The 72,089-nt window shown below is 39.2% G+C and overlaps 1 protein-coding gene and 1 long non-coding RNA gene across 2 annotated transcripts; one reads left to right on the forward strand and one right to left on the reverse strand.

Annotated features, from left to right (window-relative positions):
- Positions 1–30,445: 30,445 nt before the first annotated feature.
- LOC124869010 lies at positions 30,446–31,610 on the reverse strand. Its single transcript, XR_007038452.1, has 2 exons — positions 31,157–31,610; positions 30,446–31,080 (listed from the first exon to the last, which is right to left on the reverse strand). It is a non-coding gene; the product is annotated as an uncharacterized LOC124869010 (long non-coding RNA).
- Positions 31,611–46,210: 14,600 nt separating this feature from the next.
- LOC124868656 (erythroblast NAD(P)(+)--arginine ADP-ribosyltransferase-like) lies at positions 46,211–49,192 on the forward strand. Its single transcript, XM_047366143.1, has 2 exons — positions 46,211–46,913; positions 47,806–49,192. The coding sequence occupies exons 1-2, from the start codon at positions 46,851–46,853 to the stop codon at positions 48,553–48,555; spliced, it is 813 nt and encodes a 270-aa protein (XP_047222099.1). The 5' UTR covers positions 46,211–46,850; the 3' UTR covers positions 48,556–49,192.
- The last annotated feature ends 22,897 nt before the right edge of the window (positions 49,193–72,089 follow it).

The following is a 72,089-nucleotide window of genomic DNA, read 5'->3' on the forward strand; positions in this document are numbered from 1 at the left end:
ACACCTCTGATGGCAAAGGTGAAAAGCTGCACTCTTACATCTTACCATTACTGCCAAAGTCAGATGGAATCAAACATTTATTTAAAGTAACCCAAATTATCTTTAGGGTCATAGAATAAAAAAAAGGTAATAATAATACATTTTATTTATAATGCACTTTTCATTCCAAAGAATCTCAGAGTGCTACAATTAAAACACAACCATGCACACACTCATTCACACCTAAGGGCAATTTAGACAAACCAATTTACCTAACAGTTGTTTTTTTGGACTGTGGGAGGAAGCCAGAATGCCCAGGGAGAACCCACCGATGCACGGGGAGAACATGCAAACTCCATGCAGAAGGACCCCTCCCGGGGTCAAACCCAGGACTTTTTTACTGCAAGTAAATGCTACCAACTGTGCCACTGTGCAGCCATGCTTTAAAGTAATATCTCAATATTTTGTTCTGTAGGAGAAAAACCTTTATTATTTGTACTTTTTGTGACAAGCTTTTCTTAAATACATTTAAGAGCTCCCCAGTCTGCAAGGCATACTCTCCTTACATGTTTTGCGTGTTTACTTTTTAAAAAATTTTTCTTGCCATTTTAAAATAAACAAAAAACCTAAAGAAAGAGTATTGTTATCTTGTTTTAATCTAGGTGCAATGTCTTGGTGGCATTGGGGATCACAATTCAGACATGAAGATGACAAAAGCCTTGATGAAGTTTAATAACAGAACTCAAAAGACAAAAACAGGTTAGCAACAGCAGGCTAGAGATGACAGAGAAACCAATGAGTTTTTATACTGGTAAGTTTGATTACTGAATGATACAAAGGTGAGTAAATGAACAGATGAGTATCAGCTGTGAGAGAGCAGGAAGTTGAAGTACAGAGGGGAAAGAAGTAATACTAGTAAACTACTGAATTGCCACAAGCACACCAAAGAAATCTAACAATCCTACAGATTATAACACAAGGAGAATTGCTCCAGTGTGGTTGTTTTTGTTGTAAATTTTTTGCAGTCCCAAATTTGTTAATTTTATCAGTGCACTAAAGTTAGCTAAATACAACAATACTCTGTAGAGACAACTATGATTTTCAGAAAATACAAAAAAATCTGAAGAAACAGTTAAGTAATTTATTATGGTGTTTGAGCTGTGTGAAGAATATTATTGCACCAGTGGTGCAAAATGATACCAAACCAAGGTAAAATATGACCAAACGTTTATGATGGCGTGCTTGGAAGAACCGCTTAAGTAGCCATGTCAGCTATTTTATTCATGCACCCAATTTTAAATGGGAATAATTACCTGATTTGATTTAATTTATTTTTTTAATTAAAAATAATCAAATAACCTCCTTTAAAATAATCAGATAACCTCTTTTAAGTTGGACTTTTTTTCTACATAAATATTTTTTACCTTTATTTTGACATATATTTTTTATTCTACCTATTTTTGATTTTACCGTTATTTTGGTTATCATTAGTTTTACTAGTTTCACTTACAAAATATTAAGGACAGCAGTGCCAGAGAACCTTTTTTTGTAGAAAGACAATTTATTGTCAATATATCACACTGTATTGTGATTGTAACTGTTTCATGTTTTACACTGTAAAATAAAATAATAATAATACAAAAACAGCTTTTGACACATGTAAGTCTGATTTTAAAAGGATCAGTAAGAGAGATTTAGCAACTCTTCAGTCATAAGCACTTGGCTTGGATGGAAGTTACACCATCTTATAAGAATATAGATTTTGACTAGTTATTTAATGTTCAACGAGAATTCATAGAATAGTTTCAAATTACAGGAAAACAATTGCAAGCGGATGAAAACAATTTGAACAACAGCAGCATCCTCTATGCTAACCTTGTCCTACAATTAATAAAATCTTTTCCCAATGCAAGATCCTAACAGGTGTATATTCATGTAAACTAATCTTCAAACTTCAGTGATCCAGTAAACATGTTAATGGAACTTACATCCTAGGAGCATCTGTTAAAATGCGTATGCCCTGTAATAAGGTAAATCAAATTTTATGTAATTCAGTGATATTGTCCAGGAATAAAGAGCAAACATATATTACAGTACATGTGCTTTTTTTTTTTTGGTGTGGGGGTGCTGGGTTAGTTAAAAAAATGGTATGAGTCACTGGAATCATACCCTACAATATTGAATATAGAGTGTGTGTGTGTGTGTTGTTATGGAAGCAGGGTCCCTGTTCTTCCCCCAGATTATTGCACTTTGTGGACTGTGAAATGGCAGGTTAATGGGAGCTGCTCCCACCTCATCTGGTCCTACAAAGAAATGCATGCATCACATGTACATAAACACAAGTTATCTCTTTTGCTCGGGTGAGACAGATGAGACAAATAAGGATCAAATCTAGAATTGCTGTTTTACGGTCATTTGCCTGCTGATGTTGTCCATCTGAGGTTTCTCTCTGCCTGAAGGTGACATTTGACAGTTAATCTATAAAATAAGACCTCATTTTCATTATTACACAAGCAGAGATTTACTGTTTTATTTAACAATTAGATGGTACATTTCTTTATTTATATATATTTTTTATTCAATAAGACTGTACATTTTAACATAAAACACATTTCATGATGCTATTGATCCTCAACTACTAACTTCTAATCCACTCATCCTTGAGTTTGAGGTAATCTATGTATGTCTTGTATGTGAAAGAACTACCTCCAGGAACAGAACAAGGAGACCAGACTGATGTAATGAGGAGGACAATTCAAAATAGGATTTCTCTACAAACAGTTCTTATCTTGGCATATAGTTATTAAAAATGTATTCAGAAAAGAAATTTATTTTAAAATAATGACTTCATACTTCATCCACCTAGTAAGCTTCTCTTAGGTGAAGTGTTCATCTCACCAGAGCCCTTAACAGGAATAAATAAATAAATCTAAGCCAACAATAGTGGCTAAACAAATTACCCATATTGAATTTTAATTTTGATATTGATCTGATATGATTTCAAACTCACCAGTTTTCTGGATTTTGCTACACATGTACAAAAAATGACATTGCTGGTGCTTTAGAAGGTAGCAATAAAACATATTTTTCAACCAGAAAAATATGACTTGTAGATCAGGGTAGTTAATCTTTGCCTCAATAGCAGGAGTTCAAGTAACTTGAACTCCTGCTATGTCGGCACTGACCTAAAAATTTAGCAAAATTTGTTCCCTGTGCACCTCCCATACCGATGCAAACTAAGATTTTTGTCATTAAAATGTAGAATTTTAGAAAATCTTTTAAAATACGTTTTTAAAAACTCAATTGGTGATGTATACACCTAGATAGGTGATTGAACAGAAAAAATAAGCTACACCTGCTTTCAATTCAATTCAATTGAAAAATACTTTATTAATCCTAAAGGGAAATTCAAAGTTGTTGTAGCTCATATTATACAGGTTTCTTTAAAGAGCTGTAGTAGATGCTCATAGCTGTAGGCGGGAAGGATCTCCTGTAGCGCTCCGTCTTACAGCAGATCTGAAAAAGCCTCTGATTGAAGATGCTCTGTTGTTGTAGGACAGTCTCATGAAGAGGATGCTCAGGGTTCTCCATAATGTTCTTCACTTTATGAAGAATCCTTCTTTGTACAATGATCTCCAGAAGTTCCAGAGGAGTCCCCAGAACAGATCCAGCCTTTTTTATCAGCTTGTTGAGCTTTTTTAAGTCCCTGGCTCTGATGCTGTTTCCCAGCAAATGATGGCAGAAGAGATCACACTCTCTACAGCAGACTTATAGAAAATATGCACCATCTTGCTGCCAACACCGAATGACCTAAGCTTCCTTGTGTACAGTCTGCTCTGTCCCTTTTTGTAGACGGCTTCACAGTTGCAGTTCCACTCCAGTCTGTTGTCCAGGTGAGCACTGAGGTATTAACTCTTCCACCACCTCAATTTCTTCTCCCATAATGAAAATAATGTTTGACCTATTCCTATTTCTCTTAAAATCTACAATCATCTCCTTTGTAAATTCACGTTCAGAGATGAATGTTTCTACACCATGCCACAAAGCAGACAGAACATCTAGCCTAGTACTCCTTTAGCCATAATGCCATAAAGCTGACATTATTGCTATCTGCAGGTAAAGCATAGACATTGAGGCATTTTCTTTTCTTTTTTTTCAACAGAAAGTAAAGCTGTAGAATTTTTTCAAAACTAGCAAAATAATATCTATGGTTAAATGAAATATCCAGAGTAATATACCTGATATCATTATGTCTGTATGGAAGGGGAGGTTTGTAGATGACTGGGGCCTTACCTTCAGTTGTTATGATTTAGGGTTGTTTGGTTTTTGGTTGCGGGTTTTTCCTCTTATGTTTCTCACAGTTGAGGTTTTGAATCATGTTTCTGTTTATTATTTTCCTGGTCATGCTTTAGTTTTTGTCTGCTAGTTCTGTGGAGTCTGGGAAGTTTTCATGTATTGTTTTTTGCCCGCTGCTAACACTTACACACCACTAGATGCCGCCAAGATCCTCTGGTTAGGAGGGTAGCAGGTGTTCCTCATTTCCATCAACCTGGAGGAGTATAAGAAGGTGGAGCTGTCAGCAGTTCAGAGCCTGAGTGTTAACCTCTGTGGAAACCTCAAGTCCTGGTCTCATGTCCATGCGACCTTCAGCTCTGGCTCTAAGTCCTCAGTTTGGATCCTGCCTCAGCCTAAGAACTCAAGCCTCAGAAGAAACCCAGTTTGGTTCAAGCTCCAGGTGACAGCGCAATACTGACTCCGCCAAGCAAGCGAACCCTGCTCACCCTCATCCAATTGTTCACCAAAACCTCACTAGGTAACCTCTTCTCAGTAAAATTGATCTGGATTATTCAACTGCCAAATACTCACCCAAAGCCTCAGCAGAGTACTCACCATCCTCCTGGATAACTCACTGTTTCGGCAGCAGCGCCTGTTCAGTCCTCCCAGGCTCCGTATCATTCCTCCACAGCAAACCACCTTTCATCAAACAGTAAGCAAAAGATCTTGCTCCAGTTCCCAGTAACACCCATTTGTCTCCACAGAACTTACCTGTCCTCCTTTTCCTGTGCCTCCAGTCCCGGTTCCAGTTCAACATCCATTACCTGTCAAAAAAAACTTGCTTGGTGGTTGGTGCATGGTTCTGTTATGATTGCGGGTTTTTCCTCTTATGTTTTTTACAGTTGAGGTTTTCAATTATGTTTCTGTTTTCCTGGTCATGCTTTAGTTCTTGTCTTCTAGTTCATGTTTTGTAAAGTTAGCTTTTTGGATCATGTTTCTGGTGATGCTTTAATTTTATGGTTTACTAGTTGTGTTTCTATTTTGTATTCAAGAGTATCTCTTTTGCTCCAGCCACGTTTTGTTCTCTCCTGTCTGTTTTCAATCATCATTTGGTTCACTTGCACTAAGCAGGTGACATTTTGGATCACGTCGCTCTGAATTCATGTATTGTCCTCTGCTCATGCCAAGCCTGTCTTGCCAGCCTGTCCATGTTTTTTGCCACCATCTTCTTAAGTAAGTTTTATTCATTAAATCATTTCACTTACCGTTAGGCTGCCTGCTCGTCTGCATTTGGGGTCCTTCGTTACACAAGTCTTGACAGCAGTAATGCTCTAGACTGTTGTGGTGAAGAAAGAGTTGAGTCAAAAAGGGAAGCTTTCGATAAAATGATCGGTCTATATTCCGCAATTCACCTATGGTTATTAGATATGAATCATGACCGAAGCAACAAGATTTTGGAAAAAGAACTGGCTTAAATTGGCTTCTTCCACAGGGTGATACAGCTCAGTCTTAGAGATGGGGAGAGGAACTCCTGAAAAATAAGATGGATACTTTCACTTAGGAGATGGATGTATGGATGGCCACGCCCCACTCATTCCTCTTTCCATACATTCAAAAGTACACCAGCGGGTTCTGCAAATCCAAAGCATAAGTGTTTACATTCTACCAAATAATTATGCTTTGGATCTGTAATAATTCTTATAATGTTTCAAGATGCCAACAATGAAGGAGTAAAAATGTTTAGCCATCCTGTTAAAACAGAAACAACAAAATATTTACAGCACTAATGCCAACAGATATCTAGCAACTGAATTGTTGATAAACTCAACCAATTTTAGTTTAGGAGTATAGGATAAAGTAAAACACTGTCAGCTGCGAAACTGTCACGGTAACCCATAAAAAGAAACTTGCTAAACCATACTAATATTTTTATGGTTTAACTTTTTTATGATAGTTAAAATTTGCTTTTATATGACCATCTTCTTCTCAAAACTTAAAGAGCATGGAACATGACATCCAGTGCAGGTATAAAACAATCTTACAATAAAATATGTGTATTCAGTACATACTCATTCTTTGATCCCTTTACCCCCTGTTTTCTTCTGCTCACATCACAGTAGCCCATCCTGTTTTTCACATTCCTCATTTATCCATCTGTGCTGTCTCCTTTGTACTTTGCTCCTGCTTGTGGCTGATCAGGTAGACAGCAGGCATTCCGGCAGTTGGTCTAAATATTGTTGGATCACTGAGGGTAATGTGTTCGGTGGGGAGAAGCTGCCCTTCATCGTCGAAGCATTGTTGTGTGCGTGTTATTTCCTGTATAAGCACGAGTATGTGGGCAGTCAGCAGCAGTGTGAAGTATGCTGATGGTATTGAACGCAGAAGGACTATGGAAGAGGTGGAGAGGAGGTCAAGTAGACCACAGCGAAACACACACTCACATACACAAAAGAATTAGCATATTAAAGATGGATAGAACAGCTTGCATTTGTACTTTTTCACACATATGTCCACCCACCTACTTAGAGATATACACCTATACTGTGCACCTTGCTGACTTAGAGGACAGTGTATATTAAGTCAGGTATGAGTAATAACACTACTAAAAATGCAGTTCTTCACACTACATGTGCATATGGATACACTCGCATCCACAGTTTTCCAGCTTTTTAATTTCTGACGAAGCAACACTAGTGGAGACCCCAGGCTGATAATAAGCTGAGTGTTAAAAATAGAAGCTCTGCGTATGCACAAAGCCCAGATGTTTGGCTTTCAGAATATGCAAATATTGTCATGGGCCCATGCTCTAATGCATGGGGTGACTCTTTTCTTCTTAAAAAGCAGAAAAGAGGCACATAGTAAATAAACCCTGAAAAAAAAGCATGTTTAGCATTCAGCTGCTCATGCAATTTGCCGCATGTTAGTGTAACTTCGTACTATTTGGTAGGTAGCCAAGGTAGCCAAGCAATTTTCCACTAGTGATTAATGAATCTGAATAAATTAAAAAATTGTTCAGATTCATTAAGAAAGTAAGACTAAAGTAAGACTAAATATTGCTCATTTTAAAATGTTTTAAAATAGTATATTCATTTTGCCATTCCTTTTTGACAGTATCATTTGTTATTTTTGTTTTCTTTGTGCTACCAAATGTTTAACTGATTTTTGAAAAATTTATTAACTATGATAATTATGAATAGTGAATGTGGCCAATAAAGGCCCTAGACAGAATAGCTAATCTTGCAAAACTTACCCAAGGTTTGTCAAGCAAGAAACAACATAAAATATACTCAAGCAGGAGGGAGTCACATGCAAAATGGAGAAAAGAGAGTGGCATGGTATGTCAAAAAAATCAATGATGGAGGATGCATTCTCTGAAATATCCCTCCTCTTGAGTATGTATCAATACTAAGTTCAACTTGATGCACAAAATAAATGGATTTGACAAATTAATTGTTTTTTATTTGTATTTAACCAGGCAATAACTACTAAAAAGCTCATTAACAAAGGCATCCCAGCCTAAATATTTTGCTATCACACAATGATGGAACTGAGGGGTGCTAACTATTGTGTCACAGATGGCTAGCAAGGTGGCTACCTATGTTTAATAGCTTGAATTTAGGCAAACATTATAGTTCTATATTTAGGTGCAGAACTCTTTTATTGAGTTAGAATGCATCTTCCATTCAGGACAGTAAAACAAATTGCATTTGAACATTTTTTATTATGCAGTTTATCTGGGTAAAAGTTAAGCTTATTATCGAAGTTACTTTATTTTTATTTGTCTTGTGTCTCTGTGGTCAAATCCCAAGTAAGTGTATACTGATTTGAACTTCAAAACTTTGATCCTTGAATTTTGCATTACAGTGCTGATATTTACAGTAACACTGAAATAAAATCAGTCAGTGAGTGTTGGAACTATAAAGCAGGGAAATTTGACTTGTAGGTAGGAATGGATGGATTAATGAATGGTCATTCAACAGCTTTGTTGTGAGAATAACAATAGTCCAAGCAAGCAAATCCAATAAAAAAACAGTGGAGCTGAATTTATGCAGAGTGGCATTGATAAAAATGACATTTTGGAAGATAATCAGTGTTTCCACAGTGTATTCATATATATATATATATATATATATATAACAAGTTTAGCATTTAAATCTAGAAAAAAAAAAATACTGACTGGCTGTTTTAAAATTTCCGTTTTACATAATCTCTTCAACAATTCTTAGTGTGCGGTGCACTCCTGAACACCTCCAGGACTCATTTTTCACTTCATGGCATATTTATAAGTCATTGCTCATCATTTTGTGATAACATTATAATTATTTTCTCTGCCCCAGATTTGCATGTGTAGGAGTATGGGACTGGAGGGAATTGTGTCCAGGAGAGGAAATAAAATTTAACTAAGTTGCACATAATGATGCACCTGCCCATTTACAACCAGATGAGAACATCAAGCCATGCATGACTTTTAAAACACACTTAAGACATATATGCACACTTTAACGTGCTAATTTCATTTACCACATCCATTTGCTCTTCACCTCTGCATCAATGCACTTTCCACTGGTTAATTAGAAATGTGTGTGTCTCTGTAAAACAGAGTTCATCATTCATGGCCTTTTGAATGTATTTATTTTTCTTGTAGTGTATAGTTATCTCCACTATCTTTAATGAATTATTTAACAAATACGTTAGTTTAAATAGTACTATACATTAATTCAACATTCATTTATCTTCATATCATTAGACTGTGATTTTCAGATGACATGGTTTTATTGTGGTAACACTAAGTTGATTACTGCACAGGTATGGTTCTAAAGTATACAGAAATATCATGCTTTAATTAAAATCCCAATGTGTAATTATACTGTAACAACACATAAACGGGACAGCCAGTGCCACAGCTTTAGTCCAGCATGACGGCAAATATTCTCACATACAGTGCCATGATTTTTAGGCAATTATGTCTTAATGAGAATGACTCATAAGTGGCCCTCAAATTGAGTCCCTCCTTTCTCTTCCCTTTTGCTTCTTTATTTAGCTTCTTTTTGTAGCAACATGTCTTTGTTATTGGAACTTGGATTACATCTATATACTTAAATTTCACAAGTAATAAGGAGGAAAAAAAAAACATCTCATTACTGGGTGTAGACATCATGTCCACCGTTGTCATTTGTACCCCGTTGTTTGTCGTCCAACTCTGTCTGTCCATGGACGTTCACATTGGCTCCTTTTTGAGTAAAAATGTACTCTGAGACTACGTTCCTCCTACCTGACTGCTTTTATGACATAGCCCCTCAATCATCACGGACTGTGCTCTCAAGCTTTTTATCACCTGACTGTTCCCAGACTCAAAACAACTGGGTAAGAGAGCATTTAAATACTGCACCCCCTCTGCCTGGAATGAATTCCAGAAAGACTCAAAGCTGACAGAGCTGGTGACTGTTGGAGAATTCAAGACAATCTTAAAAGACCTGGAACGAGACAGTTTAACTTCTGACTTGCAACTGCATTTGTCGGTGCCTTGATCTTGTCCTCCCAGATTTGTTCAGACTTTCTATGCAATTTATGAATTTATTTATTATTATGTTTATTATTATTTATTTATTATTATTATTATTTGATTGTAACCCTGGGCTGCACGGTGGTGCAGTTGGTAGCACTGTTGCCTTGCAGCAAGAAGGTCCTGGGTTCGATTCCTGGCCGGGGGGCATGGAGTTTGTATGTTCTCCCCGTGCATGCATGGGTTTTCACCGGGTACTCCGGCTTCCTCCCACAGTCCAAAGACATGCCTGTGAGGTTAATTGGTCACTCTAAATTGCCCTTAGTATGAATGAGTGTGTGCATGGTTGTTTGTGCGTTGCCCTGCGATGGACTGACGACCTGTCCAGGGTGTACCCCGCCTCTCGCCCATAGACTGCTGGAGATAGGCACCAGCTGCCCCGCAACCCATTATGGAATAAGTGGTAGAATATGACTGACTGACTGACTTGATTTTAACCCTGCTGCCATCTTGGAAAAGGGTCCATCTTGCGAAAAAGGTTTGTAATCTCAATGAGGCTTTACCTAGTTAAATAAGGGTCATAATAAGGTCATTAATAAGTTGCAGCAATCTGTCTAGCTGAATCACAAAACAAACAAAAGTGTCAAACAACCCCAACATAGAACATCTTTAAGATTTGGCTTTAAAATAAGTTGCAAAGTATATGTGTTGTAAACCAGAGTTGGGTCTACTTCTGTTAACACAACTGGCAGGTCTGTTCATTAATATCAGAATCAGAATCTGCTTTATTGCCATGTTCGTACATACAAACAAGGAATTTGACTCCGGTACACCCTGCTCTTTGGTTTTGTTTTTGCATTACAGAATATACATATTTTCAATGTACAATATACTCATGTATAAATAAAAAGGTGCATTTGCAACATCTGTATGCTGTTGTTTTGTACTCTATTTAATGTTCAACAGAGAAACAGCCTGGGGGAAGAAACTGTCTCTGTGGCGGCTGGTTTTAGCGAACAGTGCTCTGTAGCGGCGGCCTGAAGGTAAAGCTCTGAACAGTTTATGTGCAGGTGTGTGGGGTCTGCAGAGATTTTGGCAGCTCTTTTCTTGACCCTAGACCTGTATAAGTCCTGGATGGAGGGAAGGTCAGCTCTGATTATTCTCTCTGCAGTCCTGATTATTTGTTGCAGTCTGCACCTGTCCTGTTTTGTGGATGAGCCAAACCACACTGAGATGGATGAAGGCAGGACAGATTGAATGATGGCAGTGTAGAAGATGAACAGCAGCTCCTGTGGAAGGTTGAACTTCTTGAGTTGCCTCAGTAAGTACAGTCTCTGCTGGGCCTTCTTTCAAACAGTGTCTTTGTGTGAAGACCATTTCAGGTCCTCAGAGATGGTGGTTCCTAAGAACCTGAAGTGGTCCACGGCCGATACAGTGTTGTTGAGGATAGTGAGAGGGGTGTATGGGGGTGGTGTTCTCCGAAAGTCCATCACCATTTCCACAGTCTTGAGTGGGTTGAGTTCCAGGTAGTTCTCATCACCGTCCTGGATCAGACCGATGACAGTGGTGTCATGTGCAAACTTCAGGAGTTTCCAGGAGGTGTCCGCTGAGGTGCAGTCATTTGTGTACAGGGAGAAGAGGAGTGGGGATAGAACACACCCTGGGGGGCACCAGTACTTATTGATCTGGTTCGGGAGAAGATGCTACCCAGTCTCACCTGCTGCTGTCGGTCCGTCAGGAAGCTGTTGATCCACTGACAAGTGGAGGCTGGGACGTTGAGCTGTGTGAGCTTCTGGTGGAGAAGGTCTGGTATGATGGTGTTGAAGGCTGAGCTGAAGTCTACAAATAGGATCCTGGCGTACGTCCCTGTGTGGTCGAGGTGTTGCAGGATGAAGTGTAGACCTAAGTTAACAGCATCATCTGCCGACCTGTTTGCTCGGTAAGCAAACTGCAAGGGGTCCAGTAGGGGACCTGTGATGTCTTTCAGGTGCTTCAACAGCAGCCGCTCAAAGGATTTCATGACCACAGACATCAGGGCTAAAGGCCTGTAGTCATTTAATCCTAGGATGGTGGGTTTCTTGGGAACCGGGGTGATGGTGGATCGTTTGTGGCAGGAGGGGACCTCACACTTTTCCAGTGATTTGTAGAAGATCCGTGTGAAGATCGGAGCGAGCTGATTTGCACGGGCTTTCAGGCATGATGGGGAGACGTTATTAGGTCCTCCAGCTTTCTTTGTTTTCTTGCGCTGAAAGAGCCTATTTACATCTTCCTCGGAGATCTTTAGTGCAGGCAGAGGATCTGATGGTGGGGGGTTGGTTACTTTATGGGAGGAATTTGTTCCTGAATGGAATGTGGAGGGGATGGTTTGAGGTGTGAATGGCTTCTTGTCATGTCTGCAGTAGAAACCATTCAGACTGTTGGCTAGGCGAGGACTCTGTTCAGGAAGGGTGGGGGGGCTCCTGTAGGCAGTCAGGTTTCTCAGACCAGTCCAGACAGCCGAAGTGTGACCAGTAGAAAGGCTGTTTTTCAGTTTCTCACTGTAGCTTCTCTTGGCTGCTTTGATCTCCTTTGTTAGTTTGTTCCTGGCCTGCCTGTACCGCGCCCAAACTCCACTGCTGTGAGCTTCTTCCTTTATCTATCTGGGAAACTGTGATCAAGCAATGCTTCATGGATCTAGTTATTTTATTTTGAAAACTACGAAAAAGTATTTTTTAACCCATTAAGTAGACTAACCATTAATGGTAAAAAAAAATAAATGTTTGTACAGTGGAAGAAAGTTTTAGGACTGGTAATATTAGTATTTTTGCTCTGAAACTGATTAGTTTAATTAGTTGTGAGAACCCTTTGAAATTATATATATTTTTATGCAAGAACAAATAAAGATCATCAGTTTAAGTCTGATTTTGGCCGAAAGCCCTCTTGCTATTTTCTCCTGTCCTCTATTAGATATTAATTTAAAATTCCAGTCCGGAGGCTGCTGTCAAACATTTTATGGCAACAGTTGTACTGGTTCAAGACCACACATGCACACATGCCAACAGACACTAGTTTGTACAGTAGTACACACTCCTCAGCTGATTACATGACAAGGTCAGTGGCTCAGTGGTGTTCACCATCCTGCAAGCTGTCAAACTGTAGAGTGAATCTCACACACACACACACACACACACACACACACACACACACACACACACACACACTCTTGTTTTGCTATATGTAGTGAGGACCATGTGTTGACTCCCATTGGCTTCCATGGATTTTCAGTCATTTTCAACCCTTTCTATGCCCTAACCCTGACAATAACCCTAAACCTAACCATTACCAGTGCTTACCTAACCCTAACCTTAACCTAAAGTCAATTCACACCTTAGTCCTAAACCTAACCGTTAGCAAAATAGGTCGTGAGGACCAGCAAAATGTCCTCACTTTGGTACAAACGGTCCTCAATTTGATGGTGAAATTGGGAAAATGGTTCTCACTGTGATGCCAAGAGAGGAACACACAGACACACACACACACAGGTAGCAGAGGACATGCTGTCTGGTAACTTTCAACACTCCCTGCTTGTCACTTATTTATTCATGGTTGGAATACACAGTTATATAACAGCAAGCCAGTTCTTATAAAACCGTAAGTGATTCAAGGCATGCAGAACAAGACAAGGGCGAAAGATTTATTCTTAGAGGTCCTCTGATTGTGTTGTTGTGTTCGATAAAGCCCCACAATCTCTATCAGACCTTGTTAATTTTAATACATGGCACCAAAGAAAGTCCGGTTGGCAGAATCTTCTTTTTGTTTTGGCTTTCCCCTTTCAGGGATAGCCGCAGTGAATCAATTGTGTCCATTTAACCCTATCTTCTGCATTTTCATCTCTCACACTCACCAACCTTGATGTCCTCATTCACTCCTTCTATAAATCTCCCTCTTTTGTTTTCATCTAGGCCTCCTGGCTAGCAGTTCCAGCCACAGTATCCTTCTACCAATGTAGTCATTGTCCCTCCTCCAAATCACCTATCCAAACTATCTCTCTGGCTTTATTTCCAACACATCTAACATGAGCTGTCCCTCTGATGTACTCCTTGCTAATCCTATCCATCCTTGTCACTCCCAAACAGAACCTCAACACAACCTGTTTTCCTCATTGCCACTGTCTCCAAACCACACAACATTTCTTGTCTCACCACCGTCTTGTACGCCTTACCTTTCTGATACTATTTTAACACATAACACACGGGGCACTTTTCTTCACCCACTCCAACGGTCTGTTAACCCTAAAGACTTAAAATCCTTAACCTTTTTTATCCCTGTTCCTTGTAACCCCACAGCTCCAATTAGGTCCCTCTCATCCATGCACATGTATTCTGTCTTGCTCCGGCTAACCTTCATTTGTCTCATTTACAGTACAAACCTCCAACTCTCTAGGTTGTCTTCTACCTGTTCCCGGCTCTCACCACAGATCACAACATCATCGGCAAACACCATAGTCCATGGAGATTCCTGTCAAACCTTATCTGTCAACTTATCCATTACCACAGCATACAAGAAGGGGTCAGAGCCAAGCTGGTATATCATCAGGACAAACGGCCTTTCTACTCTTCATCCTTTTCAATACCTTCTATATTTCATCCTTACTGATCTCTGCGGCCTTCTGATTCACAATGGTTGTTCTCTCTCATTTTCCTCATTTATCAACTCCTTCAATCTTCCTATCAGAATCAGAATCAGAAAAGCTTTATTGCCAAGTACGTTTTTGGACATACAAGGAATTTGTTTTGGCATAGTCAGTGCAATACAATACAAATTAAAAAGTATAAACATATCTACAATATAATATAAATATATGTGCACAGTTTTAAGTGAGTGAGAGTAAATATAGAGCAGTATAAGATGCAAGAGCAATACAACATTGCAGATGATCATTGTGCAAGTATGGCAGTGCAAGTAAAGCAGGAGTCCAAGCTGAGCGTTAATGTAACGCCAAATGTATCACACATGTTGCACCTATCAGTACATTTTCTCGATCCGTAATCCCCCCAAACTACCAAACATCCTTTCCACCTCTGTCTCGGCAACCTGCACAAATCCTTCTCCCCATCCTTACAGTCCAACCTATCATACAATTCAGTTTGTTTGGCCTTAGGTACCTCTACCTTCACTTTACTGAGTCTCCCTGTAGTCCTCACAATATCCTACCTTTTAGCTGACCTCTTTCTCTGTACACACTCTTGTACTTCCTCATTCCACCACCGAGTCTCCTTATCAACTTTCCTTCCAGAGGATATATCAAGTACTTTCCTACCTGTCTCCCTGATTGCATTAGCTGTAGTTGTCCTGTCATCTGGAAGCAACTCCTGACCAGCCAGAGCCTGTCTCAACTTCTCCCTGAAAGCCAAACAACTATCTTTCTTTGTCAACATCCACCACCACAGCCATTTCCATCCTCTTTGCAAATTCTACGACCATTTGTCCTTCTGCATTTCTGTTCTGGATGCCAAACCAGCCCATCGCTACCTCATGACTTTTGTTCCCTGGTCCAATAGGTCCATTGAGATCTTCACCAATCACCACTCTCTCAGCAAGGGGGCTATTCACTATCACTTCATCTATTTCGCTCAAGAGTTTCTCCTTCTCCTCTAACTAACATCTTACATGTGGAGCATAACCACTAACAACATTGAACATCTCGCTGTAAGTTTCTAGGTTCAGACTCACCCTATCTGATACTCCTTTCACCTCTAGAACAATCTCGACAAACTCCTTCAAAATAACTCCTACACTGTTTCTCTTCCCATCCACACCTTTGTAGAACAGCTTGAACCCTGCTCCTAAGTTTCTAGCCTTGGTACCTTTCCACCTGGTCTCCTGAACACACAGTATCCACCATCCACCTTCCTTCTCTGCATTATGTGAGCCAACTCTATAGCTTTTCCTGTCATAGTCCCAACATTCAAAGTCCCTACTCTCAGTCCTAGACTCTCATCTTTCATCTTCTTTCTCTGCCTATGGGCATGTCTTTCTCCTCTTCTTCGCTGTCCGGTTGGCAGGATATTTGTAAATTAATAAATTAGTCCATGTAAAAAAAGCACCTGAACTGAAAAGTAAAAAAAAAATAAAAATGTTGCAATAATATTTTTGAAAAGGGTGGGAGCATGATACTTGACATTTCCTTGCTCAATGTGCTCAGTGGAAGAGATTGAAAAACCAGTCAGATGAGATCATTTTCTTTCAAGCTAAAGACAGATGATAAGAAACTACCAATTACACCCCAAGAGGGTGGGTTATGTAGCCTTTATTGCTAAGCATCCGTTCACACACAGAGTTATGCTCATACAGCAGTTCATACACAATATAAGAGAGGCAATACACACAGTAACTAGCATTAATGGTCACAGCAGAGCACATTCCCACTTTTTCTATAATTGTCTTTCAAATGACTCTGTCTCTCCGGTCAAATCTTATCGTGGATGAATTTTAAAATGAGATACACTTCAGTGCCTTTACTCAGAGACGCACAACAGTGATGCCCTTGCAAAATCCACATCCGCATACAAGTAGTTTTCATAAGGCATAAAAGCCTGTTAACACAATCAATGAAATTTTTAGCAAACACAGTATGGATTTATGCTATTTATATGTGCAGGAATGGCAATTCATAATTGTGAAATTATATCATGCACTGCTTTTTGTAGCCAGGATAGTCAAGCAGGACTTAAAAGAACCAATGAAGGAACAAATATTCTGAGATTTATCTAAAAATATGTACTTTTATTGTGTCGATGGTGGGATGAGGACGGGTGTTAGTGGTGGAGAGGAAAGTAGATATATGAATGATGTTAAAGTAGTTCACATCACTTTTGTACTGATTCAAGTCTTTTTCAGCTGAACGTTTTATCACAACAACATTACGTTTATTTAGAAACTGTATGTACCCAAAACCAAAACTGTGAACCATTTTTGACTTATATACAGATGCAGTGACATCATGTCAAAAACAATAGTAATAATTTTGTTTAAAGTGTGCTTTGATGAAAATTGAGAGAGACAGATTTAAAATGAAAAATAAACTGAGCCTGTAAAGGCTCTGGTAAAGGAGCATAAATGCTAACTGGATTGAATTGAATTTGATTGAATTGAATTGAATTTGCAATCAGCCGGGCTAGCAATTTTACTTGTGCAAAGCAGCATCGCCGGTTTAGAGCAATTAAACAGATGTTTAATCTTTTTAGTCCAAACTTGACTTTGGATATTTTTGAATGTGTACCTGAAAAAAAAATGCTGGACAAGATGCTGTACAGCATTTTTGCATGTAATAATATGCTTAAATGATAATGTTCTTTTTTTGTTTTAACTTTTTTAATGCATTCAGCGTTTTTATTGACCAATTTATTAAATATGTATAAGCTATGAGCCGAGTCAAGTGGTGTTTCATAGGATTTTAGGGATCATTGTTAACAAACTTGAAACTCCAATTCAATATCAATTTAATACAGTTATTTGTTCTCCAAGTATTACAAAAAAAGCACAAAAGAAAATCCACACTAAAAGGTAGTTTATTTCTCTATAATCTACAGAACTGCCTCAAGAGCAATGAAGAAAAAGGTTTGTTTTTAAATAAATCATCCAATGTATTTTTTCCACCCGTTGGGACCCCAGCCATAGGTTACAACATTAAAAGTTGAACGAATAGAAATTAGTTTGGGTGAAATAATCTGAATAATGTTTATTTCATGATGTTTGGTTTTGGTTGTGTTGAGAAACTCAGCTAATTGCTAGCAGACTAGCTGCTTAGTTAATGATTTATTCTGTGTTGTGTTTATGTTTATTCTATGTTAAGACAAACTTTATTTAAACGGTGGTGATGAAACCAAAATCGAACTGTTTGGCCACAATGCAAAACGATATGTTTGGCGTAAAAGCAACACAGCTCATCACCATGAACACGCCATCCACACTGTCAAACATGGTGGTGGCAGCATCATGGTTTGGGCCTGCTTTTCGTCAGCAGGGACAGGGAAGATGGTCAAAATTGATGGGAAGATGGATGGGGCCAAATACAGGACCATTCTGGAAGAAAACCTGTTGGTGTCTGCAAGAGACCTGAGACTGGGACGGAGATTTATCTTCCAACAAGACAATGATCCAAAACATATAGCCAAATCTACAATGGAATGGTTCACAAATAAATGTATCCAGGTGTTGGAATGGCCAAGTCAAAGTCCAGACCTGAATCCAATCGAGAATCTGTGGAAAGAGCTGAAGACTGCTGTTCATGAACGCTCTCCATCCAACCTCACTGAGCTCCACCTGTTTTGCAAGGAAGAATGGGCAAGAATTTCAGTGTCTCGATGTGCAAAACTGATAGAGACATACCCCAAGCGACTTGCAGCTGTAATTGCAGCAAAGGGTGGCGCTACAAAATATTAACGCAAGGGGACCAAATAATATTGCACGCCCCACTTTTCAGTTTTTGCAGTTGTTGGTGCTGGAACCTTGGCAGTCACAGTGATGATTTTGTTAGATTACTTGAAGCACTTTGTAATATTGGAAACATTCACATAGTTGCAGTTAAATTAGTTGTGACAAAATGCCTTGTTACAAATTTCTGTTTTGAGTTTTTATTGTCACAGTCACTTGTTTCAAATCATCAAACAAATTTTAACATCAGACAAAGATAAACAGAGTAATGATGAACAACTGTTTTCAAATGATGATTTAATTTATTAAGGGGAAACAAACTGTCCAACCAGACCCCTATGTGAAAAAGTAACTACCCCCTAAACCTAATAGCTGATTGTGACACACTTGACAACAACTGCCCTCAGGCCTTTGTGATAACTGCCAATTAGTCTTTTAAATCTCTATGGAAGAATGTTGGCTTTCTCTTTTGTTTGGAGTATGAATGGGCTCTGTAAGGTCATGCCATAGCATGTCAATTGGATTTTTGGAGTTTGAGCCATTCAGAGGTGGACTTGCTCGTTTCCCTGTTACATAACCCAATTATGCTTCAGCTTAAGGTCACAATAGTATAATAGTCAGCTGATGAAAGGACATTCATCTTCAGGATTTTTTGGAGAGCAGAATTTATGGTTTCATAAATTACAGCAAGCCATTTAGGTCTTGAAGCAGCACAGCACCCCCATAACATCACACTGCACTCTATTTTACATATGTTCTATTTCTGAATTGCTGAAATGATTTACACCAAACAAAACATGTCTTACACCTTCTGAAAATGTTCACCTTTGTTTTCTCACTCCACCAAATATTTTCCCAGGTTTTGGTCTTTTGACATGAGTTTGAAGGTTTAATTTTGGTCGGCAGCTTTTTGAAATCTTCCATGGATGTCATTTTTGTCTAGTCTGTTTCTTCTTGTGGTATCAAAAACAATAAGCTTTTACACAAAAAAGTGTGGCCTACAGTTCTGTATGTTCTGGGTTTTTTGAAACCTACTGAATGAAGTGTTAATGAGCTGTTGAAGTAATTTTAGTTGGCCAACCTGTGCATTTTCTTTCTTCATTTGTGGCTCTGACAGTGGTTGACTAGCCTTTGAAGGCTTTGTACCGCTTTCCAGACTGATAGGTGTCTTTGTTTCTCATCTGTTCTAGAATTTCCTTAGATGGGAGTGTTACATGTGTTGCTTTTTTTAGAGCCCTTCCCTACTTCATGTTGTCAGATTGGTTTTAATGAAGAGATTTCTTAAACAGTAGTCACAGTAATCAGGCATAGGTCTGGCTTGTGAAACTGAACCAAAGAATTTGATTAATCATGTTAATTAAAGATTTATCAAGGTGGGTCTTTACTTTTACACATGGTAAGGTGTGTTTGCATAGCTTTTTTCTTGTAATAAACAAAATTGTTTGAAAAATGTGTTTTGCATTTAATTGCGTCTTTAAATTTTTTTTGGATGATCTGAAATGTTTGTATGAAAAATCAGTAAAGATATAAGAGAGGGGCAAATACCTAAATCCCACTCCATTTCAGATTTCTGTTTGTAAAATAGTACATTAATTTTCCAATTCACAATTGTAGGTCATTCCATTTTTTCTATCCTAAAAATCCCAATAAAATATATAGAATTTTATTGGGGTTAGGTGAAAAAATGTGAAAAAGTTCAATAGCTGTTTGAAAAGTTTTTAGATTTTGGAAATTAAATTTAGAAGGAGCCCTCTTTTAACTTGCTCCATTTTTCTTGGTTTTCCAAACTAAGATTGCTCTGACTGCTGTCAGCTGCAAGTAAACAAACATCTCTATTCAACTTCACTTCAAAAAAAACTTTGCTTTTCTATAATTCCACAATATCATTAAAAACAATTTAGGTTTAAATTAAGCTAGAGAAAAATAGGGTGAAAAAGACAAAGTAGGAGCGACCAGGAGAAGCTTTGTTCTGTATATTTCTTCTGTACTTGACATGACTACGATTAAATTACACACAGAGGGATTCAATTTATCAAGTAGGTATAATCTGAAACTGGTCGTTTATTTTTCCTCCCCTTGGCTGTCTGGCTAGACAGGTTACGTTGAGGCACAGGTTGAAATGGACAGAACAAGTTGACAGGTGAATTATTTCTAATATCTGTTTTTGGTTTGTGAGAGAGTATACTAAGAATTAGCAGAAACTGTATATTTACAGAACGGAATAGAAATGAATAGAAAAACTTTAAAAGTTCTGTCTGTCTGTCTGTCTTGATAGAATGGGTCTTTCGCGCTCATTTATTTGTCTTTTTTATTTGTTCTTTCCTTCTCTCTATAATTTGTTCCTCTTGTTTATGTGCTCATTTCTTTTTTATTTTTAACTTTTTCCTTTGTGATTTTCCAATTTTTATATGGAAGCTTACACTATTCCTACATCTATCTTTTACTCGTACTTTGTTGTCTTCTTTTCTCATCCTTTCTTATGCTTATTTGCTATACATTATTGCTTACCTGATACTCCTTTTCATCCATCTTTTACTTCATTCCTTCAACTTTGCACATCTTTTAGGGGAATTCCTTTTTTTTTCTCCACTGGGAATGGTGAAGTTACTTCTACTACTTCCCACCCAAATACTTTTATACCCATTCTTATCATTGCTTTGTATGCTCAAAATACAGAATCTATTCTCTACTCTGTTCTCTCTCCACTCTTTACCATATATATATTTTTTCTCATTCTGCTCCCAATGGTACGCTTCAGCCTAACCAAATATCTACTCCTCATCAATGCCTCAAACCCACCCCATAGGTTTAAGGTTCACTGCCTTTTTTGATGCAGTCTGCAGCCTATCACTTTTATCCTTCTAACCCATTTTCTTTCCCAAATAAAATACCTGAGGGTCTCTCTTTACCCATCCGTATTTTACATTTTTAACTCTTCCAAGAAAAAACAACTTTTATTCTATCCTTGCTCATGTTCTTTGACTTCTGTTGGCATTGATAGAATCTCCTGCCCCTACCTATTTTGCTCCCCCACTTTTTTATATCTCTCCAACAGGGCTGGAACTTTTCCTGTAACCATTTGTTTATTTGGCAACTTCAAGTGAGAATCAATTCAAATAATCAAACTGTTTATTTACCCAGGTACAGGCAAATATACCCTCCCCTAGAACTGTATGTTTATAGAACATTGTAGAAACTGGAAAGTTAAAGCTCTAAACAGTGGCGCCATCTGCTGGGATTTTAAAGGCATACCATTGTATCCTTTCATGCATGTTTTTCAGCATATTGAAAAGTAACCCTATGCAAAATCTAAAAATGTAGGGTCAGTTAAATTTAGTTTGCCTATATCAAGACCCTTATTCTGTTCATTTGTAGAAATCCCATTTTCTAAAAGCTTTAAAAGCTGAAATGATCTAAGGCTCTGTTCACACTCCAGGCAAATGTGGCCCAAATCTGATTTTTTGGGGTCAAGTGACCAGGTAAGTGTTGTGACCTACAGCCATGGATTTCAACATTAAACTCCGGTATGAACATTTCTGGAACTTTCAAAATAAATGGCATTTAACTGACTTCCAGCACAACTCCGAAGGGGGAAGGGGGAGTAGCAGAGGACTTCCCATGATGCCACTGCCCGCATAAGACCCCCACCTTTCCACAAGTCTTTCTCTTCCACACCGATGACCATCGGGATAGGAGGGAAACAAAGCGCGCTGATGTCTTTTGCTGGCAAAAGACATAAATTCAACTGGATCCAAGGAAGCCATACGATCACCGATCATATGCAAAGTTAAGTAGAATGAAATACTGTCTGTGTATCCGGTATTTTCATTCATGAGCGGGGAAATTAAGGTGTAAGAGTTGTTTACATTTTCTCTACGAAGCCCCGCAGAAGCAAAACTGTGTCGAAGAGAAACCCCGGAAGAGAAGCTGTTTCTACAAGCCGAGTCTGAAGGAAGGACCACGGCTTGCACCTACATGTTACGGTAACGAACAGCTGGTTGACTGACAGAAGAGCCGTCTTTCAAGCCACAGCTCCGGAGGTCAGAACTTCGTCGCCCCTTGGACAACATTTCCTCGCCATGGTCAGAGGTTAGGTTTGGGCAGATTAACAGATAGGTTTAGGATGAAATGATCTAAACGATTTCATGTTATGAAGTTTGTTTTGTGGAACCCGGCTATCTTTGTGCTAGCATGCTATCTGTAGCACACAGGCCGGTTTGTGTTCTTTGTATGTTTTAAAGTTAAGATAATCTTTACTTGAAAAGTGATTTTAAACAGAACATTGCTCATAACGCGCCGTCCGCGCGCTTATGCATTTTAAACCTTTTATTATCCCTGGTATTTTAAAGGTATGTGTTGATTCTGGTGCTAAGCTATCCGCTTCTTTGTTAGCTTAACTGCTAACGGTAAGAACACGTGTTTGCTAGCACTAAGACTAGTCAACAGAAAGGTTGTTTGTTTTCAAGCTAGTGAATAATAGTCCCTGAACCTCATTTACCAGATTTGATAACTAAGTAAACACCATTACGTTCTCAAACATAAACATTGCATGGTAATGTTGCATCAGTCTTTTTGGTCATGATTTCCAATCATCTTTAATCAACTTGTTTATATTGTACATAGCCCATTAGTCTTTATTATTCTTTCATTCTGCTTAGTAGTTTAGTTGGATTGTTTTAGCATAGTAAAGAGTTTGTCGATTGAAATATGTGTGACTTTGAGTTGACTTATTTTTGTTATAAATTCTTGTATTTTAAGAAATTGTGTGAATTCATTCCATGTATGTGCAGAGTTTATGCTGTTCAATAATGTCAGAGCTCGTCTTACACCTTTCTATTTTGTCCTAATATCATCGCCTTACTGGGCTGGTATTCACAGGACAACCCTTAACAGACCGAAATATTATTTGATAAAATATTAATATTAAATATTAAATAATATTCTCAGATTAATAATTACAACATAAGACTTTTTAGAACAAGTGTGAATGCTCATATCTGGCCCAACCTGACTTTTTCAAGACACATTTGAGCCACATTCATATGTGGTCCTGAAACCGACTCGTATCTGATCTTTTTGAATGCGATTCCTGTGGGAACGACCAACGCGGATTAGATGTGACTTTGACGTCACTTTCCATCACATTCGTCACAATTCTGCGCCGCCCAGCTGGAAACGGTAGCAGTTAGCAAAGCAGACAGGGGGCTAGAATAATACTGCATGATGGAGAGACAATAAGATGTTAGAGCTCATTAATAAACAGAGATAAAACTTTATTTAATCCTAATTAAAAGAAACTGCCTGGATGTGGGACGTAGTTTGTATTGTAAAATTCATATATAACTGTTCAAACAGGACTTTAAAATGCAATCGAGGTTACCAAGCATCTGATGATCTGGTGGCTGTGTCTCTGCATCCAAACAGTTTGTTGTGCTGAATTGGCAGTCAGATCCTCCCTAAAACGGAACAATAAAGAGTTCCACTCTCCTTATATTCATGTGTTTCCCACACAGCACCCGCTGACAACACACATTTCTGTGTTTACTGTTGTGCTGCGCTTGACGATCCTCGTATTGTACTGATGTGCATGCGGGTCAGTTTAGAGCCACAACATTTTCAAGGTAATGTGAACAACCACACAAAAAAATCTGATTTCTGAAAATATTTGAGCTTTAAGACCTGCAATGTGAACGTAGCTTAAGTGTCTTGATCATGGCTTTGGCAGAGATAATATAACCTTTTTAAGTTTCTGATTTAAGGATCATCTGCATAGAAATAATTATGTGAAACAACAGGTTGTGTGTGATAAATGACAGCAAGAGGTTTGACCCCTTAAACCTTAACTCTTGCAGTGCCTTGTAAATGTATCATTACCACTTAAACTCTTTTACATGTTGTCACATTTCAGCCACAAATTAAATGTATTTCATCTAGGTTTTGTGATAGATTAAGACAAAATAGTGCATATTTTGTGAATGACAAGAGCAATTATACATGATTAATTTTTTTTTTACAAATAAAAGTTTAAAACTTGCAGTATGCACAGTTTCATGAGATGATACTTTGTAGTATGTATGTATTATTAACAGCTGCAAGTCTTATGGGGCAAGCTTCTACCAGCTTTGCACTTCTACAGACAATATTTGCCCATTCCTCTTTGCAAAATAACTCAGAATAAATCAGACCAGATGGAGAGTATATGTGGAGAGCAAATTATCAGATCTTGCCATAATTCTCAACTAAATCTTGGTCTAGCTAATGTGGACACATAAATATGGCTGTGATTAAAACTATTACATTGCTGTGATTAAAACTATAACATCGCAGCCCCTAGCAGGTCTTCTTCCTGGATTTCCTTGTGTTTAGCTCCAGTTATGTTACCATCAACTCTGACCATCTTCCCAGCCTTGTCTATCAACACATGGCTGTCAATCTAAACTGATGGGCCTGGCAATGAAAGCATTATTCAGAGAAGCAGCCAAGATGCCCATGATAACTTTGGAGGAGCTGTACTAAACTCAAGCTAATTTGTTAAGAAGAATGGGTAAAAATCAAATTTTTCTAGATGTGCAAAGCAAGTAGAGATATACGCCAAAAGACTTTAGCAGCATTTACAGTGGGAGACGGTTCTGAAAAATATTGACTCAGGTCAGGTGTTGGGTCTGGTTTTATCACAAAAATCTATGAAAACATGTTAAAAAATAGATTGAAGTTAATATGGGGAGTGGTGGCCTAGTGGTTAGAACAGGAGGTTTGTCTTCCAGAGGAACACAAGAAGCCAGGTTCATATCTCACAGATTACCACTCTGGGTCCCTGAGCTAGACCCTTAGCCCCAGAATGCTCCCCAGGTGCTGCACAATGGCAGCCCACTGCTCCTTGTAAGGGATGGGTTAAATGCAGAGGACAAATTTTGTTCTAATGTACATGTGCAATGACCAATAAAGATGATTATTATTAATTATTATTAAAGTTCATACTTGTGTGATAAAATGTGTACGATAGTGCTTGCATGCAATGTCTCTTTTCTTTCCAACCACAAAGTGCTCCAATTTCTTGAAAACCCCCCTCCTCACCAACCACCCATCACACTCTCACACAAATAAAATGTTTCCACACTCATTCTGAAAACTTTTCACACCTTGTAGTGTGTAGGCATTCTTTTCAAAGTACATGGCTTCTAACAGGAAGTCATGTTTCAGTGGTGTCTTTAGGTGTTTTACATTTGAGTGACAAAACCAAAACAGAACCCTGTCTAACTCAACATTTTTGGCAGAACTTTAAGTTTTCCTCATTTAAATTCTGCATTACTAGAATCATTATTAGCTGACTTTAAAATAGGTAAATTGCAATGCGAAATCATTACACCTTCCAATATCTGCTAAAAAATGTTTCTTTTCTCCTTTCTGAAAACTTGTTGATATGATGATGCTGCTAGTTGGAACACATGATCAAAACTGTACTTAATACACTACATACATATTTAAGGCACAAGGTGTGTGAAAAAGGGTGCAAGCTGTGCTAAGGAAATGGCACCATCTACTGAAATTAATGGAATATGACAGCATGATTTACTTCTTAATCTGTCCTTTACTAGCCCTGTCCCAATTCCCACACTACACCCTACACCCCTCTATGAAGTGCGTACTTTGTACAAGTGCATGTAGGGGTTGAAGTGCGCAGGTTATAAGCGTGCAAATTGGAGAATTGGGACAGTAGGGGTTACGTCATCGACTTGTACCTCTGCACCGTAACTGCAACATCAAAAAGGGCGGGAACCAGCGCTGTTTTCACAGTCTGGCTGCTAAAAAACATATTTTAAAACTGCAACAAGCAATTGTTTTGAGGTGAAGAAAGTGCAGGAAGCGAAGGAGGCTTATACACCAGACTCGCGCCGCGCCAGTGTTTGTTCGAAAGGTAACTTCAGTGTTATGACCTACTGACTGCCCAGACTGACTCCGAACCCAGTGGTTTCTTACAATGTTGATTACGTTGACGGTTGTGATTGGTTTTTGCACAGAACGTCATCTGCAGCAGTGAATTGTGGGTAATATACTTCGAAGTCCGCTTAGATGCGGGCTTCGCCGAAGTGTGGATTGAGGGCACAAAGGGAGCGGGGCTAAGGACCACTCTGGAGAATTGGGACACACTACGCACTTGAACCCATCAACGGGAACGTGCAATTCAGGGACACAAGGGTGGAAGTGCGAGTATTGGGACAGACTGGGTGATGCACTGAGTGACAGTCTGATCCCTGACAATGACTGAACTGTAGGAGTGCTGTGGTGCATACAAGATAGTTCAGAAACATTCAACAAATATTCTTCATCATCTACCAGCAGACTTTGACAGAAAATACATAAATAATAATAAACAAATAAGAATAAAATCCAGGATCAGTAATGTAAATTTGAGTTGAAGGTTTGCACATCTGCAAATAAATTAAAAGTATCTATTTTTAATAACAGTTTATCCTAAATGTAAAGACAGAATGTTTCAAAACTGCACTACAAGATGCTATACATGTGAATGTCTAATGAGTGCAAAATAAGACAAGATTTCCACTACCTTTAGATCAATCACAAGATACTCCTGTGTATTTGTGGATAGATCCTTCAACAAAAGTATGGTTTTCTTTTAAAATACCCGTCTTGAATGTTTTCATTGTCCACATTATTCAAATTTTATTGCTTCATATGAATATCAAACAATAAAATAAGTATTTTTCCTCAGAGGTCATTGATGATTAGTGATATTTTCAGGACATGCCCTCTGGTGAAACATGTAATCTGCGAAGGCTTGCTGGTTCTTATAGCGTTTGTGTTGGCCACAACCAATCACTGGACATTTCTGCCATATGCTGGAGTTTGTAGAAAAAATTGAACTGATGACTGTAAAAAAGCTTCTAAAAAAATGAAATATTGTGAAAAAGTTAAAAAAGGAAAAAAATCACCTATTTCAGTTAAACTTACATAAGGAGAAAAATATTCTATTTCATGTAAATTTATTTATAATGGCTTACAGATCATGCAAAACCCAAAATTCAGCATCTCAGAAAATTAGAATATTGTAAAATAGTTAAATACTGAGAGCAAATGTTGATACACCCTAATCAGATAATTAACTCAAAGCACATTGAAATGTTTCCTGAGCCTCCAAATGGTCTCTTATTCTGGGTCAGCAGGCTACGCATCAATAGGGATGACTGCTGACTTGACAGATGTCCAAAAGACCCTTCACAAAGAGAGTAAACAACAAAAGATCATTGCTAAACAAGCTGGATGTTCAGAGTGCTGAATCCAAGTATATTCATAGAGAGTTGAGTGGAAGAAAAGGGTGTGGTAGGAAAAGGTCAGTTGGGGCGAGCTTCACAAGAAGTGGAGTGAGGCTGGAGTTAGTGCATCAAGAGCCACTACGCACAAGCTTTTGGTACCTTTGGACACAGACAAATTGTATACATGGGCTACAAGCATTTCATGTGTTATGATGAGAGAAAGAACTGAATGTTGCTCAGTACTCCACAATCTTCTTTTCAGATAATCAGGGGACCAGCAGAGATGCACAGAGGTCCAGTGTGAAATTTCCACAGATGACCTCAAGGACACTGAAAAAGCAACCTGGGCTTTCATTACACCTCAGCAGGGACACCGACAAACAAATGACAGTGACATTACATGCAAAGCCTTAGATGCATGTGAGATGTTGGAAATTAATTATGAGTTTGGCATTTCTTCTGAAACTGTGGATCACACCTCTTGTAAACAGCTCCAGCTGTGGTTTTAGATTGGGGATGTAGTAAGAATTTTCCTAAAAGGATTTTACTGTATATCTTTTTTTTTATTATTCTGAATGAAGTTTTACATGGTATTTTTCATAAGAAAAATGTCCTGTTTTCACAAGGAACACATTATTATTCAAAATTATAAAACCAATTTCCCGACCTTTCACATGACTCATCACATGGGCAAACAATTGTCACACAGTTTTACAAGTAGCAATCAGAGCTTGAGTGAAAAGGGCCACAGGTGAGACCTTCTGTTTTAGTGCAACAGAGGCCAACATTGGAAACATAGGTAGAGCCAGATGAGTGAGAGTAAGAGGAGGAGGACAGGCAGTACGACTGAGAGTAAGAGGAGGAAGACGACGAGGATGAGGAATAGATTCGAGTCACTTCAGTTGACCATGTGGTCAACCATGATTTAACAATGAGGGAGGCTGGGCAAAGGGTACAGCCAAACTTGAGCAGATACACTGTGACATCCATCATCTCGACTTTCCGAAATGAGAATAGGTAAGAAATGTACTTTCACTAAGAAATTGCTATACTACATATCAATCCAGTACTCAATTATACAGTAGGACATTATTGGCTGTGTACTGTTCTGTGTTCTGTAAGACTGTAAAAATAAAATATGATTCAAGTTTTTGGTAAATGTATTCCTACTTTGTATTCCTACTCAGTATTTAGAGTATTTTACTATTTGTATGGAAGAACTGAAAGATTACCAACCCGAGGTGGTTGGGAACATTTTCTGAACTCCTGAAACTGTAATTATAGACATGGTCCTAGAAAATAATGCCATAGCATTACAAGAAATACAAAGAGAATTGAAAACAATGACTTATTTAAAAATATTGATAGGGTAAGCTTGTCAACATTGGTCGGTGTCTTGCGCAGTAATAATTTGAGGATAAAGTACGTTTACAGGGTACCATTTGAACCCAATTCAGAAAGAATCAAAGAACTGCGATATACACTCACTGGCCACTTTATTAGGTACACCTGTCCAGCTGCTCGTTAACGCAAATTTATAGTCAGCCAATCACATGGCAGCAACTCAATGCATTTAGACATGTATACGTGGTCAAGACGATCTGCTGCAGTTCAATCCAAGCATCAGAATGGGGAAGAAAGGTGATTTAAGTGACTTTGAACGTAGCATGATTGTTGGTGCCAGATGGGCTGGTCTGAGTATTTCAGAAACTGCTGATCTACTGTGATTTACATGCACTACCATCTCTAGTGTTTACAGAGAATGGTCCAAAAAAGAGAAAATATCTAGTAAGCAGCAGTTCTGTGGGCGCAAATGCCTTGTTGATGCCAGAGGTCTGATAGAAAGGCAACAGTAACTCAAAGAACCACTCATTACAAGCAAGGCATTCAGAAGAACATCTCTGAATGCACAACAGCCTGAACCTTGAGGCGGATGGGCTACCAGAGACCAGCAGAAGACCACACTGGGTGCCACTCCTGTCAGCTACGAACAGGAAACTGAGGCTACAATTTTCACAGGCTCACCAAAATGGGACAATAGAAGATTGGAAAACGTTGCCGGGTCTGATGAGTCTCGATTTCTGCTGTGACATTCAGATGTTAGGGTCAGAATTTGGCGTCAACAACATGAAAGCATGGATCCATCCTGCCTTGTATCAACGGTTCAGGCTGGTGGTGGTGGTGTAATGGTCTGGGGGATATTTTCTTGGCACACTTTAGGCCCCTTAGTACCAATTGAACATTGTGTCAACACCACAGCCTACCTAAGTATTGTTGCTGACCAAGTCCATCCCTTTATCTCTTTAACAAGATATCCAGTTTATATTTTTTCTTGGCGTCTTTATAAGAATTTAATATAATTGGAGGTCATCATTTTTCAAATTTTGAAGAAAGCAATACAGAACCGTTATACTTTTAAACCTATGGTACAGCACCTAAAAAATGCAAGTTTTTCCACTTAAACTGATTACAACTTGGTTTAATGTGGAAAAGCTGAGAAATGATTATGAATTATGAAATATAAACATATGAAAACAGATGTTTCACTGCTCTTTTCCAAGTACAGACAATACTTTCACAGCTTGGAACAGGATGTTATAAGTAGATGTTTCACAAGTTTGTGTTCAATTTTTGCACTTTTTTTTTAAGTTAGGTCTTTTCTACTACATGCAGTGCCCTCAATACTGACACCCCTACCAGATCAAAATGTTATATCATGTCTTTCAAACCAGACATCAGCCATTACAATTTTGTACTTTATAGACACTCATTGTTACACTGAGAGGTGTTGGTGTGAAAAAGAAAACATCTGGCTTTGCAGTACAGCAAACAAAGCTGATTTTGTTTAGTTTTCAGGCCATCACAACACTTCTCAAAATGGCAGTCCTTCAGTCAGTCCCCTGCTACATCCAGTAGTCATCTTATATACATTCCAGACCCCACCCTAATTCAAAACAGCCAATCATCTCCGTCTTCCAGAGCAGGAAAAGAAACAAACAAGTTAATTTTCACATAGATATTGAAGACATTAACAATTCTTTATCAATAATAAAACATTTAGCAAACTTGGTATGTGTACAGATACATATTTTACAAGTCAAATCATTTTTTAAATTACTTTCACTTTCTACACAATTTCCACCAATCAAACTCCTGCTCTCATCAGCTCAATTCCTATATAAGAGGTAGGTTTGAGGCGGGCCTCCTTTTTAGCTGAACTCCAGATGGCTGCCACAGAAGACACACCCATATTGTAAACAAACAATTCAATAGTATATGAATATATAGTGTTAGCAATTAATCCCAAACCAGAACTAATGTAAAGAGGTTAAAGAAGAACTTCTTAACACCCAGAACCACTCTCTGCAAAGCATGTTGGTTAAAGTCTCAGTGTAAAACTGGCAAACAGAAAGGAGAAAAAAAAAAAAAATAATAATAATAATAATAATAGGGAAATAGCAGAAAGGGGCATATATGTTTGATGAGGCTTCTTTTCAGTGAGCAAGAACAGCAAAATGTGTTATGAGTAGTACAGAGGACACGAGGTTTTAGCCGGACACAACAGATTCAAAAGACATATTAAAAGCTCTGAGTGACATTGGGCAGGAAACCACCAGGCAGTAGACTCAGGAATCTCTGAGGGAGAACAGATAGGTTAGTGGCTGAGCAGAGAACTGAGAATAATGCTTAAATCAGAAATAAAGCCACTAACCTTTACAGAATCTGTGGGAGAATAAGGAAACTGAATTTCGGCTCCTCGGTATGATGGACTGCGGACAGCAGAACAATGTCACACGGGTTTTCAGGTTTGCAATCCCAGTGAATAGGCAGAGTCCAGTGGTCAGGGGACAAAAACTAGGTCAAAACTGGAGAAGCAGAATCAGGCGACAGGATCTGAGAGAGAGGCTTGAATCATTGGTCAGGACACAGAAACGAGGTCATGAATGGGGAGGCAGATTCAGGCAGGCGGATCCAATGGTTAGGCAGAGAGTGGCAGTCAGGAGGCAGAAGCAGGGTCAATGTCTAGAACTCAGAAGCCAGGGAGACATCCGACGTGGGCAAGGCAGAACAGAGAAATCCAGGGGCAAAAAACAATATTAGGAGCAGGCAAGGCAGGAAGGACAGCTGGCCATTTACTCACACAAGGACTTTCAATAATCTGGCACTGTTTGTCTGTCAGCGTGTGGCTTATAAAGCCAGGTGCACAGGTGGAGCAGGTGAGGCATAATTAGGGAGCTGGCTGGGAAGGAGCAGGTGAAAGAAATCCTCCTAATAGCTGCAGCACAGAGATGATCAGTAGGCAAACAGAGATGGTGCAGACAAACAGTCCGGAATCACAACAAAATGTGCACACATTACTTATGTTTCAATTCTACTTTTCTATGAAGGATTTATGCTTTTGCATAAAAGGTCCTCCTCTTTAAAAGTTTATACTTTAGATGACTTTAGTTTCTCAGGAATGTTATCACTGATCCATAATCTGAATTTCATGAATTCCAAGGTTATAAATATGATAAGAATTCAAGACAGCTTGAACTGTGACAAACAAGGTTGAATGAGAACTCAAGTTGATTTTGCTATGGCCTACAGTGAGGAGCATGAAAAGGAAGGTTTAAAAAAATCCAATACCTCCTAATTACAGAACCACAGCAAAGAGTAACATCTTGGGTTTGTATGAACTAATTGATACCTAGACAGAAGGGTTGTGCTTGAACAGAAAATACAATTCTCTCGCAAATACATTTCTCTTCAATTTGACTGCACTGTGTGTTAGTTATGTATTCTCAGAATTAAAAAGCAGACGTGAATAAGGAAAGTTCCAGCTAAACATGCAGAAACAGTGAAGCAGTCATTTTTTTGCCGCTTCCTATATAGTGTGTCGCGGGGAAGCTGGTGCCTATCTCCAGCAGTCTATGGGTGGGAAAATATAAAAAATAAACGTGTATTTAGCTGTCTTAGGTTTAAACCCCAACACTCATTACAACATCTGCACAAAGAAAGACACAGAAAAGTTAGTTTGTTTTAACTTGCAAGGAGAGTGTCCCGGAGACTGTCTCAGTTACAATCCTCCAAACACACTCTGAAGACAGTCTCCGCTCTTCATGCTTTTATTAGAAAAGGAACGCCCTAGTTACATGAGGTTTCAACTGCTGAGGGAGTTTATCTTTATGTGAAAACAGACTGTTCTCACATCCTGTGCTCATGTTGCAACATCATATTCCTCTATGCATATAAGGAGATAACAACCATTCTCAATCAGTAATATAAACAGCACATCTAGATAGTAAATAAGTAATGTAGAATGAAAACTGAATAATGTATGTACATTTATCTAACATTTCCCTCCTGTTTATTCAGTTTAGCATTATATCAATTTTAAACATCATTCAGTGACTACTTCTTTTCAGATTTTCAGTCATGAAATCATTGCAATGCATAAAAAGTTACACTCAGAGGACCTCCCTAATAACCATCAGGGTCTGGATACAAGTCTGGAAAATGCAGAGACGTCTCTTCGTTGATTGTCTCATCAGGGTCTTCATCTGAGTCCTCGTCTGGTCTTATAAGGGCATACATCTCTGAGAGCTCTGTTTTAACTGGTTGTATAGCAGAGGTGATTATTCGAGAACACAAGGCTCTTATACAAGGAATACAACAACATCCACATAAGGTGAGAATAGCTGCAAACACAGCAATAGACGTTAATATAGAAAACACTAGTTGTTTATATTTTCCAAACATTTCCCCAAAACCATCCCACATTGAGGTGTCAACTCCAGAATGGTCTTTCATTTTGTCGTTGAGTGATCTAAGGCCTTCCAACGCTTTAGTCAGGCTTCCATCAGCTGCGGTGTTATTTGGTATAAAAGTGCAACACTGACCACCAAATATGGAACAAACACCTCCTTTCTCAGCTAAGAGCATGTCAACGGCAATTCTATTTTGGAAAGCCATAAGTGAGGTAGCTGACAGTTGTTCATGGATAGCGGAGAAACCTTCTTCAGTTTTTGTTTCCTAATCTCTGCACATTATAATGGATGTAGTTGATTCTGTCTACATTTTTATTGATTGTACACCACCAACATATGGTGGATTCAAAGCCTGCTGCCACTTGATCTGCTAATTTATATTCATCAGGGACCCCTCTTGGTATTCCTATGCTGTCTATGTAGGTAGGGTCATCTTTACTCCATCCTGATCTTTTTGCTCTGTTTTTCCAAGTGTGTGGAAATATGCTGCTCACTGAAGCCAGTAAATCAGCTACTGAGAGTGGAATGACAGATACAGGAAAAATTAATGACACTGATGCACACAAACCAGTTGTGTTGTATGGCAACCTGTCATACAGTTTATCATCCCCACACCACCACCAGATGTCGCTGCGTGCCTTAGATTTAAAGCTTACGTCTACTGCTACGATAGATTGACATTGATCTTTATTGAGCCTGCTTATGTTTGATCCTACACCTGTTCGGTTTATACAGGAGAAGTTTCCTGGAGCAACCTTATTTGAAAACATTGGTTTTTGTTTCTCGGCAGTAGTCAGAGGATAAATCTCATCCCATATGGTGCAGTTTGTCAAAGGTCTTGTGCTGTTCATTACTTCTACTAGGCATTCTTTTGTTAATGCTGAGGGAACCACTTGTAGCAGAGGTCTGGCTCCCATGCATACTACACAATCTGTTTTTGCCGCCCGGGCAGCCTGTTCTGCCATTAAGAGCCAGTTGTTGTCTATTTTAGATATTCCTGTAGTTATTTTAAACCAGTCATCTGTCTCGGGTTGTACAAAGATTTTAGGTTGGATGGGCGAGTCAGATTTTGGTCCTCTGGTAATGTCCGGTCTCTTTTCCAGGGTCACATTGACCACTGTGATGTTAGGACACAATAATAATGTTATACAGGGATCTTGTGCATGTGGTCTCCTCACGCATAGGGCCAATCCATGGCATGGGGGGTTCTGGTGTTCACCAAAACTCTTGGGTACACCAAAAGGAATTAGGGTCGTGTTAATGTTTAACATTAATTGTTTATTTGTTTTGGTTAATGAGACCTGTTTCCCCCAATCCCGGCACTCTGTGGAGTATCCATATGTTCCCTTTTCCCATGATCCTGTAGTGGCAAAGACATTTCCCCACCAATGTCCTGATTGTTTCATACCACTACAATCTAGATACCAGTCATATCCATCCCAGCTGTTTGCCCCATAGCCCCCTATTTGCAAGTTTCGATCAAAAGTGAACACAGTCTGTGTTCTGTTAGTTTGATAGCAGAAATACAGTTCTTTTGTTCTACTGCTATCCCCATCTGTAGTTTTACAGGGTTTTTTTAATATTTCATGTTGGATTTTGGATCGATTAGGATTATAGTACCCTGCTCTTCTTTTTTGCATTTTGTGATTTCTTTCCCATATTAACAGGGCACTTACAACTATGATTGAGATGATGCTCCCTATTATCAATATCTTTTTGTGTGTAGGGGTGAACATCTTTCTGCAGATTGGAGCCCTTCCTAAAAACCTGTAGCAGAGCTGTGGACAATCTTCACCGGTTTGAGACAACTGCAAACTATAATTGCAGCCCCCTTTGTAGCCGGACTACCTCTGAAGGTCAGATGAAGAGCTACAATGCTACAACAGATACCACAATGCTATTACTACAACACAAACAATGATAGTTAGGGTAAACACTGCTATTGAGAAATTTATTTTAGTCATATTCTATTATTCTTTTACAATGTGTTAGATGGATCCATGAGTTCCTTTCTGCAATCTTAATCGCAGTTCCAGTAGTCAACAACACCTGATAGGGCCCTTCCCACTTAGGTGAATGCCAATGCTTCTTCTTTATGCTTTTTATCAGGACCCAGTCACCTGGTTCAACTAACAGTATTCCCTGCGTAGACAGAAGTTTCATCATCATTAGTTTTCTCATTGTTTTGCTGTCTTTGTTGTAATATCTTTCTCATATAATCTGCCAGTGTGCTTTCATCATCTGTTTCCCACATATTTTTAAAATATGGCAGTCTGTAAGGTCTCCCAAACACAGTTTCATATGGTGTTAATCCATCTGAGCTAGTTATGTTGATATAGAGTTTTACTAAATCCATGCATTTAGTCCATGGTCTTCCAGTTTCTTCCATGCATTTTCTTAACCTGTTCTTTATAGTCCCATTCATTCTTTCTACTAGCCCAGCGCTTTGTGGATGATAAGCACAGTGGTGTTTTAGGTCTATGTGGAAGGCTTGTCCTATTTTGTTAATGATTTGATTAACAAAGTGTGTACCATTGTCACTATAGATTTTCTCTGGAATACCATACCTTGGTATTATGTCTTTGCATAAGGCTTTTGCCACTGTTAATGCATCTGGTGTTTTTGTTGGAAATAGTTCTATCCATTTTGAGAATGGATCTATTATTACTAAACAATACTTTTTCCCTTCGCTGTTGTTTAGTTCTATGAAATCCATGTGGATATGTTGAAAAGGGTATTTGGCCTTGGGAAATTGTCCCCTTTTTGGCCTTAAGTTCCCTTGGGCATTGTGTTTTGCACATACTAAGCAGCTTCTACAAACATTTTTTGAATAGGAGTTGAATCCATAGGTTGTGTATACTTGGTTTACCAAATGTGTGGGTTGTTGCATAAGCATACTGGCTGTCTGTGTAGATGGTTGCTACTTTATCTTTCATTAATTTGCATGCTTCAGTTAAAGCCAGTAACTCTGCAGCTTGTGCTCTGCTTTCAACACCCTATCATGAGTGACCACAGCATATCCTGTTTTTATCTTCCCTTTTTCATCTTTTTTAGAGGAACCATCTACAAATAATGTTTCACCTTTCTGTAGAGGAGTATCTTTTAAATCTGCTCTGCTTTTTGCTGTTTCTTCAGCTAATGTTTCACAGTCATGAGTTTCACCATCTTCTTCTGTTGGTATCAGTGTTGCTGGATTCAGCATTGTGCAACATTCTATTTTTAGATGTGGTTGTGACAGTAAGATAGACATGCATGACAGATGTCTTGCTGGTGACAGGAAACTCATTTTTGTTTGCAAGAGCAGAGCTGATACTGCATGGGGAACTTTTAATGTCAGTGGGTGGAAAAGTACTATGTCTGCACTTGATGTCACAGCTAGAGATGCTGCGATAACTGCTCTCACGCAGTGGGGTAGAGCACAAGCAACAGCATCCATTTTAGTTGAAAAATAGGCCACAGGCCTATATTTGTTTCCATGTAGTTGGGTCAAAACTGATGTCATAAAATGTCCTTTGCAATCCACCATTTGCACAAATTCTTTCTGGTAATCAGGTAGTGCCAATGCACAGCTGCTTACCATGGCCTGTTTTAAGCTGCAAAGTGCATTTTCTGCTTCAAGATCCCACTCCAGGGCATCAGACATTTTAAGTTCCTTCTGATACATAAGTTTTTGCAGTGGTGCTGTTGTTTCTGCATAATTGGGCACCCAACTTCTGCAATAGTTTGCCAGACCCAGAAAAGACATAATTTGCTTTATTGTTATTGGTTTTGGTGCTTGTAATATTGTTGTTTTTCTCTCTTCCATTATTGTTCTTCCTCCTGAACTTAATTGATGACCCAAATACTTTACTGTTTCTTTGCAAAATTGCAACTTGCTTTTGCTTATTTTATGGCCTTCTCCTGCTAGATGTGTTAGGAGAGCTAAAGTGTCCTGTTTACATGCTTCTTCTGTTTCTGATGCCACCAGTATGTCATCTACATATGTTAATAGTTGACTGTTTTGTGGAGGCTCGAAGGTGGACAGACTGGAGGTCAAAACTTGAGAGTAGATTGTTGGACTTTCACAATATCCCTGAGGTAACCTTGTGTAGGTGTACCTTTTTCCTTTAAATGTGAAAGCAAACCAGTACTGACTGTCTTTATGCAGTGGCACAGAGAAAAATGCATTGCTTATGTCCACTACAGTGAAAAACTTAGCTTTTGGGTTCAGAGAATTCAACAGTGTGTGTGGATCTGCTACACACGGCGATCTTTGAATGACTGCGTTATTAACTGCTTGTAAATCCTGAACCATCCTCCACCCTACAGATGGAGGTGCCTTTTTTACAGGGAATATAGGAGTGTTACAGGGTGACTCAGCACATTCAATCAACACTCCTGCCTTTTTCAAATCTGTAATAACTGGTTCAATTCCTATCATTGCATCAGGTTTTAGCGGGTATTGTTTCACTCTAGGCCTGTATTCTGTTTTGGGTCTTATTACAACAGGAAGCGCTGTTTTGACTAGGCCAACACCTGTTGGCCCTTGAGACCATAGTTTTTCAGGAACCAGCTTCAACAGTTCCTCTTGTTCCTTAGTAAAGAAGATATGTCACTTTTCCTTTTTGTCTAGATGCACTCCGGATTGGACAGTCACTGTCCAAAACAATGCCTTTTTTGTCATCAGGGTTGATTGACTGTACCAGGTGTTTACACCTGTTGCAACCCAATCTCTTGCTCTTTCACCACTGTTTACTAATTGGCCCAAGTTTTTCCACTCTTCAGTTGTCTCTTTACACAGTGAGATATGAGGTTCTGAGTATTGTCTAAACAACCTTTTGACTGTATCTGGCAGTATTACTGCAGCTGCGGCATTTGCCGTCACGTCTGAGTACACATATGACACTGTTATTTTTACTGGAGTGATTTTGTCAAATTCGCTTTTGTATATGGTGTCTGGTTTGTTTGTGTACCACATTGTAACATGTAGGTCATCAGGTGACATTACATCCTGAGGGTTTTGTATGGAATTTTTTCCTTCATCTACGAGAAATGACCCCGTGGAAGTTGGTGCTTTATTTGGGATGTCCAATGTATAGTAATAGTTTGGGCTTCCCACTCCCTGCATTACATATACATTTTCAGGCCTTTCCCAAGCTATTTTTAATCCATCAGGAGTTGGCAATATGATTAGTTGTAAGGCGACCATTGCATCTCTACCTAATAGATTTACTGGACATTCTGGCAATATCAGTACCGAAAGTTGGCATGTTTTTCCTTCCGGGTCTCTGAGCCATATGGGTTCAGTCTCAGTAACCCTTTTTGTCACTCCTTGGGCTGCTCTGACCACAGCATCATTTCCACTAGGCTTTGCATGTGGTAGTGGCTCCCTGAGGGTGGTTCTACATGCTCCAGAATCACAAAGGAACGTGATAGGTGTGCCTTGTACTATCAATGTTATTTCTGGTCTAATTTTTTCTACATAGAACAGTTCTTCCAGATTTAATATATTTTCTCCCTCCCCAGTCAAAAGTACCCTTTCTGTCATTTCACCAAGGGGTTGTCTGCTCAGTTTCCCCTGCGGCTCTGGTGCTAGTCACGCACTATAGTTTTGTTGGGCAGAGCTACTTTGGCAGTCTCTAGCCATATGTCCCTCTTTTCCACAGGACCAGCATGCTCTTGGATTTTGTGTTCCAAAATGTCCTTTGCCTCTACCTCTTCCTCGACCTCTACCACGCCCCCTGCCTCGTGTTTGTTGATAATAAACTGCATTATCAAAACAGGCTGTCTCTTCCTCGTGGTAGAACACTGTGTCTTTTTGTTTGGTCTTTTTACTTTTTATAACTTTTTCTGCATGCAGGGCATGGTTGATGTAATCCTGTAATAAGCCTCCACTCATTCCTATGTAATGGCGGTTTACCCAGCCATGTATTTCAGGTAACGAACCTGAATGGAGTGCATTTTTTAACTGTTGTTGGAAGGCACTGTTTGCATCTTCACTTGGTTCTAGACCACTGTGAACCTTGAACACCGTTCCCATTCTTGCTCTATATTCATCAAATGGTTCATCTGGTTTCTGTCGGCACCTTCCTATTTCAGTGTAATTTGCTCTCTTTTTATATTTAGCTTTAATTCTTTCCAATAGGAGGTTCACATGTTCTGTCAGATCATTACTGTCAGCAACTCGGTTGGTACCATCTGCTTGAGTAGGCGTATAAGTTCCTTTAACATGAAACCAGTCAGGGCCTAACTTGCACATCCACACCTGTTGTACCTCTGCTCCGTTCAGGTGATAAGAACGTCTAAGGTCTTCCATTTGTTTCAAACATTCCTCAACATCTTCTCTAGGGTGGGGAATGCCCTCTACTGCCTTTTTAATATCATCTTGTGTCCATGTTCGATATACCCTTATTACAGCCGGATCATTCTGTCCTGATCGTGGATTTGGAAGTTCTATCAGAGGGAAAGTCTGTACTTCAAGTCCCTCTTCCTCAAAACTTAGTAACTTTTGAGGTTCCCTGGGAGGGCTTAACACACTATTAAAGTCCCCAGATAGGGTTGTTGACCAGCTTCCTACTGCGCCGTGTTTCCGTAATTTATGCTTACTTCCTATATCTTTTGATGTATATTTAGGTGGTTTTTCGGGAAATGGGGCGGCAGGGGGAGCCGTAGGCTCAGTTATTTCATCTTCCCCAGCCGCCTCTTCATCTTGTTGGGCTAATTGTTGCTGTAAGGCTGCATAAGGACCTGAATATTCATCATCTTCCTTTCGGTGAAACATTATTCCTTTTTCTTTTTCTTTACCTGCCTGTTCTCTTTCTTTTTCCTCTTTTTTCTTTTCTTCCCTTCTTTGTCACGCCACTCTTTCACCTTCCTCTCGCTGTTTTGCTATTTTACACCATACCGTTGTCTGTGCATAACCTTCTCTTTTCATTTGTTTTTCATTTTGTTTACATTTGTTAGCTATTTTACCTTGTAAGACTTTTAAGGCAGCCGTGGATAACTTTCCATTAAAGTTATAATGTTTTACCCAGTAACATAATGGTTCCACAGCTGTTGGTTCTTCCTTTTCTACTACTTTCCAATCTTTGCATGATAAATTATCAAGTAACTTTTGTTTTTCTTTACTTTGTCCCTTACCCATTTTTAGGCGACTTTTAGTTCCAGTATGGTTTTAACACCTGGTGTGTTCTAAATACTGGAAATACCTTTTAAACAAGATGGTGATCAACTAACCTGTTGCGGTAAAATTCACTTCAACCCGTTAAGGTGGAATTTTCTTGCCTACATGCATCCGCAACGGCTCACCATTTGTTCCTTGTTTAATTTATATGAAAAACAGTCACCTAGTGGTGGCTATTTTTCCACTCTCACACTCACTCGCTCCTTTTATTAGTTTCCTAACAGAGGACTCCGCCGTCCTTAACGTAGAATTGAATTAGTCTATTTCAACTAAGGGAGTCTACCCTCCTGCGGAATTTAACTGTATTCTTCTCTTGTACCTGATAGTGTCTAGAATTGTCGGGGTTTTACTATTTTATTCTTTTGTCATTCATCCCTCTTTTTAATCATAAGATTTACTCACACTTCTCTGCGTCCTTGGAGTTCCGTCAACCCTCGGATCCCAGCCCGCCAGGGAGGACCAGTCCCGGAAAAGGTCTTTTTACCGTGGCCACGGAGTTTTACCTGGATCTCTCTCACCCGCTGGGATCGTCAGGTATCTTGGAATCCGGCTCGAAGGACCATTTAAATCTTAGGTTTAAACCCCAACACTCATTACAACATCTGCACAAAGAAAGACACAGAGAAGTTAGTTTGTTTTAAATTGCAAGGAGAGTGTCCCGGAGACTGTCTCAGTTACAATCCTCCAAACACACTCTGAAGACAGTCTCCGCTCTTCATGCTTTTTTTATGTACATTTATCTAACAAGCTGGTTTCCAAAAATTTTCCCAGTATGTTGTCCAGCTTAAAACGTAGCTGCCTTAACCCTATGTAAAAAACCAAATAAGTTGAAAAGAACATTTGCGCGGATGGATTATAAATACAGACAGTGAAATGTTTGTGGAAAAATGCTCAGTTTTCTTTCAGACTAATGCAGTTTCACTGCTCTTAGTTTCCATTGGTAGTTTGACTCCAGCGCAGCAACACACTTGCACAAATGTTTCACCCTTTTTGTTAAAGTTAAGTACATTTCTGCGTGTGTGTGTGTGTGTTTTCTAGCATTTGTTACATTGCAAGGCCCCTTTTTGCAACACATACTACGTAACGTGTGTGTATGCATGTACAGGTCCTTCTCAAAATATTAGCATATTGTGATAAAGTTCATTATTTTCCATAATGTCATGATGAAAATTTAACATTCATATATTTTAGATTCATTGCACACTAACTGAAATATTTCAGGTCTTTTATTGTCTTAATACGGATGATTTTGGCATACAGCTCATGAAAACCCAAAATTCCTATCTCACAAAATTAGCATATTTCATCCGACCGATAAAAGAAAAGTGTTTTTAATACAAAAAACGTCAACCTTCAAATAATCATGTACAGTTATGCACTAAATACTTGGTCGGGAATCCTTTGGCAGAAATGACTGCTTCAATGCGGCGTGGCATGGAGGCAATCAACCTGTGGCACTGCTGAGGTCTTATGGAGGCCCAGGATGCTTCGATAGCGGCCTTTAGCTCATCCAGAGTGTTGGGTCATGAGTCTCTCAACGTTCTCTTCACAATATCCCACAGATTCTCTATGGAGTTCAGGTCAGGAGAGTTGGCAGGCCAATTGAGCACAGTGATACCATGGTCAGTAAACCATTTACCAGTGGTTTTGGCACTGTGAGCAGGTGCCAGGTCGTGCTGAAAAATGAAATCTTCATCTCCATAAAGCTTTTCAGCAGATGGAAGCATGAAGTGCTCCAAAATCTCCTGATAGCTAGCTGCATTGACCCTGCCCTTGATAAAACACAGTGGACCAACACCAGCAGCTGACACGGCACCCCAGACCATCACTGACTGTGGGTACTTGACACTGGACTTCTGGCATTTTGGCATTTCCTTCTCCCCAGTCTTCCTCCAGACTCTGGCACCTTGATTTCCGAATGACATGCAGAATTTGCTTTCATCCGAAAAAGGTACTTTGGACTACTGAGCTACAGTCCAGTGCTGCTTCTCTGTAGCCCAGGTCAGGCGCTTCTGCCGCTGTTTCTGGTTCAAAAGTGGCTTGACCTGGGGAATGCGGCACCTGTAGCCCATTTCCTGCACACGCCTGGGCACGGTGGCTCTGGATGTTTCTACTCCAGACTCAGTCCACTGCTTCCACAGGTCCCCCAAGGTCTGGAATCGGCCCTTCTCCACAATCTTCCTCAGGGTCCGGTCACCTCTTCTCGTTGTGCAGCGTTTTCTGCCACACTTTTTCCTTCCCACAGACTTCCCACTGAGGTGCCTTGATACAGCACTCTGGGAACAGCCTATTCGTTCAGAAATTTCTTTCTGTGTCTTACCCTCTTGCTTGAGGGTGTCAATAGTGGCCTTCTGGACAGCAGTCAGGTCGGCAGTCTTACCCATGATTGGGGTTTTGAGTGATGAACCAGGCTGGGAGTTTTAAAGGCCTCAGGAATCTTTTGCAGGTGTTTAGAGTTAACTCGTTGATTCAGATGATTAAGTTCATATGTTGTTTAGAGACCCTTTTAATGATATGCTAATTTTGTGAGATAGGAATTTTGGGTTTTCATGAGCTGTATGCCAAAATCATCCGTATTAAGACAATAAAAGACCTGAAATATTTCAGTTAGTGTGCAATGAATCTAAAATATATGAATGTTAAATTTTCATCATAACATTATGAAAAATAATTAACTTTATCACAATATGCTAATATTTTGAGAAGGACCTGTATGTGTGTGTTTGTGGGTGGGTGGGTCTTTATTAGAAGGCAAAGTATATAACCAACAACCACTGTGCAAATTATCATCCAGCTGGTCTACACTTCACACAATTGTAAGATTTGATTTTTGTTTTAAAATATATGAATAATGACAGTTGGAGCTGGTGTGGAGTTAAATTATGATATTACTTATATAGGGTAACTACACTGGTAAATGCTGTGTATTTGTTTGTGTAAATTGAAAATTTGTTTGCAGGATTGCAAGGATGAAGAACAACGTGCTGTTTTTCTGTTCTCGATGTTTGCTTCTTTGCTGCGTGTTTTCTGCTGACCTACAGAAGGTAAATTATTTTTAGTTGGTCTTCCAATGTAAATTTAATGTACTCTATTTAATTATATTTATTGGTAAAATTTACCAGTAAAAGATTTATTTTAGGATCAAAGTTTTAATTCAAAACAATTCTGTCGACCCGCAAAATTCTTATGTGATAGAAAATTGCACTTTTCATTGTGCAATGCAATTTTTTTAAGATTTCCTATGTTGAGGCACATGACAACATTGTTATTTCCAACTAAATAATTGAAGCGAATACAACTTAATGTGCTTCCTGCTTTGCACTTAATTCTATATTTTTTCATTCTTTCTAGATTGGTGGTACCGTCATTACACAAGATGATCAGCCCTTCCCACTGAACATGGCTGAAAATTCTGTTGATGACATGTACTCTACCTGCGCTAGAGATGGAAGGAAAGGTCAACATTTTCTTCAAAAATGAAATAAAAAATAAATTATTTAAAAATGCATGGACACAAGCAAAAAAAATTTACAGAGAGGAATATAAAACAAACAAAGAAAGACAAGGCTCTAACAAGAAATCACATGCAAGCAATTTGTACTTATACAGCTGGAGGAAAGGCAGAGTTCTATAAGACGTTCAATGAAGAAGTCAGGACCAAAGGAAAAGAGTATGGTTCATCCTTTCGATTTCATTCTTTACACTTTTGGCTGACCAGGGCCATACAGATCCTCAATGAAAACAATGTACCCCGCCTCTCGCCCATAGATTGCTGGAGATAGGCACCAGCTCCCCCGCGACCCACTATGGAATAAGCGGTAGAAAATGACTGACTGACTGACACTTAAGTTTAACCTGGTAGAGAAACTGTCAAAAGGCACTCAAATCAACATAAAGATTAGTCAAACAAGTTTGACTTGAATCATTGTTTTCTTTAAAAAGTTGTTCAAAACAATATCTTTATTTATTTTATGTTCAGAATGCTCTCTCCTACAGACAAAATATTGACTGCTTACAGCTTCTTTGCACAATCCTACTTAAAACCATTTAGCTGCTGCAAAATCTTCAAGGGTTTTCTTAGAAAATAGCTTTTTATCACAGTTTTGCCTATGTGTTAGCATTTCTACTGGAAGCATAAACTGTTATTTCCTTTATTCTGTATGAGATCGATAAATATATTAATATGTTTTAATGTGTTTTGTTTCTTTGTTGCATGTCAGGAGTGTTCACAGGATATTAACATATGTTATGTCTTAGAAGGATTATACATGTATTGTTTGCATAATAATTCATGAATAAATTAATATAATTAAATATTCTGGAGTATCTCACCCCAGCCTGTGATTTAAAAAATGACATTGTGTCATCATATATTTTTCCATGCAAGTGTCATTTACTTTTTTGTTAAATAAAAAAAGGGTAGAAGAAAAGAAAAAGACAAAACATTAATTTATTGTCATATGTTAGAATCCCTCTTTTGCACTTAAGTGACAAATAATTTGTTTTAACTCAGTATAACTGAGTACTCAAAACGTATTTGAGCTGATCTGATTTGATAGTCGAACATGCTACCCAGATAGATGTCCTTTAAACTGACAGTATGGTTTACATGTTTGAAGTCTGGCAGTGGGAGGATAGTTTTCTTAGGATGTGCTTGTAGTCCCAATTGGTTTGGGCTCCTGCTTGAAAATGCAATGACAATTAGCAGCAGCAGTGCTGTGTCGAAGGGGCTCAGTGATCCTAGGGTTTTTGCTGTATGTTTTTTGCCTGTTGCTTACTTTGTCTAGATGCCGCCAGAGCTGCCGGTGCCAGAGGGTGACAGGTACAACCTGTTAACCGCTCATCAGGAGGTGCTTAAAGAGACTGGGCAGTCAGCACTCCAGTACCTGAGTGTTTTGCCAATGTGGTTTATTCCAAGCCCTGGCTCCAGTCCCTGTGAATCTACCAGTCCAAGAACAAGAAACCTAAAAAAGACCTTCCTGATCAAGAACTAGCTGACTGTCCCTGGATTCCTATCCCTGGACCTGTCTTTTGCAAATCCTGCCCACCCTCCAACAACCTCTCTGGCACCAGCACCTAAGGCTCTCTCCCTCAAGCTGAAGCATCTAGTGGATCAGTTTCTGAGCTGCTTCAAGACTCTCTCAGTTCTTCAGGCTGCTCACCTCAGAGCTTACCCAGGACCAAGCAGCAGTACCTACGTCCCTCTCCAGGCTCTGAATAATCCCCTCCTACTCTTCTCCACCATCCGTAAGCCTCAAACAAACACTCAACCTCAAAACTTCTCAGTCACAGTTGCCATCAATTCACCAAATCTTCATTTCTGTGCAGAGTGACTCCGGTTCCAGATCCATTTACTATTTTCAAAATAAACTTGTTAAACTTTTCTCCGTCTCCTGAGTGTTCCTATGCATGTGGGTCAAAAATGTTAAAACGATGACAGCAATCAAGATTTTGTCTTGAGATATCCTTTTTGTAGAGGAAATCTGCCCTGGCATCTGTAAGCAGCTGACATCACTGCATGATGTGCCTAAAATGCCAAGACAAGACAAAATAAAATAAAAAAAATGAAATAAAAAAACAGGCCAACTATCTTTTTAGGTTCAGGATCAGGCAGGACATGCAAGTTTGTGTTAAAAGGCTCGGTTTGGTCCTGACCAAAATGAACAACTCTTTGCTTTCTTGGTTACAAACTGCCATGACAACCTTTCCTTTACAATCTAACACATTGGTGTGTGAGCCTATTACTGCAAGCTGCAGATGGACTAAATGTGACACCTTTCTTGTTAAAGTTCACTTCGTTTCCTTTAAGAATAGTTTCAGAGAGTCTGTGCGCATATGTAACATGGGTCTAAGTTTTGTGCAATGAATTCCACAATTCTCAACCCAAGCCTTTGTAAATCTACTTAGCTCTTATATGTAGAATTTTGCTTTCTGAATTGGCAGTAAGGTTACAGTTAATTTTTAGGAAGTTAGACAAATTACAGTTATTGATTGTAACAGAAATATTTGTCAGCGTAATGTCCAATGGTCAAATGGTTTGGATCAATCCCTGACAGGACACCAACACTGTGTGGACATTCACCATTGTGTGGACATTTTGCCTGGTCCACACAAGAGGAAATGGTTTATGTGGGTTAATGGTTAGGTTTAGGACTAAGGTATGAATTGAGTTTTGGTTAGGTTTAGGGTGTGGTATATACTGGTAAGGGTTAGGATTAGGGTAAGGTCAATGGAAGGTCTCTATAAGGATATGAAAACACTACATGTGTGAGAGAGAGAGAGCACAAGTGGTGTATATATTGAGCCTCATCTCTTGTGTAAATGATAATCCAGGTGGTCTACCCTATCTAATCCTAACAGAGGGTCCAGACTGTTGCAGGGTTAAATTACATTATTTGTTTATTTTTTTTTTTTTTTACGATCAATACAATCTGGTTTTGTATTTCTAGACTTATTCTTGCAATTCTTACAAGATTGCAGTTTTGAAGACCAACATGCTGGTTTTTGGTTCTCTGTATTTGCTTCTTTGTTGGATGTTTCCTGTATGTACCCATAAGGTAAGTGAAGCTTTATTTGGTTTGTATTGAATTGTAAATTTAATTTAAGTTAAGAAAGTTTGATTTTAGATATCAAGAATGTACATTAAACAAAAATCTACTTGACCCTGTCAACACTGAAAAATGTCAGTACAAATGAATGTAAAAAGCCAAGAATCACTAATAAGAAAACTGTTGAGTACTAAAGGCTAACAAATGACAGAACATTTTAGCACAATGTCTGTTGGTAGTCACTGTAATAAAGTTAAAATTCTTTTTGGCAATATATCTGTCACTGCATGCAGTCAGAGCATATTCTGAAAGTAAAACTTACCCATCAAATTGGCTTCTGGAATGCACCAGTTCAATTAAGTAGTGCAATTGTACCACTAAAGAGAACTCAATAACAGCTTTTGATTTTCTTTTAAACATACTAAGAATTATAGATGCTCTCATATGATTCATAGATCTCATAAGTAGAAAAAGAGATGAAACTGTAAAAGTAATAATCTCTACACCATACTGCAAGTTGTTTTTTTATTTTATTTACAAGCATCATCAGTTTTTCATAATCAAGATAATTTAAAAAAGATCCTTTGAGAGATCTTTTTCCATAATGTTAACTGATGTAATAATTTTCTGTCCTTACTGAAACGCTTCCTGATGGTTTTGTTTCTTTGTTTGATATTTTACATTTAATGTTGCCAGCCAAATTCAGCTATACAAGATCATTTAAATTTTAAAAGTCCATTACAATTTTTCTTAGAAATGAGGCATGAAACCTTATACCTGATAATGGAGTTGATACCTCTAATGTTATTTCCACCTATGATAGTATTTTGAAAAACTGTTCAACTGGAAGCAATACAACACACTACATCTGCTTAAATGTGTTTTTGCTCTTTCTCTCTAGATCATTGGCACCTTCATTACACAAGATGATCAGTCCTTCCCACTGGACATGGCTACAAGTTCTGTTGATGACAGGTACTCTACCTGTGCTGAAAAGATGGAAGAAAAGGTCAAGGACACTGTCTTCAAAAACGAAATGAAAAATGAGTTATTTAAAAATGCTTGGGCACCAGCAGAAAAGTGTGCAAAGAAGAATATAAACCAAAGAGAGAGAGGAGATGAGGCTCTAACAAAAGATCACATGCAAGCAATTTGTGTTTACACAGCTGGAGGACATGCAAACTTCTATAAGACATTCAATGAAGAAGTCAGGACCAAAGGAAAAGAGTATGGTTCATCCTTTCTATTCCATTCCTTACATTTCTGGCTGACCAGGGCAATACAGATCCTTAATGACAAAAAAAAGTGTTACACAACTTTCCGCAGAACCAACACTAAATTCACTGGTGATGTCCACAAAGTAATTCGGTTTGGTACTTTTACCTCCACCTCCAACTTATCAAATCTTAAAGCCTTTGGTCATACTACATGCTTTAAAGTTAGAACTTGTCATGGTGCTTATTTGAAAAAATACCCAAAGCTTGGAGGCAAAGAGCAAGAGGTGCTCATACCACCTTATGAGAAGTTTAAAATAATCAGCAAAGGTAAACCTGGGAAACAACTGTCAGACTGTGAGATTGTATATGTTCTGAATAGTACCGGCATCCAAAGCAATCTTGACTGCAAAACTGCAAAACAAATACTTTTGTGATTGTTTTTTTCTTTCTTTCCAACCTATAATCATGTAACCACGTGTTGCATCTCGTCCTAAATTTACATGTGGCTGTTCTTTAAAGGGAAAATTGAGATTTGATTTAACTGAATGTCTTTCCCCAAGAGATGTTTGGACTCTACGGTAGAGTTGAAAGCCTATCAGAATGAGGTTAACAAGTGAACTTTTGGCAGCTTAAAACAACTTTATTAAAGAAAAAACACAGAAGTTCAGGCAAATGTTGCTTTTCTTTGCTGCATAATGTATTGCCCCAATTCAAAAATATGAAAAATAATCAATTTAACTCCTTCATACTAAAATTTTTAAACCTTTATTTGTGAATCAAATGCACAGTATGGGATCAAAAGCCAAGACTTTATTTTTCCTTTTTTCTGTGTGAGATTTTGTATGTTACAATGTGTTCTTTAGCCTAGGCAAATATACAAAAGTCTTTTACACGTATTATTGTGCATGTAAAGTCTGTAAAATAATGAATACATAATCTTCAAGAAAATTTTTACTGCAACCTGTAATATAAATAAATAGCTTTTGAGCATTAATAAACAGGATTTATGGTTTTGTACAAGTTTCAGCTTTATTACTAAGGTGAAAATAAAAAAGGCATTTTCTTTCTTAATAGTGTGGCTTGTGAATGTGTTTACAAGCTTTCATCATTTTATGGAATCCATCATCTGAAAATTGTAGTAGTAAAACAAAACTGTAAATCTATCAACACATGGCTGTCCATCTAAACTGACAGGCCTGGCAATGAGAACATTAATCAGAGAAGCAGCCAAGATGCCCATGATAACTTTGGAGGAGCTGTACTAAACTCAAGCTAATTTGCTAAGAAGAATGGGTACAAATCTAATTTGTCTCTCGATGTGCAAAGCTGGCACAGATATACCCCAAAAGATTTTAGCTGCAATTGCAGTGAAAGGCGATTCTGAAAAATATTGACTCAAGTCCATCATGTCTGGTTTTATCACAAAAATCTATAAAAACATATTAAAAAAATATTATAGTTCATATTTGTGTGACAAAATGTGTACGATTGTGCTTTTGCATGCAATGTCTCTTTTCTTTCCAACCACAAAGTGCTCCAATTTCTTGAAAAACCCACTCCATACCAACCACCCAACGCACTCTCACACAAATAAAATGTTTCCATACTCATTGTGATAACATTTCACACCTTGTAGTGTGTAGACATTCTTTTCAAAGAACACGGTTTCTAACAGGAAGTCATGTTTTGACGCTTAGGTTTTCTGCAGTTGAGTGACAAAACCAAAAACAGAACCCTGTCTAACTTAACATTTTTGGCACAACTATCTTTTTACATTTTCCTCATTTAAATTATGCCTTACTAGAATCATTATTAGCTGACTTTTATGAGGGGTCAAAGTAACAATAATGAACTTGAAATGAACTGAAGGTGTGAAATACTGAACATGGTCAAATTGAGTGCAATAAAATCCAACTTGTAGATTATATTGCCTCTGTGAAAGTTAGAATCTGTAAATTTGGATGTCATTAAAATGATAACATGGTAAATATTTTATCACTTTACATTTATCATTAAGTTTATTAGAGTTAACAATGCCCATTTTCATTCACTGCCTTGATTTTAGCACCTCCATTTTTATCATTCATTGCCTTCACAATGTAATTTTTGTTACTTCCGGTAGATCGGAATATGGCAGCAGCCCTAGCGCGACAGTGAAGTACTTGTAGTCCCTGGCCATTCCCAAGCATTTTCAGTAGTAGGCAACGATATTGCTCGCTCTTGTTTCGGAATGGAACAATAAACGATTTGCTGGAAGACCTCTAGGGTCCACAAGTCAACATATAGTGCTCTCAAAAATTGCCAATATGAGGGAGATGCTGAAGGATTACTTTCAGGGTATTTGTGGTGACTATTTGTCAAAGGAAACAAATTAACTAAACTAAGGACTTAACTCAAATAATCACTGATGTGCTCCATGGCTTTGTGGTTTAGGCAGTAGTAGCCTGTTTTCAAAAGAGTCCAATATACAAGCTGTCATTGTCTGTTTGATTGTTTAGAGCCGCATGCAGAGAGATACTCAGGAGGCAGGAAAAAAGTTTAACAAGTTTATTTTTGCAGTAGTGAATAATGGAACTTTAACCGGGGCTAATGACACCCAACTGTACGGGAGAGATGAAAGGGGTAAGTAACTTTGAAGTGCGGTTGGGAAGCAATTGAAAATGACTTTAAGTTCTTGCTTACTGGAGATGAAGATGAGTGTAGCGACCATTCCATTCTTTCGGTCGCTTCTGGGTTTGGGCGGATCCAGGTTCCAACACGCTTACAAATAATATCCAGACTGCCAAATATGTTGGGGAATGCTCCCATTTATTGAACAGCTTGCGAGGTTTGATTGTTTAATCCACTGGGCTCTAACACAACACAAGACCACCAATAAAAGCTAGGCTTGGCCAACAGAGCGGTAAAAACCATAGGACCATCCCTCACCCAAATCTTGTGCCTTCTCCGTCTGCACCTATATAACTTTCACCCGACACCGCCACCAGTGGTAGAATGAAATATAGGTCAGTGTGTAAACCAGTGTGAAAACACCACCCAAAACAAACCAAATAAAATAAATTAAACTATAACCCAACACCAAGAACATAAATGGCTCCTACAATGAGCTTAGACGAGGACGAATGATGTGGAGCCAGGGAGAACGGTTGAGGCAGCTGCTGAGTCTTTAAGTCAGTCCGAGCTGGTTGTGACTTCTCAGGAGAAAGTTCAGGTAAGTTCTTAACAGTTTGATTTTCATTAACTTGATCACCTGGTGAGGTTTCTGGAGGCTTGATGTGGATTTGAATAGGTGGAGGGTGAGCAGGGCTCGTTTGTAGGAGGATGAAGGCTTTGAGCTGACAGCTAGTACTTGATCCAAGTAGGTTTCTTGGAAGCTTGGGAACTTTGACTTTGGCAGGATGCAAAGCAGAGACTTTGAGCCAAGGCTGAAAGTTACGGGAGCCTTGAGGCTTGGACTTGAAGTCACCAACAAAGGAGCACATGGAAAAGTAAATTACTGCGAGCTTCAGCAAGAACACAATACTTAGGGCTTGGCCAGATGAAGTTATCACAAAGGCAAACACTCTGGCACTGGAGTGCTGAGAGCTCCACCTTCTTATAGTCCTCCAGATGAATGAAGATGAGGAACACCTGCTACACTCCACACCGGAGGATCCTGGCGGCATCTTTTTCTACTTCCGCCTCTCTGCCTGCTCAGGCACTTTTCGCTTAAGCTCCCTGTTTGCTTGCATTCTTTTACTCCTAACTTTTTATCTCTTAGCCAAAATTGCGGAAATATTGGACTAAAACTACTTCTTACCAGCGACTACCAAGGATTATTATTTTTTTTTTCTAAAGGATTTTGATGTTTTTATAATCAAACTCGAAATAAGGACAAATTGATGCCAGCTAATCAGCACAAAATATCTCCCTTCACCACAGAGGACTTTGACAAACCTTTACAGAAATTGGCTGTTTTGGAGATGAAAATCCATCGACTAGAAGTGAATGTGGAGGTGAATATGGGGTACAACGATGATTCAACTTTGCCTGTGTTCCCAAACAGTGACAGCCAGCTCAACGACTCAGCCGGCAATCAGAACACTGAGAATAAACCTACCGGCAGACCCCCCTGGCATGTTTTAGGCGCATGCCCAAAAAATCAAGGTGGACGACTCACTGGAAGATCTCAGCAATTAAATCAATTGGAATGGCCAGAATTACAGAGAAATCCCCCCTTTTCCCCTGGGAAAAAGAGACTTCGACAGCGAGCTGCTGTCACAACAACTGATAGGAGTGAGACAGCTGGAAATAATCAAATTCCCCTCCAAAACAGATTTGCCCCACCACAGAATGAAAACCAGGAAAATGATCCATCTACTGAGAACAATAAAAGGTTTGAGAACAACCTTCATTCTAATCAGTCTTCTCCTAAATTGCCAGAGATAAAGTGCCCCACCGGACCAAGAACCCTAATAGTGGGCAACACAGCTGTAGATCGGATTAAAAACTTCTGCAAGAAAAAGAACACAGAAGTTATGATTGGTACCAGTAACGTGGTGTCCGATACCTCAGAGAATAATCTTGCAATCACAGAAAAGTGCTCTAGAAAATCTTATTATAAACTGTGGAGCCATGGACGTGGCTAAGAAAAAATCTGAAGGATTGAAGGAGGATTTCACTCGTCTGCTGAATAAAGTTGGAGGTCTCAATGTCAAGATGTTTCTCAGCAGACCGTTTGCACTGATTTTCTGTGGAGATGAGATTTTTTCAAGACTTCTGATGATTAATAAGTGGTTGAAAAAACATCTGCTATTACATCTGTGAACTTAATCAACAACTTCAATATTGTTTGGGAAAAAGACACCTCTTCAAGCAAGATGGTTTCTCTTTGAACAAGCCAGGAGCCAGACGTCTCACATCTAATCTCTTCTATTCAGTAAATAATCCGCCAGCAGCTTCGACCTTCAGCAAAGAACATGGAGTATCAACAACAATGATAATGCTGCCTCCAACAGCTCCAGCAGAAACAACCGGACAGTTGGCTGAGAAAGAAAGGTCATCACAAAAGGTCTCCCCGTCGAAATCCACAGGAGAAGTGGACCCCCCCATTATACCCCTCTCCCCCCAAACCCAAACCCAGACCCAGAACGACACCCCCATTAAACGCCTCTCAACCCAGACTCCAACCCAGACCGCACAGAACTCTCCCATCTCCCCACTGAGCCTGCTTTCTGCTTTACTAGATTCTGATAACATGAAAGGAGCTCTTAAGATCGGGACCCAAATGGCTCTGACATCTTCTCCATTCAACACCCCCCGTGGCCGAGGCCCTGCTACTAAACCAACATCTTACAAATGCCACAGAGCACCACCACCTCCTAATCTATCTCCTCCTAATCAGGACATTCAAATCATTTCTCTGTGATACAGTCTGGGCCCCAGTGGTAACTCTATCAGAAATGAGCATGTTCAGGAAAAACTTGGGCCCCGAATAGGAGATAGTTGTAAAATATCTGTGCTTATACATGACCATGATCTTGATGTTATGTTTTTAACAGAAACATGGTTATATGAATTTAATGAAGCTCCTATTCTGATAGAGTCGACGCCTCCGCACTACAATTTTCTTTGTGAGAGCAGACAGCAAAGAAAAGGTGGAGGGGTGGCCACTTTGTTTAAAGATTTACTAAAGTGTAAAAAAGTATTTCTGAGCAAATTTGACTTATGAATATTTGGCTCTCCAGGTAAAGAGCCCGGTCCAAACCATGTTCTTGAATATTTACAGGCCTCCTAAGTCCAAAACAAACTTTTTCCGTGATTTTAATGAGCTTTTATCTGTGATATGTGTTGATTATGACTGTTTAATTATTGTGGGAGACTTCAACATTCACATGGACAATCCTGAAGACAGAAGTGCAATAACTGATGTCACCCTATTTGACCACTTTTCTGTTATTTTTGAAAGCATCATCTCGAATGGCTCAGTTTGCCAAAGAGACATTATAAGAAAACGCATCTTTAAGGATGGTGCTGCTGAAACCTTTAACCAGATTTACTCTTCTACCTCCACTTTGCACTGTAACACTGCAGATGAGCCGGTGGATAACTTTCATTCTAAAATCTCGGCCATCTTTGATTCGATTGCTACAATTAAAGTGAAAGTCGTTTCTGGGAAGAAAATGTCTCCGTGGAGAAGTATTCCACCAGTCAGAAGTGAAAAAAAGGAGTGTCGAAAAGCTGAAGGCAGTTGGCGAAAGACTGGACTCCAGGTTCACTATATTATCTATAAAGAGAGACTATAGATGCCTTGCAGCTGACGTCACACGCTCACCGAACTCTAGCCGCCGCCATATTGAGTACCTTCTTTAGTGCCCCGGTCGTTGAAGATGCCGTCCGTGTGTTGTGCAGTTGGGTGTGATAATAAGAAAGGACCCAAATATTTCTTTTTATCGCTTACCGAAAGAGGAAGAACGTCATCAGAGATGGCTGTATCATGTGAGTTTCAAAGCACGTCCGGAGAGCTAGCTCAAGGTACTGCCAACTGGATTTAATGTCTTGAACATATTTTTCAGAAAATTAAGTGATTAGAATGAAACTGAATAAACACCGTTTGTAACAAATGCATTTGATATGAAGATCAGCAGGATCTTTGAGATTAATGTAGTATTTTTACATTCCATTCAATTGAACTTATGCAACATAATGACAGTAAAATATACAGCAACAGAAGTTGAACACTTACAGTCTTACAAGCTAATACGCTTGATGATATATTGTGCTGATCTTAGATTAACCTAGCAAGATGTTTCATTTCTCTGGTTTCTTCGGTGTAGCTGCTTTGGACACAGACCTAGTTACATTAACTGAAACCTTTGTCTCATCAGGTGCAAAAAGCCAAAACCCACTAAACCCAGACTACGTGCCAACAATATTTCGTCATCTAAGTTCTCCAAACAAGCGAAAGAGGATTTGTCAAATGGCCAGGTTTGAACACACTCAAGCTCTAAAAAGAAAAAGAGCAGTGATTGATGCTGACAGAGGAGAGACAGGAAAAGCAGAGGACAGACAGGAGGTGGATGATGATGACCAGCAGGATGGAGGAGAAGACAGACAAGAGGTGGATGATGATGACCAGCAGGATGGAGGAGAAGACAGACAGGAGGTTGGATTGGCGATGGATGGTTCCTGTACCTATGCTTCTTGCCAAGTCACAATTAAAAGACTCAATGAAGAATGTATGAGATTAAGGACTGAAATCTGTAAACTCAAGGGTGAAGTAGATTCATTAACATTCAGTAAAGAAAGTTTCCAAGGCAAAGATGAGAAAGTCAATAAGTTAACTGGCCTGCCTTCTTACTGTAAATTGATTGTTGTATTCTCTTTTATATCACCATTACTTAATGTTAAGTCATGTTTGTCACCTTTTCAGCAGTTTTTACTAACATTAATGCGCTAGAGAATTAATTTACCACTTTTTTTTCTAGGTCATTGTCTTCATACATCAACATCAACTGCTAGTAGGGTTTTCAACAACACACTGAATGTTATGTATTTCTGGCTGCGTAATATTATAAGGTGGCCAAGCAGAGATCAGATTTTAATTAGTCTTCCCATGTGTTACAGAAAAAACTTCAAAAATGGCACTAGTATTATTGACTGCTTTGAGATATTCATTGAAAGACCTAAAGAGATGAGAGCACGTGCACAAACCTATTCACAATATAAACATCATAATACAGTTAAGTATCTCATTTCCATAACACCACAAGGGGTCATTAGCTTTGTTTCAAAAGGTTGGGGTGGTAGGACAAGTGATAAGTATGTGACGGAGCATAGTAGATATCTTGACCTGTTGTCCCCTGGGGATGTGGTTCTTGCTGACAGAGGGTTTAATGTAGCAGTTTCTGTAGGACTTGTCAATGCACAACTCAAGATACCTGCCTTTACCAAAGGAAAAGCACAGCTTCACCCAGAAGAAATCGAGTCGTCGAGAGGACTGGCAGCTGTGCGCATCCATGTGGAGAGAATTATAGGACTTGTAAGGAATAAGTACTCTATTTTGCAAGGAACCATACCCATATCACTTTGTTATTCAGCCTCAGATGGACTCACGCCACTAGACAAAATGGTGAAAGTGTGTTGTGCCCTCTGTAATCTTTGCCCTCCTGTTGTTCCACCAGAGTGATGACATGCAATATTAAACATCCCAACCCACAAAGTATTTCATTTTGAAATAAATCTGACTTTTGTTGATCAAACAATATACTTGTTTCATTATTACAATATTTAATGTTTTAAAGGTTTACTACTGAAGAGAAACATGAGAAACATGTCACCATTTTTCAATTGTGATTTTAATAACGCACAAAATTAAGACAGGATTAAAAACAAGACAAGAAAATTATCCCACGTCCTCATCTTCCTCTCCTCACAACGTAGATTTTATTTGCAGCAGTTCTACTTGAAATGAAATATACACTGAAAGAAGAGATGGAAAGAGGATAGTAAGGAGGAGAGGAAGGAAGGGGAGGAGAGAGGCAGGAAGAGAGGTTGAATATTCTAATTCCAATTATCTTGTTACAATACATCAAAATAATAGAATTGGAATTAGAATATCCCTCCTCTCCCACTGCCCCTCTTCTTCCCTTCCTTCCTCTCCTCTTCCCTCCTCATCTATGCTTGTCCCTCTCTTCAGTGTAGATTTTATTTCAAGCATATCATTAGAATAAGAACAATAGGGAATAAAGAAGGCAGGTTAAACACAACTTTGAAAGATCACAAGACAATCGCAGTACCTTAATAATAAGGTATTTCGACTTAGTTGGAAAATAACCCGAAGTGGGATTACTGGAATGACACCATGTTTATAAGTGGAAAACTCTGGCATCACAACAAAAGGAAACAAAACCTTAGGCTAAATATTATTGAATATCTTTTTGTTATGTTAGCTATGTACAATGTCTGTTGCATAACAGTGTAGTTCCTCAGTTTGGCTTTATCTTCCTGCATTCATAACATTTCCACACTTTTGGAACCCTTGTCATCTGCAAGCAAGACCTGTGAAAGTGTCCTCGCTTGCATAGTTTTGATGCGCAGATGACTACATCCTCTGGAGCTCCCTGTGGTTCACCACAGTAGCATCCTGAATGTGGCTGTTTCTCTGAGATTGGGGAGACCACTGTGCGTGGTACCGTGTAGTACTTTCCCAAAAGTTCTGGCAGAAGTCTAGTTTTGATGAACTGCACTACTCTGCTGTACGTCTCACTGAAGAACACGTCATCAAACTGAATGCGTTGTATAAACATTTCAGTGGGACTCCACACAACAAAGTCACAATACTGTACACCTGCAATACGCATGTGGGCTTGAACTTGTGACATGTATTTGTGATTTGCCTTCAGTGTCATCACATTGTCCTTTTCCACTAGACAGACGTTTGTGTCAGTGTTACAGCTGTTGGCAAGAGAGCTATTTTTGAGGGTAAAGGGACATTTTATTTCAAGCACACCTTTACCATGGCAGACACATGTAATGATCCCATCTGGCAATGCACCGATCCACAGCAAAGATGTGTTGATGATGAGGCCTGCTGTTGTCACCTGGAAATCTGTGTGATGATCTTGCAACGCTTTGATGTAATGCATCCTTGCTACAGGCTCATTTAGATTTCCCCATCTAGAAAAATTATGTTACACATGAATTAGATTGACTCCTACTTACAACAATCACAACCTAGAGTATACTACTTCACATCTAAAACCTGTGCATTAGCTGTTATGCAAACATGATCTAATTATGCATTGTATACATTATCTAACTCTGTAATTACCTGACTTTTCGACAGAGCAGAAATGAAATAGTGGAAGTGTTAGAACTGGGATCTTATCTTGAGCTTGCATCACTTAAGTCTTTGAAGTGTAATGATAATAATTTTGTTACTCTGCAATATCCCTTAAACATTAAAAAGCAACCCTGGGTAAACCTGGTTGGTTATGTAGCCTTTCCATATGCACTTCTGTACCTCACTGCCTCAGTAGAAACTTGACAGGATCGAGGGTAACAAATCCTTTTAATCAAGGATATGGCACTGTCCGTCCTGCCTGCCTCATGGAAGACCGATGCTGTGACTCTGCCTGCTCTTTGCTCAAACCACACCTTGCTGGCTGACTGTTCTCTAGTTGCCTTTTCCACTGAAAATGACTGCAAGATGTTTTGAACACTGAAGATTAGTTAAATGCAGTTTTTAATGTTGATACATCTGTTTATATTAGTGTTAAGCCAGGGGTCTGCAACCTTTACGTTCCAAATTTGCCCTCAGCCCAGCTAAATAACACTTGTTTAGAGCCACAAATGTTACATGACCTTTTAAGTAAAAAGTAGTTTTTTAAAAAGGTCTTCAGGAAAAAAAAAACATTAGTTGGTTCTTTTTTATTTTTAGCCTATGTTATCAAGACCCACTGTGGAAGATCCAAAGAGCCACTTGTGGCTTTGGAGCCTTAGGTTGCGGACCCTTGTGTTAAGTAAAGTACAAATAGTATACTTAATACCAGTACTTACCCAATATGCATTTACCAGAAGCTTTTACCAAAAGTGTAGTAATCTTATTGAACATACCAATAATATAAAAAATAAGGAAGTGCTTTACAAATTTAGTGAAGAATTAGACAGCCAATGTACATACCTCTTTTTCCGTTAGCTGAAGATCATCAAAGACCTTTTCACTCTCTACCAGTAGTGATGATAAATCTGCTTGTAATCTTGCATTCGAGAAGAGACTTGTCAGAGGTTGTGGCAAGTTCAGTTGGACAGTCTTTGGTATGTATTTGTCAGAGTGACCCGCGATGATAGACAAAATAGCCGTTCCGTTGGGATTTCCTTCCTGGACATCACACTCATGCAGCTGTTGGAAGAACCTCATGTATTTATCCTCTGAAGGGACAGGAATGCTGGGCAGTGTAGTGGATTTTGATTTATTCTTCTTGGTCATTGATATTTTGCTCAGTTCCTCATACTGGATTTGAGATGTTTTGCCTGGAATGACCCAGGCACAGGCCTTCTGAGTGCTGGACTGTCCATCTTTGACATTGACTGCTGCCAGTAGTGCATACATCAGTGCAGCTGCATGGGAGCATGCTTCACCCAATCCTGCTTTACATGTGCAGTGAGCCATTAGCACTGTCCCATCCTCTCTGACAACAACCCAGGGTTGTGTGGGTGTGGCATTTATGGCCTGAGAGTGATTCACCTGAAGTTAAAGAATGTGATCTATTAGTAAAGTAGAACTAGAAAAAACTTATCAAGATGAGTGTGAGACTTTAACTTTCTTACTTTTCTTTTCTTACTCGGAAACCACCCCCCCACCTACGTGACTTTTTGCAACAGTCAGGAGCTTGATGTTCGTTCACCCACCCCTTGAAATTTTAAAATTGTTTATTTAGGACCTTAACATCACTCTTACATTAATCATTAGTCCTGCTCTATGTTTCAGTGGATGATTTAATGATCCTAGCTTACCCCTTTGCAATGCTAACAGTGTTAGCCGCTGTTTACATCAAGCATAAAGATCAGTAGAACACGACTTACCTTTGCTTTACACAAGAATATTTTCTTGTTCTTCTGATACCATATTTTCGGGTCAATGACCCAGCCAGCCGTGAAATATCGATAGGCATCCGTGCTTTTAAAAGCTTTCAGACTTTCCCCAGTGTATGAAGACGGGTTGTGTATCAGATATATGTATAAGTCGTGGAAGGAAAAATCTGGAAGCCTGTCAGTTGATGAAAGGTGTTGAAAACAGTCTGCAGGAACTTCGTATGGATCGTATCCAATAACAGCGATTTTTTCGTTGTATCGTTTAAGTTCGTGGAGATTTAAATGAGAACGATCCATTCTGGTCTGAGAGAAAGCGCCACGGAGCTTAGCGTTTGGTACTCAACATGGCGGTAGCAAGGTAGCGTGCGTGATGACATCATCCTCCTGAAACCCATCTATACAGATATAACCTACAACTGAAAAATGCAAGGGAATCTTTCTTTTCTGAGATCATCAGCAAAAACATTAACAATGCTCGTGCATTATTTGCCACGGTCAACAGGTTAACAAACCCATCTGTAATTGTTGCATCCACTCTACCAGGGCCTGCAATGCATTTGCTAACTTCTTCACTGAAAAAAACCCAAAAAATGAAAGGGGCAGTCAGCACATCCACATCAACTCCAGTACCAAAGTTGTCTCCAACTAGAACTGATTTTGACAAAACTTCCCAATTTCACCAAATAAACTACCAAAACTGCTATTCTTTTACATAAATCGAACACCAACTAAGCTCCTATTCCTGCTGCCTCGATGTTTTACCCACAGCTTTCCTTAAGAAAGCTTTGACCATAATAACATCTTACTTAACACAAATAATAAACACGTCCCTTTTGTCAGGTGTTTTCCCCCAGGCCCTGAAAAAAGCAATTATCAAACCTCTATTGAAAAAGAGCTACTTGGACAAGCTGCTACTACAGAACTACAGGCCTATATCAAATATCCCCTTCTTCAGCAAGATTATTGAAAAAGCTGTGTTTCAATAGTTAAACAACTTACTAATAATGACCTACCGCTTTGATATCTTTCAGTCAGGCTTCCGTGCTCACCACAGTACAGAAACTGCTCTTGTCAAGGTGTTCATTGACATCTGTATAAATGCAGACTGTGGAAGAACCACAGTGCTGGTATTATTGGACCTTAATGCAGCATTCGACACTGTTGATCACTCCATTTTATTAGAGCGCCTGGAAAACTGGGTCGGCCTTTCTGGTACAGCACTGAATTGGTTTAAATCCTATTTGAAGGACAGAGACTTTTTTGTGTCAGTAGGCAACTTTACATCAGAGACCACAAAAATCACATGTGGCGTTCCCCAAGGGTTCATCTTATTGGCCCTCCTATTCAATATCTACATGCTCCCTCTAACTCAGATTTTAATAAACAACAACGTAAGTTATCATAACTATGCAGATGACACACAGCTACACGTTACGATGTCACCAGGTGACTATGAACCCATTCAAGCGCTGGGTAAATGCTTATAAGAAATCAATGCATGGATGGGCCAAACTTTTCTTCAGCTGAATCAAAACAAAACTGAAGAAAAGTAAGTTTAATAGTTAGCACACAGCTTCAGTTAATACAGCTAGAAACCACCAGTCAGGCTCGAAACTTGTAGTGATGGACTCAGACCTGAACCTTTGGAGACACATAAAGACAGTAACAAGGTTGGCCTTTAGCACCAAAATACATCACAGTCTTGTCAGTGTATCAACCACCCAGACCTCTCAGGTCTTCTGGTTCAAATCTACTCTGCATATCCAGAACCAGAACCAAACATGGAGAAGCAGCTTTTAGTTTTAAGGCTCCACTAATCTGGAATAAACTCCCAGAAAACTGTAAAAGTGCCAAAACCCTAAGTTGTTTTAAATCAAGATTAAAAACTTATTTGTTTTAAATACACTATATACAAGGACTTCCGGATGATGTAGGATGTGTTTTGCAGTAGCTTCTAGGTAATGTGCCAATTTATATATTTATTAACTTTTCATTTTTGTCCACCGTTCATTTGTGTCGGATTAACTCTGCTGTACTGCACTTTTTGGTGGCTGAACCAAGATGGCGAGCTCTTGGCTGAAAAATAAGCTGTCCAAGTCTACCTGCGGTAGGCCACCGCACCAAACGACGGAGCCTGGGTCAGCGGAGAAGCTAGATACTAACAAAGATATGCTACGCTGTATAAAGAACATGATGGATGATCTACGGGCCGAAATTGTCACAAAATTTAAGTTCATAATATCAGAGACTGTAAAGAGGGAAGTGACAACAGCCTTGAGACCAGTAGAGGAAAAGATTAGTGGAGAAAGTGGGACTATCTTGGACCTGGAGCGCTCAGCTAACAAACAGTGACCAGCTAAGTAGCCTGCAAGATAATGCTGGTGTGCTTATCACCACGGTTGAGTGGTGAAGATTTGGAGGCACGCTCCAGGTGGAATAATATAAGACTAGTGGGTCTGCTTGAGGAGTCCGAGGGGGCCTGTCCAACAGAGCTTATAGCTCAAGTTCTGCAAGATCTATTGGGGCTCAAATCTAAACCCAGGCTTGAGAGGGCTCATCGCACGCTGCGTGCCAAACCGAAGGAGAACAAAGAAGGAGCTTCATCCGTGCGCTGACGTCAAATTCAGTCTTCGGTATCTGGCTACACTCCACATAACCAAATGTCAAACAGCCAGACGGTTTGATGATCCAGACCAGGCATTCGAGTTTGTAAACAAAAGGCTCAAAAAGATGACGAGCTCAGAGACAAACTAACTGCTGAGTTGGCTGGAGCCCGTTAGCTGTTAGCCTGTTTCATCATGATTAAGACATGACTTGGAGACAAAGTTAAGCGCTGTGTTATGTTTATAGACCCTGGTACAGCATTACCCTTGCACGGACAGTAAGGACTGTTGCAGGTAATCAAGTGATGATCTAGTTTTTGGGATTTTTTGTTTCTTTCAGATTTCATTCTGTTGAAGATTGCACTATTAGTTCCAAGGACTGAGCCATATTTTGATAAATGGCACTTATTTTTGTTTTTTGAAAATACCTATTTTTTACCATATTCTATTATCATTGTGAACATAACTATTCATATTTTTGTAATCAAGAACAAATTACTTGCACATCCCCTAATGTTAAGAAGTGCATATGTTTAAGCTACAGTTAACGACAGGTTTAGTTTTAGTAGGGGTGAGAGAACACACACCATTTTAATGATGCTTCTGCTAGGTGAGGGGGTGGGGGGGTTATTTAGTTCTAATAGGGATTGGGATGGCACATATCTCACGCTTTCCAAGTTAACATATTAACTACTTTTGTTTTATCTATCTGTCCATTGATTTACTGTTTTCTTTTAATATATACAAAAGTCCTTTCTAGTGGATGGCATTTAAATGAACATGTCATCACCTGTACTAAGTGGAGGTATTAAATTTGTTAGCTTGAATTGTAAAGGCCTGAGTAATCTCATGAAACATAGTAAGATTTTATGTTATCTATGACACCTTGATGCTTGGGCTGCACAGTGGTGCAGTTGGTAGCACTGTTGCCTTGCAGCAAGAAGGTCCTGGGTTCAATTCCCAGTCTGGGGTCTTTCTGCATGGAGTTTGCATGTTCTCTCTGTGCATGCATGGATTCTCACCAGGTACTCCAGCTTCCTCACACAGTCCAAGGACATGCCTGTTAGGTTAATTGGTAACTCTAAGTTGCCCTTAGGTGTATGAATGAGTATGTGTGGTTGTTTGTGTGTTGTCCTGCAATGGACTGGCAACCTGTCCAGGGTGAATTCTAATTTCCCCTTGGGGATCAATAAAGTATCTTTGAATTGAATTCACAAGGAGGGTAAGCAATAAAAAGTCATTGCTAAAGAAGCTGGATGTTCACAGAATTATTTATCCAAATATAGTCATTGTTAGTTGAGTGGAAGGAAAAGGTCCATTGGGGGGAGCTTCACAAGAAGTGGAGTGAGGCTGGAGTTGGCGCATCAAGAGCCATTGAATACAAGCTTTTGTTTACCTTTGGACACAGACAAATGGTACACATGGGCTACAGGCATTTTACCTGGGATGACGAGAGAAAGAACTGAACTGTTCCTCAGTGCTCCAAAGTCCTCCTTTCAGAAGACCAGAGGACAGACAGAGATGCACAGAAGTCCAATGTAAAGTTTCCACTGTCAGTTATGATTTAGGGTGCCATTTCATTTACTGTTGGTGGTGTTTTCTGAAGTCCACACTAAATGCAGCCATCTACCACGACGTTCTATGGCATCTAATGCTTTCTTCCAAAGACAAGCTCTATGGAGATGCTGATTGCATTTTTCAGCAGGATTTGGAAACTGTGGAGGACCGATCCTGACAAAATTAAAAATAAGAGCAGAAATATATATATTTTGTTTTTCCTTTTCCTTAGACATGTGTTTTCATCAAGAAATTTAAATATATTTTTTCCTTTTCCTTACACATGCCTTTGTTCCTTTTAGATTTCCTCGTCTCTCTTTTTCCTTTACCATATGCATTTCTCCTTCGTTATGCAAATGAGGAGGGCTGCCTTCTTCTCTCCAGCTCCTCTCCTATTTGTCACTATACAGAAAGGAGGAGGATCCATGTGCAGGCCGAGGGTGTGTCCCAATTCAGGGGCTGGATCCTTCCAAGTCCGTACTTGTGGGCCAATTACGTCACAGCGCGGTGCGGAAGGTCTGTCTTGTCCTTTTGCCCGATTTGAAAAATGGGTTGTTGTGAGTATCCTTCGCGGTCCATCTTTTCCCATGATACATTTTCCTTCGTTACTTTTGCTTGTTTAGGACAGTTCTGGAGAAGATGGGCCAACAGGGGAAGGCCACTCCCTTGCAGGCCAAAAAAAAGTGGAACAATATGAAAAGGAAATATAAAGTTTTTTCAGAACTTTTCATGTCACACACAAATAAAACATATTTCTAAAAGTCTTGTTGGTTTCTCTGTTTAGTCAACTCTTTTTTTCTTCCTTCTAACTTTAGGATTGTAAGTATCCAGGGTCAGGAGAGGGAGTCAGTGAAAAGCCCACTGCTGCTACTTGGCCCTGGTTTGTCCTTATGGATGAGATGTTGGGACAGAGGTCTTCCACAACACCTCCTGTCCTAATTGCCTCCATCCCTGAGGACACTCCAGGGCCAACCAGAGCGGTGGGCAACCAGACGGAGAAGGAAGACAGTGAGCCAACAGGAAGGGGTCATAAAAAAAGAGGGACAGAGATGATGGAGTTGATCAGGGAGGACATGAGGGTACAGAGAATGGATAGACTGTTTTGCATAGAATGGCAACAAAATAAGGTGCTACATAAGAAATAAATAAATGTTTTGTTCAGATAGTTTCTTAAAGTTTTAAGCTGTTCTAATACATTTCAAAATTGTTATTGTCACCAAGGCATTTTATTTCCATTTGACCTAACAATACATCAACTTCATTTAAAAAGTTTATTTTGAAAATTACAAATAGCATTTTAAACAGAATGTGGAAAAAAGAACATTCAAACAGATCAAGATTACAAGACAAAAGGCATAAAACAAAACTATGTACAAGTATTTACAACGGCGACAGCAGGATCAACCTGAGTGATCGGTTCCTGGAAAAACTTCTTCAACAGAACAGAGAGGCAGATGTCTTTCTGAACAGAAAGTCTCTGGCGGTGTGGCTAAATCTCTTGCAAGGTCAGAGACTTAGATGGGATGCTGCAACTGAGACCTGTGGTTTGTCTTTCTGGATGGTGAGCGAAGCACCACACAGGTGGCCTGCAGATGTTTGTGATGCCTCTTTCCGCTGTCCACGTCATCATCCATTAAGTGGGTTTAAAGGGCTGGCTGGACCACAACACTAAGATGTAATCAGAAATATGCAGAATTCGAAGATGGTGCTCACAAAATATTACAATCAGTTTTACCCCTCAAACATTAATCACATCTATATTATACTTGCCTGCATACAGTAGTCATGTTCTGGTGGTGTGTATATATTGTTGAGAATTAAAATCACGTACTTTCATGCTATTAGTTCAGTTCGCATGTGTAACCATAAAACTGAGATTTAACATGTGTGAGCCATAGGGAGAGAAGTCACATGGTCACAGCAGGCTTCAGGCTGGACCAAGGGTGAACTCCAGGTTAGGATGCTCCCAGCAGCTGTAAACAGTAAATGCCGGCTGTATGGGCAGTAAAGCAATAAATGTTGGCTGTTGGGCATGGTATAGATAATAAAGTTCTCACATTGGGGTTGGCTAATTTACAGCGCCGACACAGACTTCGTAATAATTCTTGGAGGGGAGGGTCAGTCAGCAAGCTTTGAAGCAAAAGGTATAAGAGGTTTTAACATGTATTGTAAGACAGAGCACTCGGTGATCCAGCCTCGTTTTGCTGACCGAGTCTCTCCCAGAGTGCCCTTTGGAAAACGTTTTTTTTCTCTGTATCAGTCTTTTGTATTCAATATGCATGGGGAATTATTGGACTTATCATTTACCAAATTAAACTTGTGTTAATCTTAATTTCCTGCTCTTCATCCATTCTTTCTCACAACATCCGGACTGGGGTGTTGAGGCTGTATTATGATATCTGGTGGAATTATTTTACCTCAACAATTTGGTGCCGTGACCCGGATGTCGTGAGCATAACCGAAGGGGATTGCATCAACGGCGGGGACGAAGGTAAGTGGTTTTTACTTGGCGGTTTCCCCGCTGTATGACGTAATAAACCTGAGGTGTATTTAATAGGCCGCGCGGAGGCGGTTTAGAAGAGCGATTAGGATAAAACACTCTGTGCCCCGAGCTGGTTGATGGCCTAGCCTCCCTTCTTCTGGATGCGGAGTTGCGGATTGTGCTGAGAGTTCCACACTCGGGATTTGGCTCACCCAAAACGTGGATATAGTTTAGTTGAGGATGTTTGGACTTAGGAAACGGGTTGGCTCACCCGGAGGTTTCGCTCCCCTCGAACAGGATGCATTTATAGAACCGGTTTGCCCTGCCGCGGTCAAAAGTGACTAAAAAGTGTGGCCGTTGAGGTCGGAGTAACTTCCATGGTCAGGACCTAAATGTTACACTCAGTTAACTGAGAACCTTTCTCTTTGTTGTTCATTCTCTCTCTCCTTGTGTATGTGTGTTTGCAGAGTGATTGATGACATCATCGCATGAGCTGTGTGAAATGTTGAGGAAACAAGTAATGTGATTCGAAAACTGGTTAGTTTTGTGCTGTAGTTATCAAATATTAATATGCATGGTGAGATTTACAGGGAGTTTGAGGATGTAGAATGAAGACAAAATAGATGAATTGCAACATATTTGGATTGCTCATATAGATTCACACAACGTTAATAAAGTGAAAGAATGTCTGGAAAATGCAGTCAAAGTGAAGGGAATTACATATAACACAGTCAAACCATTTATTACCCTGGCCAGTTAAATACAGGTGTAACAGAGGGATCAAGCAAATGCGGAAAGGATAGAGTGGGTATGTTGAATAAGGGAAAATATGCACAAAATGTGGAAAAGGCAGAGAGAAATCAGAGGCGTTTAATGCAGACACCGAGGTGTCGCCTTCAACACCGCACATCAACTCTAATAATCCGTTTACTGAGGACATGGTTAAATGAGTTAGACAGATTATTAGTTGGTGTAACTTTAGCATTGGGAGATTTCAGACAACTTTTGGGTCGCAGCAATACATGCAGTAACCTCCAAGTTACTGAGAATGCGGCCCGCACCTCTTATCAATGCGATGCAACACCCATTCCACGCCCATTCTGCCTGTAAAAAGGAAAGTTATGGATAAATGCAGAATGGCTCACGATTTAAGATGAATTAATAGCTCTGACATCTGACTAGCTGAACACTACAAGGATGTCTTCTCGTTCACTTATAAGAATCAGCAACTGGGAGACACCAGGTTGCCTCAAGATTTTGCCTTATTCCCGGGTCAGGTTCTCAAATCAGGTTCTCAGACAGCAGCTCCAGGACTGCGTGTTGCCGGCTGAGGTGGTTTTCTGATTACAGCACGAACAGCAACCGTGTGTATTGAAGCTACCAAATATATTCTTTTACATCTTGCAGAAAAAAGGTTTCGAAGTCAGTAAAAATGAAAACCAGATTGAGAATGCAGGTCAAGTTTTAGGAACAGTTATTTCAACAACAGGAACCCATATTTCTTCTGCACAAAAATCTGCCATTTTACATCATCCCAAACAAAGCTTTGTTGTCATTTTTGGGTTTGACTGCCTATAGCACAAACTATATCCCTGATTACACTGGTTTGACAGCACCACTGGGTCGTTTGGTAAAAAAGCAGGGTATGAGAAATCTTAATGCATCACTGAATTGGAACACAGACGCGACAAATCGTTCATTAAGTTTAAACACCTGCTGCAGTTTGCTGCCATTTTATTTAGATGTTTCTGTAACAACAGTGTTGTTTCAGCAAAATGCGGGATATAGAGGTGATTCAGTATGTAAGCTGTATGCTAGATAATATGGAAAAAGACATGTTGATTTGAAACAATGGTTGAGATGTGGATTTGTGACTGCAACACAGAAGTCAATCAAACATGAAAATGAAATGAGATTTGTGGCTCGAGCCTTGCTGTTGCTTAAAAAAAAGTAGCAGGTTATGCACGCAGCTTTAATGTAGTAAGTGTTGAAGCTGAGACCTTTAAACATCTAAACTTGGAAAAAATTGAATAACATCAAAAGGGGTTCTCCCCCTGAGGAACTTACTGTGTGGAAGAGAAAAGGAGCAGAAGAAGCCTTTGGAGAGGCCCAGATGGTAAAGTTGTGATGCCACCAAACATGAGAGAACACATTTCGGAAGAGGCACATGGAACATTGCTTGTAGGTATTTCGCAGGTTCTTATCAATCTGGAACAATGGTGGCACCCATATTTAAAAGATATGATGAAGTGTTCCATCTGTGGATAATTTAATCCAAAACTTACTGTGCATTAATCTCCAGGTAAGTTTAAAATTACACCCAACCTGGAAAGAGATACTCTGTGGTAATATGTTTAATTAATCATTACATTTCCATACATGGCTTCCCGGAAAAAGATAAAGTCTGATAATGGAAATAATTTCAGGAACAAGGATCTACAACAGGTGGAACAAATGTTGGGACTAAAACATGCTTTCGGTACAGTATATCATCCTCAGTCATAAGACAAGGTTGTAAGAATGAACCAAATATTGAAAACAAAATTGGCTAAAATCTGTGCACAGACTAAATTAAATTGGGTGGATGCATTGCCAGTTGCTTTGATGTCTGTCAGGATGTCTGTTAATTAGTCCACAGGTTACACCCCACATGAACTACAGACTGGGAGAGTCTTCCCGGGACCAGCACAGCGGATACCAGGACAAACAGGTGAATCTGCACAATTATCTTCTAACACGTTCTTTAACCCTTTAAGTACCGCCATAGCGCCGGCGCTATGTTGCTGGCGCAGCCGGAATAGTATTACTGTAACTCCGTGAAAGTTCGCTCAATCTGAAAAATTACAATGCTCACAGAGAGCTGCAAATCACTGCTTCCTGTCAACATATAATCTTGGGTGTATATTACGGTAATGTGAACACTACCGCGAAAACCGCAGCTTTGAAAAAAGACGAGAAAGGGAGAAAAGGAGAGAGAAAGAAGTATGGAGTAAGCTAGCATTAGATAACGATATATAGTAGGTTTTCTGAGTGTTTCTGTGTGTTTCTGCACGTTTCTGGTTGTGTCTACATTTTATAAGACACACATACAGGTCCTTCTCAAAAAAGTTGCATATTGTGATAAAGTTAATTATTTTCCATAATGTCATGATGAAAATTTAACATTCATATATTTTAGATTCATTGCACACTAAATGTTCTGATGTATCTTTTTGATCAAAAAGGGGTTCAGTCAAAAGTTTATGAGATCGATTTAAGAATACAAAACAAAAGGTTTTATAAAATGACTAATTTCTGTAAGAAAATAAAATGCGCACCAGAAATACTATTTTTAGGCACTGGATCAAATTGAAAACTTTTCAACTTATTTTGACTTACTCTACAAAAACACAGTAGTTAGCAATGTCAATCTGTCTCTTTTCAGGAAAGTGTCTGAGTAATACATAGTTTAGAACAAAATATTTGCTGATACGGTGAGGTAGAATGGCACTAGGCATTATTCCAGGGGAAAAGGGGATTGCTTAAACTATCCTTGCTAACGTGATAACTATCCTTGCTAACATGAAAACCCTGAGCGAATATAATTGATTATCACTGCTAAAAGGAGCAGTTCGGATCTCTCTATCAATAGCCTTTTTACAGGTGATGAGAGGGAACCAAATTGACCTACAGAACGTTACCCTTCGTTGAAGTGGAGGCTGGACCTGGGTTCTCCTTAGGAGGGCTTTTAGAAGAATGTTCTTTCTGAATGGAAATTGGTATGACCATTTATTCTATTTCTAAAGAACCTTATGTATTGTATATTTGCTGCAGCACAATTCTAATTTAAAAGATTTACATTTTTAATTTGGTTTTAAATTTTTCATTTCTGCTCATAATTATTTTGTTTTCTGAGATTCCTATGTACTCGGGGCTCGAGTTTGAGCACTGCTGTGAAAGTCATCACACCCTTTTTCATGTCATCATCACATTGGACTATGATAAAGGAGGACATGGAGGAAATACAGGAAAAAGGACACTAAGGAAATACACAAAAGGTGATGCTAACGATGCAACGACACACTCCTTTTGCACAACTTAAGCTTTGATACTAGATAAGCTAGTTGGTTTCATATTCTTGAATTTTTTTAGAGTTTTGTATGGTTTAGAAGGGAATATGTAGAACAGTTAATCGGACGTGAAAGTGGACACAAACAGGAATCAGACTGTGGAGACATCAAGAATACAATTATATACGAACGAAGGATGTTTAATTAGACGTGGTAATTTAATGTCATGGCTTAGCAGGATACTGGTCAGTATTCTTTATCTTCTCAGAATGACACCAATCCAGAGACTGGCTGTACAAGTAACCGTTTTGGGCATTGGACTCAAAGACCTATGGACACATGAAGACTTTGTGGGACCTTGAACCAGGATAAATGCGATGGCAGAACAATAAAGCTGAAAAGAACCAAAGACACTAAAGAATGTTCCAGGAAGACCAAGGACAGAGACTGAACTACACTGTTTTGCTGCTGAGAATTTAACTGATGTTTTTTCTATTTTCTGTTATAACTTCAAGTTTGTCTTTATGTCGTTTTAATGTTCTGAATTGATTCAAGCTGTTTATGCACTCTGATAGACAGGGAGCATCCATTCTAGTGATATTCAGCTCCAGAGTTTCAACAGGGTCAATGTTTTCTGTTACAAATATTGTGGTGAATAGGAATGATGAACCAGGACCTGATTGGCATTAATGGTCCTTAAAATAGATGATAATGATACGTATTAGATTCAAAAGAGATCTCTCATTCAGATTGGCCGAGAATGAGTTTTCTCTGAGGCCTCCAGATGTTTTTTTCCTGCCTTTTAGGATGGGTAGGTTTTTCAACTGGAGGTCCTAAGCTGACCTGAAGGTTCCCTTCATCGACACGTAGTTTGTGAGTCTGACAGACATGGATGTTTTTCCATGGGTGAGTTGATGAGATATGTTTCTGAAGAAGACTTTTGGGAAGAGCTACAGAGTAGCCGGATTTGGTCTAATTAGTGAATAGGTTTAGTCTAGCATAGTTTAACACAATTCAAATAATGTGCGCATAGGAACTCTAAATAGGATCTTACTTAATTAGTTGAACCTGAAATTTCAGACCTAAACAAGAATAATTATTTAGAGTTGCTTATGAATTTTGTACATAAAGTAATTTCACTACCTTTCATAATTGTTCACATTTTTATTCATGTTAATCACTTAAATACATCACATATATTCACAGGATATTTACAATAAGACTAGGAAGACCTCTCTCAGCTGTTAATTAGCTTAAAAACCTAATTAGGGGGGATATGTGGAGGCATAGAGCTGTGTTTGATTAGATTAAAAGTGTTATTATCGTGTTTACCATTACAAGATGAATTCTGCAAAGAATTGTTCACTCTGAGTAAACATGGAAGCCTTCTGGAAATAGATTACATTAGGGAAAAGTTCTTGGTGTGAGAAATGATTAATGGGCCTGTTGTTGCAGCCCAGCCAGGAAATCTTGTGATTCCCTGACTCTGCCAGGTCAACGTGACATTAGAAGTTTTGCATCCAGATAAATAATGAGAATGTTGTTGTAAACTGTCACGTAGGCCAATCTGATTTTTTCCAGATATTGGGCTGAAGTTGTATTCCCGGAAAAGTGATAGAGAAGCAATGTTGTAGGTGCCAAGAAGTTTTACGTAAATGAGTATGATGATTTCAATTGGTCAAGAGGACACCAATACACACCAA

The sequence above is a fragment of the Girardinichthys multiradiatus genome, chromosome 5, assembly GCF_021462225.1.
Source record: "Girardinichthys multiradiatus isolate DD_20200921_A chromosome 5, DD_fGirMul_XY1, whole genome shotgun sequence".
NCBI classification, from domain to species: Eukaryota; Metazoa; Chordata; class Actinopteri; order Cyprinodontiformes; family Goodeidae; genus Girardinichthys; species Girardinichthys multiradiatus.

Excerpts from the sequence above, each read along its gene's own strand:
- LOC124868656 (XM_047366143.1), top strand. The coding sequence starts at position 46,851 with ATGCTGGTTTTTGGTTCTCTGTATTTGCTTCTTTGTTGGATGTTTCCT. Across the intron at positions 46,914-47,805 it reads TTCCTGTATGTACCCATAAG|ATCATTGGCACCTTCATTAC; the intron begins GTAAGTGAAGCT and ends CTTTCTCTCTAG.